The following is a 72,089-nucleotide window of genomic DNA, read 5'->3' on the forward strand; positions in this document are numbered from 1 at the left end:
TTTCCACTCATTATAAAAGCATTTTAAGGAACTTCACTGAGAATCATTGGCAGTATGAAATGTAATGACGTCTCTTCCCTCCCATGATGCAATACTGGAATCTGATGACATCATTTCTGCTTGTCTGGGGGCAGGCATGACCACCACTGCCATACATAACAGCACTTCTCTACTGAGAGGTCACCGGGCATGTCCTGACTACACCGACCTCTCCACCAATCACCATCCAGACTTCGGAGTGAGCCCGCCGGGCATGTGTGCTGCACCAATGAGAGAGTCAAATCTAATCTGATGTAGAATGATGATCCGCACACCGGTAGTTGCTCTTTAAAAATCTTCATCTTTATTCAGGAACCACAGAACACAACTGACACATTTCAGCCTATAAGGCCTTAATCATAACATAACTAAGGCCTTATAGGCTGAAACCCGTCAACTGATCTTATCAGCAGTTGTGTTCGGTTGTTCCTGAACAAAGATGAAGATTTTTTAAGAGCAACTACCGGTGTGCGGATCATCTTTCTACATATGAACTCAGTTATACGGCTGTGGATCGGGCCCCCGGGAGCTCGTTTGTTGGTGAGCTGTATGGGTAGTAGCACTGCTCCTGTTTGCAAATCTAATCTGATGCAGCTTCCAGCAGACCTATAGCACCTGGGTGGTATCTGCAGATAGGGGGCACTGTCTATGGGGTCCAGGAGGAGAGGGGACCCCGCAGCATGCTGCACTCCATTTCCCAAATTGGTGTTAAAAATAAAGGGGATTTCTCTGTACGAGCCCTCGATGTGATCCAAGGTTACATTTCACCCAGTGCAGCGGAGCGGAGTGCCCATTCACTTCCCATGGGGACGCGCAGGTACAGGCCCCTTAAATTCCCGGGTTCCTAGACACAATCAGTGAAGATGCCATTTTTTTCTTTGCCATCCTGAGTCACAGTACAGGGTGGAGTTTTCTGTGCTCCGTCTCCATATAAAACATCAGTCACAGTACAGGGTGGAGTTTTCTGTGCTCCGCCTCCATATAAAACATCAGTCACAGTACAGGGTGGAGTTTTCTGTGCTCCGTCTCCATATAAAACATCAGTCACAGTACTGGGTGGAGTTTTCTGTGCTCCGCCTCCATATAAAACATCAGTCACAGTACAGGGTGGAGCTTTCTGTGCTCCGCCTCCATATAAAACATCAGTCACAGTACAGGGTGGAGTTTTCTGTGCTCCGCCTCCATATAAAACATCAGCCTCAGTACTGGGTGGAGTTTTCTGTGCTCCGCCTACATATAAAACATCAGTCACAGTTCAGGGTGGAGTTTTCTGTGCTCCGCCTTCATATAAAACATCAGTCACAGTACAGGGCGGAGTTTTCTGTGCTCCGCCTCCATATAAAACATCAGTCACACTACTGGGTGGATTTTTATGTGCTCCGCCCCCATATAAAACATCAGTCACACTACTGGGTGAAGTTTTCTGTGCTCCGCCTCCATATAAAACATCAGTCACAGTACTGGGTGGAGTTTTCTGTGCTCCGCCTCCATATAAAACATCAGTCACAGTACTGGGTGGAGTTTTCTGTGCTCCGCCTCCATATAAAACATCAGTCACAGTACTGGGTGGAGTTTTCTGTGCTCCGCCTTCATATAAAACATCAGTCACACTACTGGGTGGAGTTTTCTGTGCTCCGCCTCCATATAAAACATAAGTCACAGTACTGGGTGGAGTTTTCTGTGCTCCGCCTCCATATAAAACATCAGTCACAGTACAGGGCGGAGTTTTCTGTGCTCCGCCTCCATATAAAACATCAGTCACACTACTGGGTGGATTTTTATGTGCTCCGCCCCCATATAAAACATCAGTCACACTACTGGGTGAAGTTTTCTGTGCTCCGCCTCCATATAAAACATCAGTCACAGTACTGGGTGGAGTTTTCTGTGCTCCGCCTTCATATAAAACATCAGTCACAGTACTGGGTGGAGTTTTCTGTGCTCTGCCTCCATAAAAACATCAGTCACAGTACAGGGTGGTGTTTTCTGTGCTACGCCTCCATAAAAACATCAGTCACAGTACAGGGTGGTGTTTTCTGTGCTCCGCCTCCATATAAAACATCAGTCACACTACTGGGTGGAGTTTTCTGTGCTCCGCCTCCATAAAAAAAACATCAGTCACAGTACAGGGTGGAGTTTTCTGTGCTCAGCCTTCATATAAAACATCAGTCACACTACTGGGTGGATTTTTATGTGCTCCGCCCCCATATAAAACATCAGTCACACTACTGGGTGGAGTTTTCTGTGCTCCGCCTCCATAAAAAAAACATCAGTCACAGTACTGGGTGGAGTTTTCTGTGCTCCGCCTCCATATAAAACATCAGTCACACTACTGGGTGGAGTTTTCTGTGCTCCGCCCCCATATAAAACATCAGTCACAGTACTGGGTGGAGTTTTCTGTGCTCCGCCTCCATATAAAACATCAGTCACAGTACAGGGCGGAGTTTTCTGTGCTCCGCCTCCATATAAAACATCAGTCACACTACTGGGTGGAGTTTTCTGTGCTCCGCCTCCATAAAAAAACATCAGTCACAGTACAGGGTGGAGTTTTCTGTGCTCAGCCTTCATATAAAACATCAGCCTCAGTACTGGGTGGAGTTGTCCATGCTCCGCCTACATATAAAACATCAGTCACAGTATTGGGTGGAGTTTTCTGTGCTCCACCTACATATAAAACATCAGTCATAGTACTGGGTGGAGTTTTCTGTGCTCCGCCTCCATAAAAACATCAGCCTCAGTACTGAGTGGAGTTTTCTGTGCTCTGTCTACATATAAAACATCAGTCACAGTACTGGGTGGAGTTTTCTGTGCTCCGCCTACATATAAAACATCAGTCACACTACTGGGTGGAGTTTTCTGTGCTCCGCCTCCATAAAAAAACATCAGTCACAGTACAGGGTAGAGTTTTCTGTGCTCCGCCTCCATATAAAACATCAGTCACACTACTTAGTGGAGTTTTCTGTGCTCCGCCCCCATATAAAACATCAGTCACAGTACAGGGTGGAGTTTTCTGTGCTCCACCTCCATATAAAACATCAGTCACACTACTGGGTGGAGTTTTCTGTGCTCCGCCCCCATATAAAACATCAGTCACACTACTGGGTGGAGTTTTCTGTGCTCCGCCTCCATAAAAAAAACATCAGTCACAGTACAGGGTGGAGTTTTCTGTGCTCCGCCTCCATATAAAACATCAGTCACAGTACTGGGTGGAGTTTTCTGTGCTCCGCCTTCATATAAAACATCAGTCACAGTACAGGGCGGAGTTTTCTGTGCTCCGCCTCCATATAAAACATCAGTCACACTACTGGGTGGAGTTTTCTGTGCTCCGCCTCCATAAAAAAACATCAGTCACAGTACAGGGCGGAGTTTTCTGTGCTCAGCCTTCATATAAAACATCAGCCTCAGTACTGGGTGGAGTTGTCCATGCTCCGCCTACATATAAAACATCAGTCACAGTATTGGGTGGAGTTTTCTGTGCTCCACCTACATATAAAACATCAGTCATAGTACTGGGTGGAGTTTTCTGTGCTCCGCCTCCATAAAAACATCAGCCTCAGTACTGGGTGGAGTTTTCTGTGCTCCGCCTACATATAAAACATCAGTCACACTACTGGGTGGAGTTTTCTGTGCTCCGCCTCCATAAAAAAACATCAGTCACAGTACAGGGTGGAGTTTTCTGTGCTCTGCCTCCATAAAAACATCAGTCACAGTACAGGGTGGTGTTTTCTGTGCTCCGCCTCTATATAAAACATCAGCCTCAGTACTGGGTGGAGTTTTCTGTGCTTCGCCTCTATATAAAACATCAGTCACAGTACTGGGTGGAGTTTTCTGTGCTTCGCCTCTATATAAAACATCAGCCTCAGTACTGGGTGGAGTTTTCTGTGCTCCGCCTCCATATAAAACATCAGTCACACTACAGGGTGGAGTTTTCTGTGCTCTGCCTCCATAAAAACATCAGTCACAGTACAGGGTGGTGTTTTCTGTGCTCCGCCTCTATATAAAACATCAGCCTCAGTACTGGGTGGAGTTTTCTGTGCTCCGCCTCTATATAAAACATCAGCCTCAGTACTGGGTGGAGTTTTCTGTGCTCCGCCTCCATATAAAACATCAGTCATACTACTGGGTGGAGTTTTCTGTGCTCCGCCTCCATAAAAAAAACGTCAGTCACAGTACAGGGTGGAGTTTTCTGTGCCCCGCCTCCATACAAAACATTAGTCACAGTACTGAGTGGAGTTTTCTGTGCTCCGCCTCCATATAAAACATCAGTCACAGCACTGGGTGGAGTTTTCTGTGCTCCACCTCCATACAAAACATTAGTCACAGTACTGAGTGGAGTTTTCTGTGCTCCGCCTCCATATAAAACATCAGCCACAGTACTGGGTGGAGTTTTCTGTGCTCCGCCTCCATATAAAACATCAGTCACAGTACAGGGTGGAGTTTTCTGTGCTCCGCCTCCATATAAATCATCAGCCACAGTACTGGGTGGAGTTTTCTGTGCTCCGCCTACATATAAATCATCAGTCACAGTACTGGGTGGAGTTTTCTGTGCTCCGCCTCCATATAAAACATCAATCACAGTACAGGGTGGAGTTTTCTGTGCTCCACCTCCATACAAAACATCAGTCACAGTACTGGGTGGAGTTTTCTGTGCCCTGCCTACATATAAAACATCAGTCACAGTTCAGGGTGGAGTTTTCTGTGCTCCGCCTCCATACAAAACATCAGTCACAGTACTGGGTGGAGTTTTCTGTGCTCCGCCTCCATATAAAACATCAGCCACAGTACTGGGTGGAGTTTTCTGTGCTCCGCCTACATATAAAACATCAGTCACAGTACAGGCTGGAGTTTTCTGTGCTCTGCCTCCATATAAAACATCAGTCACACTACTGGGTGGAGTTTTCTGTGCTCCGCCCCCATATAAAACATCAGTCACAGTACTGGGTGGAGTTTTCTGTGCTCCGCCTCCATATAAAACATCAGTCACAGTACAGGGCGGAGTTTTCTGTGCTCCGCCCCCATATAAAACATCAGTCACAGTACTGGGTGGAGTTTTCTGTGCTCCGCCTCCATATAAAACATCAGTCACAGTACAGGCTGGAGTTTTCTGTGCTCCGCCTCCATATAAAACATCAGTCACACTACTGGGTGGAGTTTTCTGTGCTCCGCCTCCATAAAAAAAACATCAGTCACAGCACAGGGTGGAGTTTTCTGTGCTCAGCCTTCATATAAAACATCAGCCTCAGTACTGGGTGGAGTTGTCCATGCTCCGCCTACATATAAAACATCAGTCATAGTACTGGGTGGAGTTTTCTGTGCTCCGCCTCCATATAAAACATCAGTCACAGTACTGGGTGGAGTTTTCTGTGCTCCGCCTACATATAAAACATCAGTCACACTACTGGGTGGAGTTTTCTGTGCTCCGCCTCCATAAAAAACATCAGTCACAGTACAGGGTGGAGTTTTCTGTGCTCTGCCTCCATAAAAACATCAGTCACAGTACAGGGTGGTGTTTTCTGTGCTCCGCCTCCATAAAAACATCAGTCACAGTACAGGGTGGTGTTTTCTGTGCTCCGGCTCTATATAAAACATCAGCCTCAGTACTGGGTGGAGTTTTCTGTGCTCCGCCTCCATATAAAACATCAGTCACACTGCTGGGTGGAGTTTTCTGTGCTCCGCCTCCATAAAAAAACGTCAGTCACAGTACAGGGTGGAGTTTTCTGTGCCCCGCCTCCATACAAAACATTAGTCACAGTACTGAATGGAGTTTTCTGTGCTCCGCCTCCATATAAAACATCAGCCACAGTGCTGGGTGGAGTTTTCTGTGCTCCGCCTCCATATAAAACATCAGTCACAGTACAGGCTGGAGTTTTCTGTGCTCCGCCTCCATGTAAAACATCGGTCACAGTACTGGGTGGAGTTTTCTGTGCTCCGCCTCCATATAAAACATCAGCCACAGTACTGGGTGGAGTTTTCTGTGCTCCGCCTCCATATAAAACATCAGTCACAGTACAGGGTGGAGTTTTCTGTGCTCCACCTCCACACAAAACATCAGTCACAGTACTGGGTGGAGTTTTCTGTGCCCTGCCTACATATAAAACATCAGTCACAGTGCTGGGAGTTTTCTGTGCTCCGCCTCCATATAAAGCATCAGTCACAGTACAGGCTGGAGTTTTCTGTGCTCCGCCTCTATATAAAACATCAGTCACAGCACTGGGTGGAGTTTTCTGTGCTCCGCCTCCATATAAAACATCAGTCACAGTACTGGGTGGAGTTTTCTGTGCTCCGCCTCCATATAAAACATCAGTCACAGTACTGGGTGGAGTTTTCTGTGCTCCGCCTACATATAAAACATCAGTCACAGTACTGGGTGGAGTTTTCTGTGCTCTGCCTACATATAAAACATCAGTCACAGTACTGGGTGGAGTTCTCTGTGCTCCGCCTCCATATAAAACATCAGTCACAGTACAGGGTGGAGTTTTCCGTGCTCCACCTCCATACAAAACATCAGTTACAGTACTGGGTGGAGTTTTCTGTGCTCTGCCTACATATAAAACATCAGTCACAGTACAGGGTGGAGTTTTCTGTGCTCCGCCTACATATAAAACATCAGTCACAGTACTGGGTGGAGTTTTCTGTGCTCCGCCTCCATATAAAACATGAGTCACAGTACTGGGTGGAGTTTTCTGTGCTCCGCCTCTATATAAAACATCAGTCACAGTACTGGGTGGAGTTTTCTGTGCTCCGCCTCCATATAAAACATCAGTCACAGTACTGGGTGGAGTTTTCTGTGCTCCGCCTCCATATAAAACATCAGTCACAGTACTGGGTGGAGTTTTCTGTGCTCCGCCTACATATAAAACATCAGTCACAGTACTGGGTGGAGTTTTCTGTGCTCCGCCTCTATATAAAACATCAGTCACAGTACTGGGTGGAGTTTTCTGTGCTCCGCCTACATATAAAACATCAGTCACAGTACTGGGTGGAGTTTTCTGTGCTCCGCCTCCATATAAAACATCAGTCACAGTACTGGGTGGAGTTTTCTGTGCTCCGCCTACATATAAAACATCAGTCACAGTACTGGGTGGAGTTTTCTGTGCTCCGCCTCAATATAAAACATCAGTCACAGTACTGGGTGGAGTTTTCTGTGCTCCGCCTCTATATAAAACATCAATCACAGTGAGCGAATATTTCATTCTGTTGGAGTCTTGCTGAACGGGTGAATTGCGTTTTCGGTTCTGAGACGCGAACGTTTGCCGATTTGTCAGTGAATTTTTCGTGTTGCTGACGATTGGTCGCCTGGTTTCGGTAACGCTCAGTTCTTGCTGTGTTTTTCTTTTTCGGAGACGCAGCGCTCGCCGGCGGCGGTAACCTTTATTTCGAGGGCTCATTTCATTCTCTCATATAAAGTGCAAATATTATAGATTAATTAATCCAATGTGATAATAATTTAATCAGCGCCAGTCACAGGGGAGCGGCCGGCTTTTCTTCCTCTCTCAATTACACCTGCCGGGGAGGGGGAGGGGAGCGCTAATTTGTGTCTTTCCGCTAACGATAGATGATAATAAATAAATCGGATCTCAGGAGAGAAGCGTGCAATGAAATATTAATATTAGAGAATTGACAATTCTTTAACCCTCCAGGCTCTCCGCCCTTGGCGCCAAACTCCCACAAGAATCACTATTCCAAATATGGAACAATATAAATCCGTACTCACCCACCCAGCCAATCCAGCGCTGTCCAGTGTAAGCCGCCATGCCAGGCCCCAACCATGCCACCATCTTCCCTTCTGACATCATCAGTAAACCGTTGGTCTCTTCCAGATTTTCACATCTGGTTTCTAATGAGTGATGGCATCTCCCTGGGATGTGTGATGTCATTTCCTATGGCTTCAGGTTTGGGGGGATGTCAGTATGCCAGAATTTGGGTTATTGATGGTGTCAGTATCCCAGGCATTGGGTGATTGGGGGGGGGGTCAGTATCCCAGGCATTGGGTGATGGGGGGATGTCAGTATCCCAGGCATTGGGTGATGGGGGGATGTCAGTATCCCAGGCATTGGGTGATGGGGGGGATGTCAGTATCCCAGGCTGATGGGAGGATGTCAATATCCTAGGCATTGGGTGATGGGGAGGGGGGGGTGTCAGTATCCCAGGCATTGGGTGATGGGGGGGGGTGTCAGTATCCCAGGCATTGGGTGATGGGGGGATGTCAGTATCCCAGGCATTGGGTGATGGGGGGGGGATGTCAGTATCCCAGGCATTGGGTGATGGGGGATGTCAGTATCCCAGGCATTGGGTGATGGGGGGGATGTCAGTATCCCAGGCATTGGGTGATGGGGGGATGTCAGTATCCCAGGCATTGGGTAATGGGGGGTCACAGTATCCCAGGCATTGGGTGATGGGGGATGTCAGTACCCCAGGCATTGGGTGATGGGGGGGATGTCAGTATCCCAGGCATTGGGTGATGGGGGGGATGTCAGTACCCCAGGCATTGGGTGATGGGGGATGTCAGTATCCCAGGCATTGGGTGATGGGGGGGATGTCAGTATCCCAGGCATTGGGTGATGGGGGGATGTCAGTATCCCAGGCATTGGGTGATGGGGGGATGTCAGTATCCCAGGCTGATGGGGGGGATGTCAGTATCCCAGGCATTGGGTGATGGGGGGGATGTCAGTATACCAGGCATTGGGTGATGGGGGGATGTCAGTATCCCAGGCATTGGGTGATGGGGGGATGTCAGTATCCCAGGCATTGAGTGATGGGGGGATGTCAGTACCCCAGGCTGATGGGGGGATGTCAGTATCCCAGGCATTGGGTGATGGGGGGGGGTGTCAGTATCCCAGGCTGATGGGGGGGATGTCAGTATCCCAGGCATTGGGTGATGGGGGGATGTCAGTATCCCAGGCTGATGGGGGTATGTCAGTATCCCAGGCATTGGGTGATGGGGGGGATGTCAGTATCCCAGGCATTGGGTGATGGGGGGGATGTCAGTATCCCAGGCTGATGGGGGTATGTCAGTATCCCAGGCTGATGGGGGTATGTCAATATCCTAGGCATTGGGTGATGGGGAGGGGGGGGGGGAGTGTCAGTATCTCAGGCATTGGGTGATGGGGGTATGTCAGTATCCCAGGCTGATGGGAGGATGTCAATATCCTAGGCATTGGGTGATGGGGAGGGGGGGGGGGGAGTGTCAGTATCTCAGGCATTGGGTGATGGGGGGATGTCAGTATCCCAGGCATTGGGTGATGGGGGGATGTCAGTATCCCAGGCATTGGGTGAAGGGGGATGTCAGTATCCCAGGCATTGGGTGATGGGGGGGGGGGGGTGTCAGTATTCCAGGTATTGGGTGATGGGGGATGTCAGTATCCCAGGCATTGGGTGATGGGGGGATGTCAGTATCCCAGGCATTGGGTGATGGGGGGGGGATGTCAGTATCCCAGGTTGATGGGGGGGATGTCAGTATCCCAGGCATTGGGTGATGGGGGGGATGTCAGTATCCCAGGCATTGGGTGATGGGGGATGTCAGTATCCCAGGCATTGGGTAATGGGGGGGGGTGTCAGTATCCCAGGCATTGGGTGATGGGGGGGATGTCAGTACCCCAGGCTGATGGGGGGATGTCAGTATCCCAGGCATTGGGTGATGGGGGGGATGTCAGTATCCCAGGCTGATGGGGGGGATGTCAGTATCCCAGGCATTGGGTGATGGGGGATGTCAGTATCCCAGGCATTGGGTAATGGGGGGGTGTCAGTATCCCAGGCATTGGGTGATGGGGGGGATGTCAGTACCCCAGGCTGATGGGGGGATGTCAGTATCCCAGGCATTGGGTGATGGGGGGGATGTCAGTATCCCAGGCTGATGGGGGGATGTCAGTATTCCAGGTTTTGGATGATTGGGGCTGTCAGTATTTCAGGGTTTAGATTGTGGGTGGGGGGGGGGGATGTCAGTATCCCAGGCATTGGGTGATGGGGGGATGTCAGTATCCCAGGCATTGGGTGATGGGGGGATGTCAGTATCCCAGGCATTGGGTGATGGGGGGGATGTCAGTATCCCAGGGTTTAGAATGTGGGGGGGGGGGATGTCAGTATTCCAGTCATTGGATGGAGCGAGGATGTCAATATTTCAGACTTTGGGTGTTGGGGGGTATCAGTATCCCAGGATTTGGGGGGGTAGCAGTATCCCAGGATTTGGGTGTTGGGGGGTATCAGTATCCCAGGATTTGGGGGGGGGGGGTAGCAGTATCCCAGGATTTGGGTGTTGGGGGGGTATCAGTATCCCAGGATTTGGGATTTGGGGGTATCAGTATGCAAGGATTTGGGGGGGGGGTATCAGTATCCCAGGATTTGGGTGTTGGGGGGTATCAGTACTCCAGGATTTAGGCAATGGGGGCTGTCATTATTCCAGGGTTTGGATTGTGGAGGGGGGGGGCAATATTGCAACCTAGGTGTAAAAGCTGGAAGTTGGGGAGGGGGGCCTTGCTGAAAAGGTAGTTTTTTATTTGAGAAAAGTTTCCTGGGTAACAGGAAAGGTGAGGAGGAAAATGATCAGCTTTCCCCTCCCCGGGGTAGTGTTGGCTGAACTGGTTGGATTTGTGTATGTATGAACCTGGAAGCGCTCAGCTACGATCACTTCTGGGTTCAGAGCTGTCCATCTCCGGCAGGAAGAAGCTGATTGGATACGGTGTGTGCTCAGTCAGAATGCAGAGCTGTAATAGACGCCGATGTCTCCTTAAAGAGAACCTGTCACCTGCACTTCACTCAGCCCCACCCCCGAATAAGAAAATTGCATCACATGTATTCTGTATGCTGCTAATGTGAATGAGCCCTAGAAAACTGCCCCTCCCCCAGGTCCATGTGTCTGCACCCCCCTTTGGTAGAGTCCCCCCTTAAATCCAGGTTGTGAGACATTGTTGCAGCACTCTGACACTTCAGGGGTGGATGGATTTGTATTCTCTCCACTGATAATACGGCGGAGTATCTCCGAGTCACTGTCACTGCGATTTATCTATCGCCTCTCGCAGGTCGCTCACCGCGCATTTCATTGGCTGCAACTTCAATCACTACATAATTCTGTCGCTTTTATTACTACTACTATCAGGTATCCGCCCACCGTGCATTCCAGAGTCTCTCCACCAATCATATCGCTTTATCTGTCCTATTCCCACAAACTGCAACAACAATAACGCTGGTCACCTGACCACCAGACACGGCGATACGCAGAGCGCCGCGCTCAACGCTGAGCACTTCTACAGCGCGGTCCATGTACAACGTGACAGCCGATGTATGCGATACAATCAGACATACGGCATCCAATCAGAGTGTAAACTCCTCTGCTACAGAGACTGATCTGACTGTGGGGGAGGGGGCATTAGAGTGTAAGCTCCTCTGGTACAGAGACTGATGTGACTGTGGGGGGAGGGGACATTAGAGTGTAAGCTCCTCTGGTACAGAGACTGATCTGACTGTGGGGGAGGGGACATTAGAGTGTAAGCTCCTCTGCTACAGAGACTGATCTGACTGTGGGGGAGGGGGCATTAGAGTGTAAGCTCCTCTGGTACAGAGACTGATGTGACTGTGGGGGGAGGGGACATTAGAGTGTAAGCTCCTCTGGTACAGAGACTGATGTGACTGTGGGGGGAGGGGACATTAGAGTGTAAGCTCCTCTGGTACAGAGACTGATCTGACTGTGGGGGAGGGGACATTAGAGTGTAAGCTCCTCTGGTACAGAGACTGATGTGATTGGCTCAGTGTTCTCTGTACAGCGCTGCGGTATATGTCAGAGCTATATAAATGTATAATAATAATAATAGTCTATGACTTTGGGGGAGGGGACATTAGAGTGTAAGCTCTTCTGGTACAGAGACTGATGTGACTGTGGGGGAGGGGACATTAGAGTGTAAGCTCCTGTGGTACAGAGACTGATGTGACTGTGGGGGAGGGGACATTAGAGTGTAAGCTCCTGTGGTACACTGCGGTATATGTCAGAGCTACAGTGCATTGTGAAAGTATTCGGCCCCCTTGAACTTTGCGACCTTTTGCCACATTTCAGGCTTCAAACATAAAGATATAAAACTGTAATTTTTTGTGAAGAATCAACAACAAGTGGGACACAATCATGAAGTGGAACGAAATTTATTAGATATTTCAAACTTTGTTAACAAATAAAAAACTGAAAAATTTGGCTTGCAAAATTATTCAGCCCCCTTAGGTTAATACTTTGTAGCGCCACCTTTTGCTGCGATTACAGCTGTAAGTCGCTTAGGGTATGTCTCTATCAGTTTTGCACATCGAGAGACTAAAATTTTTGCCCATTCCTCCTTGCAAAACAACTCGAGCTCAGTGAGGTTGGATGGAGAGCGTTTGTGAACAGCAGTTTTCAGTTCTTTCCACAGATTCTCGATTGGATTCAGGTCTGGACTTTGACTTGGTCATTCTAACACCTGGATATGTTTATTTGTGAACCATTCCATTGTAGATTTTGCTTTATGTTTTGGATCATTGTCTTGTTGGAAGACAAATCTCCGTCCCAGTCTCAGGTCTTTTGCAGACTCCATCAGGTTTTCTTCCAGAATGGTCCTGTATTTGGCTCCATCCATCTTCCCATCAATTTTAACCATCTTCCCTGTCCCTGCTGAAGAAAAGCAGGCCCAAACCATGATGCTGCCACCACCATGTTTCACAGTGGGGATGGTGTGTTCAGGGTGATGAGCTGTGTTGCTTTTACACCAAACATAACGTTTTACATTGTTGCCAAAAGTTTGATTTTGGTTTCATCTGAGCAGAGCTCCTTCTTCCACATGTTTGGTGTCTCCCAGGTGGCTTGTGGCAAACTTTAAACGACACTTTTTATGGATATCTTTAAGAAATGGCTTTCTTCTTGCCACTCTTCCATAAAGGGCAGATTTGTGCAGTATACGACTGATTGTTGTCCTATGGACAGAGTCTCCCACCTCAGCTGTAGATCTCTGCAGTTCATCCAGAGTGATCATGGGCCTCTTGGCTGCATCTCTGATCAGTCTTCTCCTTGTATGAGCTGAAAGTTTAGAGGGACGGCCAGGACTTCCTAGATTTGCAGTGGTCTGATACTCCTTCCATTTCAATATTATCGCTTGCACAGTGCTCCTTGGGATGTTTAAAGCTTGGGAAATCTTTTTGTATCCAAATCCGACTTTAAACTTCTCCACAACAGTATCTCGGACCTGCCTGGTGTGTTCCTTGTTCTTCATGATGCTCTCTGCGCTTTAAACGGACCTCTGAGACTATCACAGTGCAGGTGCATTTATACGGAGACTTGATTACACACAGGTGGATTCTATTTATCATCATTAGTCATTTAGGTCAACATTGGATCATTCAGAGATCCTCACTGAACTTCTGGAGAGAGTTTGCTGCACTGAAAGTAAAGGGGCTGAATAATTTTGCACGCTCAATTTTTCAGTTTTTTATTTGTTAAAAAAGTTTGAAATATCCAATAAATTTCGTTCCACTTCATGATTGTGTCCCACTTGTTGTTGATTCTTCACAAAAAAATTACAGTTTTATATCTTTATGTTTGAAGCCTGAAATGTGGCAAAAGGTCGCAAAGTTCAAGGGGGCCGAATACGTTCGCAAGGAACTGTATATAAATGTATAATATGGATAGTGTGTGACTGTGGGGGAGGGGACATTAGAGTGTAAGCTCCTGTGGTACACTGCGGTATATGTCAGAGCCATATATATATATATATATATATAATGTGACTTTGATCTGGTAAGTTTATACTTTGTATCGTTTTTCGGATCCTCGGATCTCGTTCTCTCTGTGGATTATTGGAGAATTTTTCGGGTTTAGTTTCTATTTAATGAGATTTTCTGAACTGATTTCAGTAGAAATGAACACAAAGCCTCCTCGTGCGTTTTGCGTCCGTGGCACCTGCTGGCTTTGTGTTGTTGTAGGAAGAGTCAGGTGGATACAGTTTGTCTTTGGGTATTATGGGATATTATTACGGTGCGACCTGTAATATCCTCCCCCGTTTTCTCTCTTTGTGTCCCCTGTGTACACACCGACATTCCGAGATTGGATTCTCGGCGCTTGTTGGCGAATGGCTGAGGGGAAAATCCTGGGTAAAGTTTAGAGTCGGTTTTATTATGTTTGCTGGATGAAGAGAGCGGCGGAGGGATTGTTTGCGGCGCGGCGGAGGAAAGTGTCAGGATTAGTGATGTGAGCCGGGTTTAAATGCTTCTTTAATCTGTGAAATCCTCGGGGTGAGGGGTCTCCTCCTCTCTGTGTACGGACATTAATCCCCTCAGGAAATGAAGCGTCTGCTCTCTTGTCTCTCAGTAAACTCTTCACCACCAGGGAGACGCGGAGAGGAGGATGAAGAGTCTGGGGCTGGCGGGGGAGGGGGGCGATGAAATGATAACACATGTAATCTCACCTCATTCAGACTCATGTGGTGTCTGCGCAGAGATAACAAAATCTTCGCCATTCAGGACGCCCCGCGGTGATACGTTGGGGCCGGAGAATCGCCTTCATCCATCTACACCACCGACACGTCTCAAGACGCTCCATCATTTCCCGCTGTGACTACCGCAACACCCAACGGACATCTCCCCTCCGCTCCACCCCGACCAGGACCAACCTACCTCTAGAAATAGTTATTTCACTCCGATTGTGTTCGCCAAGCAATGTGTTCGTATCTACAAAACACGATTCTGATTTTTATCGATGAAGTCCTTAAAATTTCCTAATCCGGCCAGCTGTGCGCCACCTTCCAATGGCCTCCAATCCTCACCCTCCATTATACACCCTCCATTATATACCCTCCATTATATACCCTCCATTATACACCCTCCATTATATACCCTCCATTATACACCCTCCATTATACACCCTCCATTATATACCCTCCATTATACACCCTCCATTATACACCCTTCACCACTCTTCTATGGGATCCACAACGCTCTTCACTGCCCCCATCTTCAGAGATTCAAATCAACCAAATTTACAGAAATTTGCACCTAAAAAAAAAAATATTCGGGGAATGTTGATGGCGCCAAACATTTGTGTGTTCCAGAACAGAAATCCCCAAATACAAAACTACCATTTATACCGTTTTCAGAACTAAATACTAATGTGTGATAATTATAATATTTGCTATATAAATATCATGTCACCCATCCCACAGATCACTACCCCCATCCCACAGATCACTACCCCCATCCCACAGATCACTACCCCCATCCCACTGATCACTACCCCCATCCCACAGATCACTACCCCCAATCCCACTGATCACTACCCCCATCCCACAGATCACTACCCCTATCCACAGATCACTACCCCCATCCCACAGATCACTACCCCAATCCCACTGATCACTACCCCCATCCCACAGATCACTACCCCTATCCACAGATCACTACCCCCATCCCACAGATCACTACCCCAATCCCACTGATCACTACCCCCATCCCACAGATCACTACCCCTATCCACAGATCACTACCCCCATCCCACAGATCACTACCCCAATCCCACTGATCACTACCCCCATCCCACAGATCACTACCCCTATCCACAGATCACTACCCCCATTCCACTGATCACTACCCCTATCCACAGATCACTACCCCCATTCCACTGATCACTACCCCTATCCACAGATCACTACCCCCATTCCACTGATCACTACCCCTATCCCACAGATCACTACCCCCATCTCACAGATCACTACCCCCATCCCACTGATCACTACCCCCATCCCACTGATCACTACTCCCATCTCACAGATCACTACCCCCATCCCACTGATCACTACCCCCATCCCACAGATCACTACCCCCATCCCACAGATCACTACCCCTATCCACAGATCACTACCCCCATTCCACTGATCACTACCCCTATCCACAGATCACTACCCCCATTCCACTGATCACTACCCCTATCCACAGATCACTACCCCCATTCCACTGATCACTACCCCTATCCACAGATCACTACCCCCATCCCACTGATCACTACCCCCATCCCACTGATCACTACCCCCATCCCACTGATCACTACCCCTATCCACAGATCACTACCCCCATTCCACTAATCACTACCCCTATCCACAGATCACTACCCCCATTCCACTGATCACTACCCCTATCCACAAATCACTACCCCCATTCCACTGATCACTACCCCTATCCACAGATCACTACCCCCATTCCACTGATCACTACCCCTATCCCACAGATCACTACCCCCATCCCACTGATCACTACCCCCATCTCACAGATCACTACCCCCATCCCACAGATCACTACCCCCATCCCACAGATCACTACCCCCATCCCACTGACCACTACCCCCATCCCACAGATCACTACCCCCATCCCACAGATCACTACCCCATCCCACAGATCACTACCCCTATCAACAGATCACTACCCCCATCCCACAGATCACTACCCCCATCCCACAGATCACTACCCCATCCCACAGATCACTACCCCTATCAACAGAACACTACCCCCATCCCACAGATCACTACCCCCATCCCACAGATCACTACCCCCATTCCACTGATCAATACCCTCATCCCAATGATCACTACCCCCATCCCACTGATCACTACCCCCATCTCACAGATCACTATCCCTATCCCACAGATCACTACCCCCATCCCACAGATCACTACCCCCATCCCACAGATCACTACCTCCATCCCACAGATCACTACCCCCATCCCACAGATCACTACCCCCATCCCACAGATCACTACCCCTATCCTACTGATCACTACCCCCATCCCACTGATCTCTACCCCCTATCCCACAGATCACTACCCCCATCCCACTGATACCCCCTTCCTACTGACCACTACTTGCATCCCACTAACCACTCCCACCACCGCATTAACCATCACCCACATCCCACTGACAACTATCTACAGCCCACTGGCCACCTGCACTACCTGGAACAGACACTCCTATCTCCAGTAAAGATGTGACCTCTGTACCCCCCAGCCCCCTATCCCCCCAGTCTGAGTTGAACGTTTGGTTGTAAAGCAATGGCGGTGCCGTCCGTCCGGCGTGAGGTCCGGATGTGGAGGGTGAAGCTGCGGTGGAATTGCAGTAAGATTTTCATAGACGACGCAGACATCCATCTCATGCTCTGCCCATCCATCATCCCTCCGGCACGGATGACGCTTTGCTGCGTTCAGCGATCCCCTCCGCTTTTCCTAATCTGAAATGTTTATGACGTGAACATTTGATAATTGTTTCTGAGTCGGCGATGTACGGAGAAGTCATTAATATTGAGAAATGTGAGCGCGGCGTAAACAGATGGCGCAGAGGCGGCCATTACTCACAGGAAGTGCAGAGGAAATCCGTCTTCCTCTTCGGCTGGTCCCTGGAAAGGCTTTTATTTGGTGTATCTGGAATTTATACCGACAGACAGCGCGGTTAGAAATTCACCGTTCGCCTATATATCCACAATTATCGAAGATCATACGTAATAAGGGCCAGGGGAAGTCCGGACAGGAAGTGACCTGTGCTTAACAAAATACTTCCCCCTCTGGATCAATAGTAATAACCCAGACATAATCTCGGAGGTAGGAGTCCAGGACAACCTGGGCTCTAGCGATCACAGGATGATCACATTTAGTATAAATAACAATATAAAAAGGCAAGTGGGGAACATAAGAACCCTAAACTTCAGAAGGGCAGACTTTCCAAAATTGTACTCATTGATGGAAAGGGTAAACTGGGACCAAACCCTGGGATCACTGACCACAGAGGAAAAATGGGAATGCTTTAGGAACATATTAAGCAAAGGCATCTTGCAGTGCATTCCTATGGGGAATAAATTTAGAAGAGACAAAGCCAAACCTGGCTGGCTAAACCGTAGCGTTAAAAAACTTATTAGGGGAAAAAAATTGGCCTTCAAGAAATATAAATCAGAGGGCACCGTATCGGCCTTCCAGCAATACAAGGAGGAAAATAAGAAGTGTAAACACGAAATCAAGATGGCTAAAATCAACTTTGAGAGACAAATAGCGGAGGATAGTAAAAAAAACCCAAAGAAATTCTTTAAATATATCAACAGCAAAAAAACTAGGGCAGAGCATATTGCACACATAAGTAATGATGGGAGGATGGTTACAGAGGACACTGAAAAAGCAACCGTGCTGAATTCTTTTTTCTCGTCAGTCTTTACGCAGGAAAAGGAGGGGTACACTGACCATGACTGTATGGTTAGTAGTAATACACAGGACTTGCCACTATGGCTAACAGAGGGGGAAATCAGGGAAAGACTGGATAAACTTAACACAAACAAATCACCAGGCCCGGATGGCGTACATCCGAGAGTGCTCAAGGAACTCAGTATGGTTATATCTAGACCACTGTTCCTGATCTTTGCTGACAGTATTAGGACAGGAGATGTACCAGGGGATTGGAGGAAGGCTAACGTGATTCCGATATTCAAAAAGGGCCAGAGACATATCCCGGGAAATTATAGGCCTGTCAGTCTGACATCAATAATATGTAAACTTTTGGAGGGGATGATAAGGGACTATATCGTAGAGTATGCTAAAGACAAAAACATCATCAGTAGTAACCAGCACGGGTTTACAAATGGGCGATCTTGTCAAACCAATCTCTTAGCATTCTACGAGGAGGTAAGCTGTGAGCTAGATAGGGGGAGACCAGTGGATGTGGTGTACTTGGATTTCGCTAAGGCGTTTGATACAGTTCCCCACAAGCGCTTAATTTATAAAATAAGGTCTGCAGGTATCGACAGCAGGGTTTGCTCTTGGATACGGAATTGGCTAAAAGGCCGTGTCCAAAGGGTAGTAATAAACAGCGCATACTCAGACTGGTCTGAGGTAGTAAGCGGGGTGCCCCAGGGCTCAGTCCTGGGACCAACCTTGTTCAATTTATTCATAAACAGCATTGAGGACGGGATCAGTAGTTCGTTATCAGTTTTTGCAGATGACACAAAATTGGACAGGGCAATAACTGCACAGCATGAAGCAGATATCCTACAGAATGACCTGGACAAAATTACCGAGTGGGCAACGACATGGCAAATGAGGTTTAATGTGGAGAAGTGTAAGGTTTTGCACTTGGGGACCAAAAACATAAAAACACAATACACGTTAGGAGGGGAACCCTTGGGGGAATCAAAAATGGAGAAGGATCTGGGAGTCTTAGTTGATGATAGATTAGGCAACAGCATGCAATGCCAAGCGGCAGCTTCCAAAGCCAACAGAATATTAGCATGCATAAAGAAAGGGATGTATTCCAGAGATAAGACTATAATCCTTCCACTTTATAAAACTCTGGTCCGACCGCATCTGGAGTATTCTGTCCAGTTCTGGTCGCCAGTCCTCAGGAGGGATGTGTTGGAGCTGGAGAAAGTCCAGAGAAGGGCAACTAAACTGATTAGGGGGTTGGAGGACCTTACCTATGAAGAGCGGCTGCAATCGCTCGATTTATTTTCCCTGGAGAAAAGACGTCTGAGAGGGGACATGATAGCAATTTATAAATATCTTAATGGGGATCTCAGCTTAGAAGAAAAGCTGTTCATTCGAAGGAATTGCATGAGGACTCGAGGACATACAATGCGATTAGAGGAGAAGCGTTTTAACCTCAGGCAACGTGGGGGGTTCTTTACTGTTAGGGCTACAAGATTGTGGAATTGTCTACCACAAGAGGTGGTTTCTGCGGGTAGTATGGTGACTTTCAAAAGACTCTTAGACTTACATCTCAAGGATCAGGAGATTGAGGGCTATGTTAGATGATTACAGTCACACACACCTACACAGGTTGAACTGGATGGACTATTGTCTTTATTCAACCTCACCTACTATGTAACTATGTAACTATGTAATAGACCGGATGGCTTGCACCCGAGGGTTCTTAATGAGCTCAGCCAGGTGATTGCCAGACCATTATTCTTGATCTTTAAGGATAGTTTACAGACGGGTATGGTGCCAGCTGATTGGAAAAAAGCCAACGTGGTACCAATATTTAAGAAGAGGCCGAGATATATCCCGGGTAACTATAGGCCGGTCAGCCTAACATCAGTAGTCTGCAAAATTTTGGAGGGGATGTTAAGGGACCACATACAAGACTTTAGTAATGAAACTGGTATTATAAGTAGTAATCAGCATGGATTCATGAAAAATCGTTCTTGCCAAACCAATCTATTAACCTTCTACGATGAAGTGAGCAGCCACCTAGATAAAGGAAGGTCTGTGGATGTGATGTATCTGGATAAAGGAAGGCCTGTGGATGTGGTGTATCTGGATAAAGGAAGGTCTGTGGATGTGGTGTATCTGAATAAAGGAAGGTCTGTGGATGTGGTGTATCTGGATAAAGGAAGGTCTGTGGATGTGGTGTATCTGGACTTTGCAAAGGCCTTTGACACCGTTCCCCACAAACGCTTACTGTACAAACTAAGGAAGGTAGGTATGGACCATAAGGTGAGTACCTGGATAGAGAACTGGCTCCAGGGGAGAGTCCAGAGGGTGGTGATTAATGGGGAGTACTCGGATTGGGCGGGTGTGGAAAGTGGGGTCCCCCAGGGTTCTGTCCTGGGACCAATCCTGTTTAATTTATTCATAAATGATCTAGAGGAGGGGATATCTAGTACAATCTCAGTATTTGCAGATGATACTAAATTAGGCATGCCAATATCTTCTATGCAGGATGTGGAAACCTTGCAAGCAGACCTGAACAAAATAACGGGGTGGGCAACTACATGGCAGATGAGGTTTAATGTTGAAAAATGTAAAGTAATGCACCTGGGTGCCAGAAACCAGAAAGCAAGCTACTCACTAGGGGGGGAACCTCTGGGTGAGTCTAGGATGGAAAAGGACTTGGGGGTACTGGTAGACAACAAGCTTGGCAGTGGCATGCAATGCCAAGCCGCCGCAAGCAAAGCCAACAGAATACTGGGATGTATAAAAAAGGGGATTCACTCCAGAAATAAAGAGATTATTCTCCCACTCTACAAGACTCTGGTCTGACTCTGGAGTATGCTGTCCAGTTCTGGGCACCGGTCCTCAGGAAGGATGTGCTGGAACTGGAGAAAGTCCAGAGAAGGGCAACAAAAATAATTAGGGGAATGGAGGACATCAGCTATGAGGAAAGACTACAAGCACTGAACCTTTTCTCTCTGGAGAAAAGACGATTGAGGGGGGATATGATATCAATGTACAAATACTGTACTGGTGACCCGAGCATAAGGAACAAACTGTTCAGAGAAAGGAGATACAATAAGACACGTGGCCACTCACTAAAACTAGAGGAAAGGCGGTTTAACCTTAAAGTGCGTAAGGGGTTCTTCACTGTAAGAGCAGTAAGGATGTGGAATTCTCTTCCACAAGCAGTCGTATCAGCAGGGAGCATTGATAGTTTCAAAAAACTATTAGATGGGCACCTTAAAGACCACAACATACAGGGGTATACAATGTACAACATACAGGGGTATACAATGTACGATTAAAAGCAAACACACACACGCATTCATAGGTTGAACTGGATGGACTGTTGTCTTTTTTCAACCTTACTAACTATGTAACTATGTAACTATAATACTCTGCCTGCAGGGCCGGTGCTACCTGTAAGGCGACCTAGGCAGCCGCCTAGGGTGCAACTTAGCAGGGGGCGCTGCCTAGGGCGCAACTTAGCAGGGGGGCGCCAAGAACCTGTACCTGGACTCAGTAATGGACTGGCCGTCAGCTGGTGCAGCACTCTTAATGCTGTGCTGCCTGAGCGCTACAGCAGCAAGCCACGCTATATGAAGACCTCCCGCTTCGCCGAAATCCCTATAGGAAAGCACTGAATAATGGTTTCCTATGGGGAGGTCTAATGAGTGTGCATGACCGCGCATGCGCAATAGGTCTCCCCCGCCGGCTGATGTCAGGGGGAGGAGAGTAGGCGGAGTCTGACCCAGGACCACGGTAAGTCACTGAAAGGGTGGGAGAGCATATGGGGGGGCAGCAATTTTTATTTTGCCTAGGACGGCAAAAATCCTTGCACCAGCCCTGTCTGTCTGGGTACTCCACCTTGAACAGCGATCGATAGGAAGATGGCAGCTCACTTTTAGGGTCCCTGTAAGGCCACCTCGGACGCAGCCGAGGACTGTGATGACCCGCCATGGCAGATTTGTAAAATGTGAAATGAGAATTTTTGGTCTGCATTATTTGCGCGTCCACAATCGAAGCGCCAAGCCCTCAACATGCGTCATGGCGGTCTGACGACTTGCGCTGTCCTATGTCTTCCTGCAGATCTCTACTCTACATAAGTTCCTGGTTAACGCCATAACAGCAGAGGATCGGGCCCCAGGGACCTTTCAGACCGGCGGGGCTCAGAGGTGACGTCCTGACGAAAGATATATTACTGAAAGACTCGGAGTCTGGGGACAAATTTAACAAAAACCCTCCAAACTAAATGAAATGCAGACACTGGGACAGGAGAAGGGAATGATGAGATGAATGTAGAGGAGGGTTCCCCGCTGAGCGCTCTCAGGACAACCTGAACGGACACCGAAAACCTTCACTGGAACCTCAATGTCTGATCTTTAGAGGCCAAACATCTTCCCTCCATCAGCTGCTCAATGAAGGGGGCAGAGAACCCAACCTTCCTGGAAGTTCTAGCCATGGGCACTCTGTTCTCCTCCAATGTTCTGAAGCCAGCGGGCACCTACCAGAGACTCACCATCACCATACGGGTGAATAATCGGCATACTGGAGGCTGGAAGGAATTCTCTGCAATGTGTCGGAATGAATTATTACATGGCGCAGATGTTACCGGTCTGCTTTAAAGAAAAATGAACCATGACAAATATTCCTATACAGGCGGGGGACATGGCGCTCCTCCCCCCCCCCATCCAGCACATAGTATAGTCCAGAACATTCAACGCATGACATGCTCTACCATATGGGTGCAAAGTCTATAACAAGGCACTTATGTATGTCAGACTAACACAGGGTGTGCATGCAGGAGGTTACTCAAGGTGTGCTCCCCTTAATACCTACCTGCGAGGCTTCATGGAGGTGACTTTCCCAAAGGGAGGTTCCTCTAGTAGAGCACTGTGCAGAATAATGTGCCAGACCAATCAGGGAGAAGGCTGGTAAAGCCTCTTTCCCAGACTCCAAGGGTTTCCAGGAGGGTCCATAAACTGCCCCTCCTTGTAAGGAACCTATCCCTAATGGAAACCTACCTGTCTTTCACAAGCAGGTCTCTGTTCACACACTGCAGGCACACCAAAGGCTATATATAAACATTCTGTCTCAAAGATGGCCGCCCAAATCACCAGTGTGCAATTAGACAAAGGCTCTCCCAAGATGGCGCCTGAAGTCCGTTGCAGAGGACACACTAGTGTGATGCCCATCTCACCCTAGATAAAACTTTCCATGCAAATTGATTCCAGAGATCTAAGACAGGTGGGAGCATCTAGTAGAGAAGAGTGAAACTACACTCCTAACACCCTGTTACAAACCTCTCCTGTCTCCTCTTGTTTTTACTCCTAAGCCGGCCTTCTGCACATCATCTACCAATCATCAGCTTCACCCTGAGAGAGAGAGAGAGAGAGAGGAGAGGAGAGGAGAGAGAGAGAGAGAGAGAGAGAGAGAGAGAGGAGAGGAGAGAGAGAGGGGAGAGAGAGAGAGGAGAGAGAGAGGAGAGGAGGGAGAGAGGAGAGAGAGAGTGAGAGAGAGAGGAGAGGAGGGAGAGAGAGAGAGAGGAGAGGAGAGAGAGAGGGGAGAGAGAGAGAGAGGAGAGAGAGAGGGAGAGAGAGAGAGGAGAGGAGAGGAGAGAGGAGAGGAGAGGAGAGAGAGAGGAGAGGAGGGAGAGAGAGAGAGAGGAGAGAGAGAGGGGAGAGAGAGAGGAGAGGAGAGAGAGTGGGGAGAGAGAGAGGAGAGAGAGAGGAAAGGAGGGAGAGAGAGAGAGAGAGAGAGAGAGAGAGAGAGAGAGAGAGAGAGAGAGAGAGAGAGAGAGAGGAGAGGAGAGAGAGAGAGAGGGGAGAGAGAGGAGAGGAGAGAGAGAGAGGGGAGAAAGAGGAGAGGAGAGAGAGAGGGGAGAGAGAGAGAGAGGAGAGAGAGAGGAGAGGAGGGAGAGAGAGAGAGGAGAGAGAGAGAGGGGAGAGAGAGGGGAGAGAGAGAGAGAGGAGAGGAGAGAGAGAGAGAGGAGAGGAGAGGAGAGAGAGGAGAGGAGAGGAGAGAGAGAGAGGAGAGAGAGAGGAGAGAGAGAGGAGAGAGAGAGGAGAGAGAGAAGAGAGAGAGGAGAGGAGAGAGAGAGAGAGAGAGAGAGAGGGAGAGAAGAATGAGAAGACAGGGAGCTGACAGTATACCTCTTTATAAACTGCACTGGACAATCTCCCCAAATTTCCCCAAATGTAAACCTTTTTTTCACCGGTCTCTCTACATGACCCCAATCTGTCCATATTCCACCAATCTGTCCATACTCCACCATTCTGTCCATACTCCATCAGTCTCCTTACATGATACCAATCTATCCATTTTCCACCAATCTGTCAATACGCCACCAGCCTCTCTACATGACCCTGATCTGTCCTTATTCCACCAGTCTGTCTATACTCCAGTAGTCTCTCTACATGACCCCAACTTGTCCATAATCCACAGTCTGTCCATACTCCACCAGCCTCTCTATATGACCCCAATCTGTCCATATCCCACCACTCTGACCATACTCAACCATTCTGTCCATACTCCACCAGCCTCTCCTCATGACCCTGATTTGTCCATATTCCACTAATCTGTCCATATACCACCAGTCTTCCTATATGAACCCAAACTGTCCATATTCCACCAATCTGTTCATACTCCACCAGTCTGTCCATACTCCACCAGTCTCTCTACATGACCCCAATCTGCCCATATTTCACCAATCTGTCCATATTACACCAGTCGGTCCATACTCCACCAGTCTGTCCATACTCCACCAGTCTGTCCATACTCCACCAGTCTGTCCATACTCCAACGTCTCTCTACATGACCCCGATCTGTCCATATTCCACCAGTCACTTTTTATGACCCCAATCTGTCCATATTCCACCAGTCTGTCCATACTCCACCAGTCTGTCCATATTCCACCAGTCTGTCCATATTCCACCAGCCTCTCTACATGACCCCAATCTGTCCATATTCCACCATTCTTTCCATATTCCACCAGTTTCTCTACATGGCACCAATCTGTCCATATTCCACCAGCCTCTCTACATGACCCCAATCTGTCCATATTCCACCAGTTTCTCTACATGACCCCAATCTGTCCATATTCCACCAGTTTCTCTACATGGCACCAATCTGTCCATATTCCACCAGTTTCTCTACATGGCACCAATCTGTCCATATTCCACCAGTTTCTCTACATGCCACCAATCTGTCCATATTCCACAAATCTGTCTATACTCCAATAGTCTCTCTACATGACCCCGATTTGTCCATATTCCCCCAGTCTGTCCATACTCCACCAGTCTGTCCATCCATACTCCACCAGTCTGTCCATACTCCACCAGCCTCTCTACATGACCCCAATATGTCCATATTCCATCATCAGAGCTTTTTTGAATGAGATGGGGGCAGGGATGTACAGTTAGAATAGAAGTTTACATTTCGGTGAAAGGTCTCCACATCAGATAATAGAGTTGTTGGCGGCATTGACTTGGAAGTTGGATGGTTTGCATCGTAGACTCTGAGTGGTCATCAGGGTTTAAAGACGTCCTCACTTGACAGATGTGTGGTTCCATGTCATAGAGGTCGCTCCAATCCTCTGGGGACTCTCAATAGGTAAGAAGATTCTTTTAATGTGGGCGGTGATCTTAGCTTACTGCTGTGTCTATGGACTTGGGGTATCTGTTCCATTGTTCCTGGGAATTTCTTTGCCCACTATACCTTGTCAATGGTCATCTGTAACACTGGTGATGAAGACCTCCAGTGAGATGTGGTCTCTATTTACCACAATCATGACACAGACATTTGGTGAAGTGTGTGTGGTGCATTCCTATCCTCAAAACCGGTCTTATAAATGGACAGCTAGAACCAAAGCTTCATGTCTAGTAGGCCTCTTCTTTAACCACCTCAATACTGGGCACTTAAACCCCCTTCCTTCCCAGACCAATTTTCATCTTTTAGCGCTGTTGCATTTTGAATGACAATTGCGCGGTCATGCAACATTGTACCTAAACCAAATTTGTGTCATTTTTTCCCCACAAATAGAGCTTTCTTTTGGTGGTATTTGATCACTGTCAGGTTTTTTCTTTTTTGGTGCACAAATAAAAAAAGACAGAAAAGTTTGAAAAAAAAAAAAGTTTTTTTGTTTAGGTTATAAAATTTTGTGAATAGATACGTTTTTTCCTGCACTGATGATGCCGCACTGACAGGCACTGATGAGGAGACACTGATTGGGTGGCACTGATGAGGTGGCACTGATGGGGTGGCACTGATATGCAGCACTGATGGGCACTGATAGGTAGCAATGATATGCAGCACTTATGGACACTGATATGTGGCACTGATAGATAGCACTGATATGTAGCATTGGTGGGCACTGATAGGCAGCGCTGATGGGCACTGATAGGCAGCACTGATGGGCACTGATCGGCGGCACTGATAGGCACTGGTGGGCACTGATAGGTGGCACTGATCGGCACTGATGGGCGGCACTGATTGGCACTGATGGGGGGCACTGATTGGCACTGATTGGCACTGATGGGGGGCACTGATGGGCACTGATGGGGGGCACTGGTGGGCAATAATGGGCACTGGTGGGCAGTACTGGTGGATGGCAATAACGGGCACTGGTGGGCAGCACTGATATATGGCATTGGTGGGCAGCACTGATAGGAGGGCACTACTGGCAGGCTGTTTGCCATCCCTGGTGGCCATGGTGGGCATCCCTGGTGGTCATGGGTGGGCATCCCTGGTGGCTCTAGTGGCATCCCCTCCCCCCAGGGCTGCACTGGTAATCAATCATCTGATTACCAGCACAGACCCCCCCTGTGATCAGTGAGTACTTAGAAATACTCACTGATCACCCCCAGCTCCAGTATCGATCCTCTTCTTCTCCTCACTGACAGGATCTGTCAGGGAGGAGAAGAGATCGAAGCCGTTACAACGGCTGTATTTACATTGCATGACGGCTGTGATTGGACACAGCCGTCATGTGATCAGGAGGGCCAATCACAGGGCCCTCCTGACGCATCTTGTTGCGCTGTGTCCGAGGGACACAGGCACATCGGGATCGCGCCGCTGCGCGTGCCCGCGGCGGCACGATCTCGCTCCTTCTGAAGGACGTTCCGGAACGTCCATTCAGGACGAGACTCCCACCCGGCCGTATATGTACAATGGCCCGGGTGGGAGGTGGTTAATAACTCAACCTCTAAGCATAACCTACAATAACCCAACCCCTGAAGATAACCTACAATAACCCAACCCCTGAGGATAATCTATAATAACCCAACCTCCAAGGATAACCTACAATAACCCAACCCCTGAGGATAACCTACAATAACCCAACCTCCAAGGATAACCTACAATAACCCAACCCCTGAGGATAACCTACAATAACCCAACCTCCAAGGATAACCTACAATAACCAACCCAACCTCTGAGGATAACCTACAATAACCAACCCAACCTCTGAGGATAACCTACAAAAACCAACCCAACCTCTGAAGATAACCTACACTACTCAAACACCTGACGGTAACCTACAATAACCAACTCAACCTCCAAGGATAACCTACAATAACCCAACCTCCAAGGATAACCTACAATAACCCAATCCCAAAGGATAGCCTACAATAACCCAACCTCCGAGGATAACCTACAATAACCCAATCCCAAAGGATAGCCTACAATAACTCAACCTCCGAGGATAACCTACAATAACCAACCCAACCTTCGAGATTAACCTACAATACCCCAACATCTGAGTATAACCTACAATAACCAACCCAACATCCGAGGAAAACCTAAATTACCCCAACCTCCGAGGATAACCTAAAATTACCAACCCGACTTCTGAGGATAACCTACAATAACCCAACCTCTGAGAATAAACTACAAATAACACAACCTCTGAGAATAACCTTCAATAACCCGACTTCTGAGAATAACCTTCAATAACCCAACCTCTGAGAATAACCTTCAATAACCCAACCTCTGAGGATAATCTACAATAACCAACCCATTTCCGAGGATTACCTACACTACCCCAAACTCAGAGCATAACCTACAATAACCCAACCTCTGAGAATAACCTACAATTACCCAGTCTCTGAAAAAAGCCTACAATAACTCAACCTCTTAGAATAACTTACAATAACCCAACCTCCAAGGATAACCTACAATAACACATCCCCCCACGATAACCTACAATAACCCAATCCCCAAGTATAGTCTACAATAGCCCAACCCCAGAAGATAACCTACAATAACCAACCCAACCTCTGAGAATAACCTACACTACCCCAACCTCCGAACCTACACTACCCCAACCTCCAAGGATAACCTACAATAACCAACTCAACTTCCGAGGATAACCTACAATAACCCAACCTCTGAGGATAACCTACAATAACCGAACCTCTGAGGATAACCTACAATAACCCAACCTCTGAGGATAACCTACATTAATCTACAATAACCAACCCAAGTCTCCAAAGATAAGGAGCTTCCACCGTGCCATTACTGTAATGCTGTATACAGTAACTGGGTCTTCATGCGGTGGACTTGGCCTTTGGGTAAGGCCATTGACAGTGCCCTCTGCAGTCGGGAATGGGGTTGCAGTTGGTCAATTTAAGAAGAGAAAAACCTCCTTTGTATCTTGGCTTCTATAGAACCATCAGCTCTTCTTCCTCCGGTGATTACTGGGCCAAGGCGTGTGTCTAGTGTGCAGGGTGAGGAATCCCCCCTCATGGTGAAGATAGAAAAACCTGGACTGGTAGGTTAACCATTGTTGCACCACACATAAATACACACTGCATTCTTAGCTTGCTGCCCTGAGGGAATACTAGACATACTTCAGAACAAGATATTTCACAAAGTCCTTTCCCACGTATCTCAGTACATTTCCATAGTTGCAGGAGATTGCTCGGATTCTTCACCGCTGTGACTGGACAACATAGGTTTGGATGGGTAGTGCTGGACCTTGCAGTGAAGTGGGGCTGCTGTACTTGGGGGGGGGGGGGGGGGTCCAGGGAAGGGTGGACCCTCCAATAGTTACATATTTAGTCTGGCTGAAAAAAGACACAAATCCATCTAGTTCAACCAATAAACAAAGTCTGAGGGCTGTTTCACAAGATGAGAAGCATTGTGGAGGGGAGTCTGAAAGAGTTTCTGTTCAATAAAAATCTTATAAACAAGAAATATACAACACGTTTCGGGGTCAGACCCCCCTTCTTCAGGGCTGGAAACGTGGACTGATTGGGAAAGGTGGGACTGTAGGACAGTTCTTCTTCTGTGTACCTGTCTGCATTTCTCCTGAAGGTGTCCAGATTGTGGACTGCAGCCTTGAACAGAGCCCTCCACCCCAGCAGAGCTCTGGATGGCCCCAGTGCTAGGAAACTCTCTGCAAATCATCTGAAAGGGGGACATACAAAGGCACAGACAGGGTGGTGGGGGGGGGGGGGTAGAATACATGGTGCACAGACAGGGTGGAGGGGAGAGAATACATGGTGCACAGACAGGGTGGGGGGGGGGGGGTAGAATACATGGTGCACAGACAGGGTGGTGGGGGACAATACATGGTGCACAGACAGGGTGGGGGGGGGGTTTAATACATGGTGCACAGACAGGGTGGTGGGGGACAATACATGGTGCACAGACAGGGTGGGGGGGGGGGGAGAATACATGGTGCACAGACAGGGTGGGGGGGGGGTTGAATACATAGTGCACAGACAGGGTGGGGGGGCTTGAATACATGGTGCACAGACAGGGTGGGGGGGGGGCTTGAATACATGGTGCACAGACAGGGTGGGGGGGAGAATACATGGTGCACAGGCAGGGTGGTGGGGGGACAATACATGGTGCACAGACAGGGTGGGGGAGGGACAATACATGGTGCACAGACAGGGTGGGGGGGAGAATACATGGTGCACAGACAGGGTGGGGGGGGGGAGAATACATGGTGCACAGACAGGGTGGGGGGGGGGGAGAATACATGGTGCACAGACAGGGTGGGGGGGGGAGAATACATGGTGCACAGACTGGGTGGGGGGGGGGGAGAATACATGGTGCACAGACAGGGTGGGGGGGGAGAGAATACATGGTGCACAGACAGGGTGGGGGGGGGGGAGAATACATGGTGCACAGGCAGGGTGGTGGGGGGACAATACATGGTGCACAGACAGGGTGGGGGAGGGGGGAATACATGGTGCACAGACAGGGTGGGGGGGGGGGAGATTACATGGTGCACAGACAGGGTGGTGGGGGGGGGGGGACAATGCATGTTGCACAGACAGGGTGGGGGGGAACATATAACATGTTGCACAGACAGGGTGGGGGGGAGGGACATATAACATGTTGCACAGACAGGGTGGGGGGGACATATAACATTTTGCACAGACAGGGTGGGGGGGGGAACATATAACATGTTGCACAGACAGGTTGGGGGGGAACATATAACATGTTGCACAGACAGGGTGGGGGGGGGACATATAACATGTTGCACAGACGGGTTGGGAGGGGGGGGGGAACATATAACATGTTGCACAGACAGGGTGGTGGGGGGGGGGGACAATGCATGGTGCACAGACAGGTTGGGGGGGGGACATATAACATGTTGCACAGACAGGGTGGTGGGGGGGGGACAATGCATGGTGCACAGACAGGTTGGGGGGGGACATATAACATGTTGCACAGACAGGTTGGGGGGGGGGACATATAACATGTTACACAGCCGGGGGGGGGGGGACATATAACATGTTGCACAGACAGGGTGGGGGGGAACATATAACATGTTGCACAGACAGGTTGGGGGGGGAACATATAACATGTTGCACAGACAGGGTGGGGGGGGAACATATAACATGTTGCACAGACAGGTTGGGGGGGAACATATAACATGTTGCACAGACAGGGTGGTGGGGGGGGGACAATGCATGGTGCACAGACAGGTTGGGGGGGGGGGACATATAACACGTTGCACAGACAGGTTGGGGGGGGGGACATATAACACGTTGCACAGACAGGTTGGGGGGGGGACATATAACATGTTGCACAGACAGGGTGGGGGGGGACATATAACATGTTGCACAGACAGGGTGGGGGGGGGGAACATATAACATGTTGCACAGATGGGTTGGGAGGGGGGGAACATATAACATGTTGCACAGACAGGGTGGTGGGGGGGGACAATGCATGGTGCACAGACAGGTTGGGGGGGGGACATATAACATGTTGCACAGAAAGGGTGGTGGGGGGGGGGGACAATGCATGGTGCACAGACAGGTTGGGGGGGGGGGGGAACATATAACATGTTGCACAGACAGGTTGGGGGGGGGGGGAATATAACACGTTGCACAGACAAGTCGCTGTCAGGAGCTGGCCGAGTATTTTGTCTCGGAGGACTCGCTGTCCGGTGAGCACAGAAGGGGACGGAGCCGATTTATGATGCACATCTGGACGCACAGCAGGGGGCGCCCCTCCGCCCGGAGTTTAGATATTAAAGGCGTGGAATCTCCAATCATCTCCTGTGAGGTCCCACAGACTTTCCTATCCCACAAATATGAAGGCGCCGCTCCCTATAGATAGGGAACCATTGTGCGCTGTTGCCGGGGCGGATCAGGAGAAGATCGCAGCATTGGCCGGTTTTATCCCCCTTTTTTTTTGTTTTATTATTTTTTGTAGGAGGGGGGTGGGGGGATTTCAGGCGCTCAGACGCAGAAGGTCAGGCTCTGTTACTGATCACAGCGAGGATTTTCCCGCACGCAGGTCAGGCTCCGTTACCGTCCACAGCGAGGATTTTCCCGCACGCAGGTCAGGCTCCGTAACCGTCCACAGCAAGGATTTTCCCGCACGCAGGTCAGGCTCCGTTACCGTCCACAGCGAGGATTTTCCCGCACGCAGGTCAGGCTCCGTTACCGTCCACAGCGAGGATTTTCCCGCACGCAGGTCAGGCTCCGTTACCGTCCACAGCGAGGATTTTCCCGTACGCAGGTCAGGCTCCGTTACTGATCACAGCGAGGATTTTCCCGCACGCAGGTCAGGCTCCGTTACCGTCCACAGCGAGGATTTTCCCGCACGCAGGTCAGGCTCCGTTACTGATCACAGCGAGGATTTTCCCGCACGCAGGTCAGGCTCCGTTACTGATCACAGCGAGGATTTTCCCGCACGCAGGTCAGGCTCCGTTACCGTCCACATCGAGGATTTTCCTGCACGCAGGTCAGGCTCCGTTACCGTCCACATCAAGGATTTTCCCGCACGCAGGTCAGGCTCCGTTACCATCCACAGTGAGGATTTTCCCGCACGCAGGTCAGGCTCCGTTACCGTCCACAGCGAGGATTTTCCCGTACGCAGGTCAGGCTCCGTTACCGTCCACAGCGAGGATTTTCCCGCACGCAGGTCAGGCTCCGTTACCGTCCACAGCGAGGATTTTCCCGCACGCAGGTCAGGCTCCGTTACCATCCACAGTGAGGATTTTCCCGCACGCAGGTCAGGCGCCGTTACCGTCCACAGCGAGGATTTTCCCGCACGCAGGTCAGGCTCCGAATTTCGCCATCAATGGTTTCCCTGGCGGACGGTGGGAAATGGCGGCAGATCTTCCATGTTTGGAACCTCATTACAGATCCCCGGGATGGAGAACGATGGTGGGCGGGACCCGCGCAGAGTTTGCATGTCATGCACACGCCGCCACACATGGTTCCCATTCCCAGACGCGGGCTGACAGCAGACGGCTTTGATGTTCCCAGAAATTGAAAGTGATCGGATTGGACGATTCAATTAATATGTCAGCGCATTTCCAAGCTGTTCCGGGGGAGGGGGGTTTCCGTACATCAGACCCCCCCCCCCCCCCTGAATCCCCGCAATGCTTCCATCAGGTGACACGCGGCATTCACAAACACCAGACGGGAAGAGCGGTGACACCGCCCTCTGCGGAGGACCCCTTTACTACCTGATAATTGGCTGCAGGTGATTTGTGCAAAATACAGCTGACCCCCCCAATGTACAGATCAATTCACTGTGCAGAGCATCTCTCCATGGAATACTGACCCCCCCACCTGCAGAGCACTGCACCACAGAATACTGACCCCCCACCTGCAGAGCATTGCACCACAGAATACTGACCCCCCACCTGCAGAGCATTGCACCACAGAATACTGCCCCCCACCTGCAGAGCATTGCACCACAGAATACTGCCCCCCACCTGCAGAGCATTGCACCACAGAATACTGACCCCCCCCACCTGCAGAGCACTGCACCACAGAATACTGACCCCCACCTGCAGAGCATTGCACCACAGAATACTGACCCCCACCTGCAGAGCATTGCACCACAGAATACTGACCCCCCACCTGCAGAGCACTGCACCACAGAATACTGACCCCCACCTGCAGAGCACTGCACCACAGAATACTGACCCCCACCTGCAGAGCACTGCACCACAGAATACTGACTCCCACCTGCAGAGCATTGCACCACAGAATACTGCCCCCCACCTGCAGAGCATTGCACCACAGAATACTGATCCCCACCTGGTATGCTGACGCCTTAAGAGTTCCCTTCACTGGAACTAAGGGGCCAAGCCCAACCCCTGAAAAACAACCCCACACCATAATCCCCCCTCCCCCACACCATAATCCCCCCTCCCCCACACCATAATCCCCCCTCCACCAAATGTTTTTGACCAGTGCACAAAGCAAGGTCCATAAAGACATGGATGAGTGAGTTTGGGGTGGAGGAACTGAGAGCCAGGCCTTCTTGTCCAACATCAGTGCCTGACCTCACAAATGCTCTGGAAGAATGATGAAACATTCCCATAGACACTCCTAAACCTTGTGGACAGCTTTCCCAGAAGAGTTGAAGCTGTTATAGCTGCAAAGGGCGGAGCCAACTCAATATTGAACCCTATGGACTAAGACTGGGGGGTCATTAAAGTTCATGTGTGTGTAAAGGCCGGCGTCCCAATACTTTTGACAATATATTACTGGGCCAGACTCTTAGCAGAATATACTACTGGGGCACACCCCGAGGAGAAAATACTAAAGGTCACAGCCTGATCAGAATTTACTCAGGTGCAATGAGCCAACATAATGCAGGGTCCCACCCACAGGGAATATATTGCAGGACCACACCCTCCAGAGAACATTCTCCACCCCCAGGGAGCGCATCATTTCACAAAGCACTGTCTGTGGACAGGATACATGCCGTTCATGTCACAAAATCTTGTCTGTTGCCTGCCTCAACCTCTGCCTGGACATTGACCATTCTTGCCAGTTGCCCATCTCAACCTCTGCCTGAACACTGACTATGGCCTGCCTCAGCCTCTGCCTGAACAATGACATTCTGGCCTGCCACCTGCCTCGACCTCTGTCTAAACACTGACCATTCTTGTTTGCAGCCTTCCTTGATCTCTGCCTAATCACTGACCATTTTTACCGGCAACCTGCCTCAACTTCTGTCTGAAACCTGATCATTCTTGCTTGCCACCTGCCTTGACCTTTTCCTGAATACTGACCATTCTTGCCTACCTTGACCTCAGCCTGACTATTCTTGTCTGCCTCAACCTCAACCTGACCATTCTTGTCTGCCTCAACCTCAGCCTGACCATTCTTGCCTGCCACCTACCTCAGCCTGAATATTCTTGCCTGCCTCAACCTCAGCCTGACCATTCTTGCCTGCCTCGACCTCAGCCTGACCATTGTTGCCTGCCCCAACCTCAGCCTGACCATTCTTGTCTGCCTCAACCTCAGCCTGACCATTCTTGCCTGCCTCAACCTCAGCCTGACCATTCTTGCCTGCCTCAACCTCAGCCTGACCATTCTTGCCTGCCTCAACCTCAGCCTGACCATTCTTGCCTGCCTCAACCTCAGCCTGACCATTCTTGCCTGCCTCACCCTCAGCCTGACCATTCTTGTCTGCCTCAACCTCAGCCTGACCATTCTTGTCTGCCTCAACCTCAGCCTGACCATTCTTGCCTGCCTCGACCTCAGCCTGACCATTCTTGCCTGCCTCAACCTCAGCCTGACCATTCTTGTCTGCCTCAACCTCAGCCTGACCATTCTTGCCTGCCACCTACCTCAGCCTGAATATTCTTGCCTGCCTCAACCTCAGCCTGACCATTCTTGCCTGCCTCGACCTCAGCCTGACCATTGTTGCCTGCCCCAACCTCAGCCTGACCATTCTTGTCTGCCTCAACCTCAGCCTGACCATTCTTGCCTGCCTCAACCTCAGCCTGACCATTCTTGCCTGCCTCAACCTCAGCCTGACCATTCTTGCCTGCCTCAACCTCAGCCTGACCATTCTTGCCTGCCTCAACCTCAGCCTGACCATTCTTGCCTGCCTCACCCTCAGCCTGACCATTCTTGTCTGCCTCAACCTCAGCCTGACCATTCTTGTCTGCCTCAACCTCAGCCTGACCATTCTTGCCTGCCTCGACCTCAGCCTGACCATTCTTGCCTGCCTCAACCTCAGCCTGACCATTCTTGTCTGCCTCAACCTCAGCCTGACCATTCTTGCCTGCCTCAACCTCAGCCTGACCATTCTTGCCTGCCTCAACCTCAGCCTGATTATTCTTGCCTACCTCAACCTCAGCCTGACCATTCTTGCCTGCCTGGACCTCAGCCTGACCATTCTTGCCTGCCTCAACCTCAGCCGGACCATTCTTGTCTGCCTCGACCTCAGCCTGACTATTCTTGCCTACCTCAACCTCAGCCTGACCATTCTTGCCTGCCTGGACCTCAGCCTGACCATTCTTGCCTGCCTCAACCTCAGCCTGACCATTCTTGCCTACCTTGACCTCAGCCTGACCATTCTTGCCTGCCTCAACCTCAGCCTGACCATTCTTGCCTACCTTGACCTCAGCCTGACCATTCTTACCTGCCTCGACCTCAGGCTGACCATTCTTGTCTGCCATCTACCTTGACCTCTGACTGGACACTGACCATTCTTGCCTGCCACCCGCCTCAGCCGTTGCCTGAAGCCTGACCATTCTTGCTTCCCCCCCTTGCTGGACCTTTGCCAGAATATACTACAGGGCCACATCCCAAGGCGAAAATACTAAAGGTCCCAATCAGAATCACAATCAGCGCTGATCAGAATTTACTCAGGAGCAATGATCCAACATAATGCAGGGTACCACCCACAGAGAATATATTGCAGAGCCACGCCCTCAGGAGAAGATTCTCCACCCCCAGGGAGCGCATCATGTCACAAGGCACTGTCTGTGGACAGGATATGTGCCGTTCATGTTCTAATGTGGGAATCCGGTGTTCTCGGGATCTGGAAATTGATTACAGCGAGTTGATATTCCACGCACTATAGATGAGGCGGACCGGCGATAGGGCACATTAGTGATTCATTTGCGCTTTTCTGCCGGTTAATTAAATGACTCATCTAGAGTCGGACAGTCATGTACGCTTCTCCGGCACTTGTTAGTACTCCTGACAAAGTGCGGATTGGCCCCGGTGCGGAGATAAGCAGACATGGCTGACAGGAGTGCGGTGATTGTAGCATCTCCGGGTGATCTGCGCTGCTCCAGCCGCCGTACAGTAAACAGCCTCATTAGAGGGAGCCGCTCCCCCGAGCCAAAGTGTGTTTGACATTATTAATTGGCTTTTCTGTAAAACGAGTCAAATAGATGAAAAGGTTTATCAAGCTGAAATAATTAATTTTGCCGGAATTTGCTGACAGTCCAGTTCCCGCTTGCGGCCCATTTTCACGCCTTATTCTTCCTCCGCTTCACATTTCCAAAGACATAATAACCGCAAATCTGCAGCATTTTAGTAAAATTATAATTAGAGGGAATTTAATTAAATTGGAATGGAGGAAATGGGAGAGGAGCCGCTATCTCGCCTTATCCAGAGTCCTAGGCGGGCGGAAATCGCAGGGGTTAATACGCCTTTAATTTGAATGCAATCAGCCTGCAATAAAAAAAGGTAATTACACGCTGTGTGGCGGGGGGGATCCCGGGGGGCTGCGCTGCGAGCCGGGTACAATCCGCCGCGGCAGGAAGAGAGAAGCTGCTTCCAGTGCAGAGTGACAGCCAGGCCGGATAATTCACTATATGGAGCTTCGTCTGAGCGAGTCCATCGACATCCCAAGAACTCTCCAAAACATCGACACCCCCAAATGTTCTATAAACCATCGACACCCCCAAATGTTCTCCAAACCATCGACACCCCCAAATGTTCTCCAAAACATCGACACCCCCAAATGTTCTATAAACCATCGACACCCCCAAATGTTCTCCAAACCATCGACACCCCCAAATGTTCTCCAAAACATCGACACCCCCAAACGTTCTCCAAACCATCTACACCCCATAGTGTTCTCCAAACCATCCACACACCCCATATATTCTCCAAACCATCGACACCCCCAAATGTTCTCCAAACTATCGACACCCCCAAACTTTCTCCAAACCATCGACACATCAAATGTTCTCCAAACCATCGACATCCCAAGAACTCTCCAAAACATCGACACCCCCAAATGTTCTTCAAACCATCGACATCCCAAGAACTCTCCAAAACATCGACACCCCTAAATGTTCTTCAAACCATCGACACCCCCAAACTTTCTCCAAACCATCGACACACCAAATGTTCTCTAAACCATTTATACCCCATAGTGTTCTCCAAATTGTCTACAACCCATATATTCTCCAAACCATCAACACCCTTAAGTTTTCTCCAAACCATCGACACCCCTAAATGTTCTCCAAACCATCCACACACCCAAATGTTCTTCAAACCATCCACACCCCATATATTGTCCAAATCTTCAACACCCCTATGTGTTCTCCAAATCATCGACATCCCATATATTCTCCAAACCATCGACACCACATATACACTTCAAACCATTGACACCTCTAAGTGTTCTCTAAACCATCAACACCCCATATATTCTCTAAGCCATCGACAACCCCCAGTACTCTCCAAACCATCGACACCCCCCAGTACTCTCCAAACCATCGACACCCCCCAGTACTCTCCAAACCATCGACACCCCCAAATTCTTTTCAAACCAACAACACCCCCAAGTGTTCTCCTAACCATCGACACCCGAAAGTACTCTCCAAACCATCAACACCCCCAAATGTTCTCCAAACCATCAACACTCCTAAGTGTTCTCCAAACCATCAACACCCCCAAATGTTCTCCAAACCATCAACACTCCTAAGTGTTCTCGAAACCATCGACACCCCATATATTCTCCAAACCATCAACACCTCCAAATATTCTTCAAACCATCAACACCCCCAAATGTTCTCCTAACCATCGACACCCGTAAGTGTTCTCTAAACCATCAACACCCCATATATTCTCTAAGCCATCGACACCCCTAAGTGTTCTCCAAACTATTGACACCCCCCAGTACTCTCCAAACCATCGACACCCCCAGTACTTTCCAAACCATCGACACCCCCAAATTCTTTTCAAACCATCAACACCCCCAAATGTTCTCCTAACCATCGACACTCCTAAGTGTTCTCCAAACCATCGACACCCCATATATTCTCCAAACCATCAACACCCCCAAATATTCTTCAAACCATCAACCCCCCCAAATGTTCTCCTAACCATCGACACCCCTAAGTGTTCTCCAAACCATCGACACCCCATATATTCTCCAAACCATCAACACCCCCAAATATTCTTCAAACCATCAACACCCCCAAATGTTCTCCTAACCATCGACACCCGTAAGTGTTCTCTAAACCATCAACACCCCATATATTCTCTAAGCCATCGACACCCCTAAGTGTTCTCCAAACTATTGACACCCCCAGTACTCTCCAAACCATCGACACCCCCCAGTACTCTCCAAACCATCGACACCCCCAAATTCTTTTCAAACCATCAACACCCCCAAATGTTCTCCTAACCATCGACACCCCTAAGTGTTCTCCAAACCATCGACACCCCATATATTCTCCAAACCATCAACACCCCCAAATATTCTTCAAACCATCAAAACCTCTAAGTGTTTTCCAAACCATCGACACCCGTAAGTGTTCTCCTAACCATCGACACCCCCAAATATTCTTCAAACCATCAAAACCTCTAAGTGTTCTCCAAACCATCGACACACTCAAATGTTCTTAAAACCATCAACACCCCCAAATATTGTTCAAACAATCCACACTTCCAAATGTTCTCCTAACCATTGACATCTCTACAGTAAGTGTTTTCCAAACCATCAGCACCCCCAAACATTCTCCAAACCATTGACACCCCCCAAATGTTCTCCAATCACACAGAATCCTGCCTGACCTGATCCAGAGGTCAGAACATCCCCATGAGATAGGGATCCTGTGTGTCCTGAACCATCACTATCTACAGATACAGTTTATATTGAGTCTAGGTAGATTTTCCAGCATGCTGGATGATTTTGGTAAGCACTATTTCTGATCAGTGTCACGTCTGTAATCAGATGTACATATTTCTAATTATAACAAATATATGTATGTCCTCTGCTGGATGGTCAGCGAAAGCTTTTGGGACGATTTAAACAATTTCAGACCCTCTAGGGTTCATGTCTGTACAGCCAGGGCCCCGGTCCCGTCTATGCGCAGCAAATTGCACCCGCTACATCATTGCCTTTTGGCTATGCCAGTGCCCTTGTAAGGTTTCTACATGTTATCCTGCGTCTACTGCGTTGGACCTGTACACCGGCCTAGGAGGGTATTTAAACTCCTTCCCTTTGGAGCCCAGGACTTTGACTCCTCCCACTACATTCCTTGCCTGCTACCACCCTGGATTGCCTGTCCATGTCTCCTGTCCCCATTGCCTACTCTGCATGTTCCTGGTTACTCTTGACTGGACACTTCTGGAAACCATTATTGCCTGATGCCTGCCTCAACCTCTGCCTGGAAACAGACCATTCTTGCTTGCTGCCTGTCTCAGCCTTTGCCTGCATACTGAACTTCTTGCCTGCCTTAACTTCTGCCTGAACCCTGAACATTCTTTTTTGCCGCCTGCCTTGCCCTTTGCCTGAATACTGACCATTCTTGTCTGCCTCGACCTCAGCCTGACCATTCTTGCCTGCCACCTACCTTGACCTCTGACTGGACACTGACCATTTTTGCCTGTTGCCTGCCTCAACTTCTGCCTGGAAACAGATCATTCTTGCTTGCCACCTGTCTCAGCCTTTGCCTGAATACTGACCTTCTTGCCTACCCCAAACTTCTGCCTGAACCCTTAACATTCTTGCCTGCCACCTGCCTTGACCTTTGCCTAAATACTTAACATTCTTGCCTACCTTGACTTCAACCTGACCATTCTTTCCTGCAACCTACCTTGACCCCTGCCTGGAAACAGACCGTTCTTGCTTGCCACCTGCCTCAGCCTTTGCCTGAATACTGACCTTCTTGCCTGCCCGAACTTCTGCCTGAACCCTGAACATTCTTGCTTACCACCGGCCTTGACCTTTGCCTGAATACTGACCATTTTTGCCTGCCTCGACCTCAGCCTGACCATTCTTGCCTGCTACCTACCTTGACTTCTGACTGGACACTGACCATTCTTGCCTGTTGCCTGCCTCAACCTTATCTGGAACTCTCATGGACTGTTTTGCTGCTATCCCATCTCCTCATCATAGCAGTTTGGTTCCTCCTATCCCCTGGCGGGTGATCCTGATTGGTTCAGGGTCCTTTAGGGGTGCTGGCTCATTATCTCTTGAGGGGTTCTCTAGTAAGGACCAAGGTGACACTCCGCACCTGATAACAGAGCAGAAGGCCGGAGCCATGTTATTCCTGAGGAATGTTATTATACAGGACGGTATTCTGGTGAAGCGCAGTGACAGAATTGGGCCACGCGGACCGCTCCTTTACCATCCCGTATCGGAAAGGATTGTATGTTACGTCACTGTCGCCAGAGTGTATTGCACCACCTGGAAGGGACACCACCTGACCCATCACCTGACACCGGGCCAGGATCAGATACAATAACTGTTCCATCTATGGGTGGCTGATTGCAGGCCCCGCCCACCCCGCTGAACGCGTCAATGTCCGATCTTCCCGTGATTGCGCGGCGCGCTCCTCGTTTTGCTGCTCGGGATATTATGTGGCTGAATATTAATGACGGTCCTGCAGAATGAGATACTGAGCCGAGAACACGCCGACATTTACCAGGAGTGTAACGTTTCCAAGACGAAATGTCACCCAAGAGAGGATGGGAACATGGGGGGGAGGGGAGGGGGGGCAGGACAGCGAGGGGGCAGAATGAAAGGGGTTAATGATAGTCATTACCATTGTGCTCAGTACAACTTCCCTCTCTCTCTGCCATTCTCGGAGAAGGCTCAGCTGGCAGAACATTCCAGATGCAGTAAAAGTGTTTTATGGTCCTGTAAGTGGCGGTGTCATGGCGGCGGAGTTCCACCATAAATCTTGCTCGGTGATCCGGAGTTGTCCCTGGAAAATGGCGAGGACACTAATGAATGTCCTAATATGTATTAATTCCTGGTGACCCCACGGGTGTCACCCTCCTCCGCCCCTATCGCCCCCCCCCCCCCCCACTAACTCCATCTGCCGCCTTGTAATTGATTTCAGCCACAATACCGGCTGATCCGGGGCCCTCATCTGCTCAGTGCAGCGGAACGTGGGGGGGGGGGGGGGGGTGAGCTGACAGTGCTGGGGGGGGGGGGGAGCTCCCCTCATTCAGCTTCTCATCATTATCAGTTATCAATGAAGATAATTAGATTGTCAGCTCTGTGGGGCAAATGCCAAACACCTTTATACTTTCAATGTAACAATAATATGAGAGGTCACATAATACATTGTATCCACATCAATCACCCCCAACAGCCAATCAGATCCTCCGCTCATCAACCCACTCATTCTCACCTGACACTGGTTGCTATTGGTTACAACACTGCGAATAATAAATACACTCCATGCGACATAAATCATATTATCACCCCGGGGGGGGGGGGGGGACTACTAGATCAGACAAACCTGAACGTGACCTCCTCACTTATGGGTGGAGCAACGGCAACGCCGAATCTCCGCCACAACCTATAGAGGGGAAAAGAAGACAAGAATTAGAATTCTCCAATAATCTATAATTATTAGGACATTTCTGATTATATTATTATTACCATCAATAATTGTACTCTATATTTCTGGCTTTATTACTAATATTATTCTTGTTTTATTATTATTATTATTATTATCACTAGCAGCAGTAGTAATAATAGTATTATTGTATTTCTGGTTTTATTGTTATTTTTATATCTCTGATTATATTATTCCTATATTTCTGAATATATTATTGTTATTATTATTATATTTCAGATTTTTATTAGTGTTATTAATATCATTTTTAAAATTATCATTATTAATATATTTCTGGTTTTATTACTATATTTTTTGACATTTGTGTATTATTATTACCATTGTTGTTATTATTATTGTATTTCTAGTTGATTACTATTGTTATTATGACATTTCTGATTATATTATTATTATTAATGTTATTATTATATTTTTGGTTTTATTACCATTATAATGACATTTCTCTTTTTATTATTATTAGATTTTGGTTTACAGTGTTATTATTATTATTATTATCAGCAGTAGTAAAAGTATTAGTATTATTATATTTCTGGTTTTATTATCATTATTACTACATTTCTGATTAATATTATCATCATCACGTTTCTACTGTTTTTATTGTTATTATTACTATAGTTCTGTGTACATTGTCATTGCTGTATAAATACTGTTATTAAATAAAATAATATTATTATATTTCTGGTTTTAGTATTATTACTACATTTCTGATTATAACATTATTATTATTACATTTCTGCTGTCATAATATTATTCTTATTGTTATTATTAATAATAATAAATCACTGTGTACATTGTCATTGCGGTATAAATACTGTTAATAAATAAATATTATTATTATAATTCTGGTTTTAGTATTATTACTACATTTGTGATTATAAAATAAATTGTTGTTGTTATTATTAATACAATTCTGCTGTTTATATTTTTATTATTATTAATAAAGCACTGTGTAAATTGTCAGCACTATATAAATACTGTTAATAAATAAATACATAATATATTTAGTATTATTACTACATTTCTGATTATAATATTGTTATTTTTATTATTACATTTCTGCTGTTTATATTGTTATTATTAATATTATTATAGTGCTGTGCAAATTGCCAGCACTATATAAATACTGTTAATAAATAAGTATTATTAACTCTCTGATTTTAGTATTATTACTACATTTCTGATTATAATATTATTTTTACAATATTATTATAACTCTGCCGTTTATATTTGTATTATTAATATTAATAATAAAGCGCTGTGTAAATTGTCAGCACTATATAAATACTGTTAATATAATAAACACATGTTACTTTATTTCTGGTTTTAGTATTATTACTACATTTCTAATTATGATAGTAGTATTATTATTATTATTATTCCGCTGTTTACATTTTTATTATTATTATTATTAAAGCGCTGTGTAGATTGTCAGTATTATATAAATGCTGTTAATAAATACATTTTTATCAAACTTCTGATCAAATATCACATCTCTGTCTATATTATAATTATTATTTTTACCATCATTTTCCCTTTTCTATTTTTTCCCTTGCACAGAAATATTCGGTAGAATCAGATCCGGGTGTGAGCATCGCTCATATTCACTAATCTCCATATTTTTATTATTGCATTTTTGGCATGAAGAGATCACATTATGACATCACGGTGTTTATGTCACAGCATCCGATGACCCCCGGGGGAGGGGGGGGGGGATGATGATGTGGATAATGAGTCTAATAATAGTCTGGCTCTGCACCATCTGCTGGATGTCCAGTAAGGACTATCAGTGGGTTTTCATGGAGTGCCCCCTTGTGGTGGCCAGCATGCAGTGCGGTCCAGGATCACATTGGAAATGTACAGCTGTGCCAGTATAATAATGATCCTAGAAATTAGAGCCCACCCAGAGTAACCCACCCAGAGTAACCGACCCAGAGTAACTCACCCAGAGTAACCCACCCAGAGTAACCCAACCAGAGAAACCCCCCAGGAGTAACCCACCCAGAGTAAACCCCCCCCGGAGTAACCCACCCAGGGTAACCCACCCAGAGTAACCCACCCAGAGTAACCCACCCAGAGTAACCCCCCCCCCCCCCCCCGGAGTAACCCACCCAGAGTAACTCACCCAGAGTAACCCACCGGAGTAACCCATCCAGAGTAACCCCCCCCCCCCCCGGAGTAACCCACCCAGGGTAACTCACCCAGAGTAACCCACCCAGAGTAACCCACCCCGAGTAACCAACCCATAGTAACTCACCCAGAGTAACCCACCCAGAGTAACCCACCCAGAGTAACCCAACCAGAGTAACCCAACCAGAGTAACCAACCCAGAGTAACTCACCCAGAGTAACCCAACCAGAGTAACCCACCAAGAGTAACCCACCAAGAGTAACCCACCAAGAGTAACCCACCAAGAGTAACCCACCCAGAGTAGCCGACCCAGAGTAACCGACCCAAAGTAACCCAACCAGAGTAACCCAACCAGAGTAACTGACCCAGAGTAACCCAACCAGAGTAACCAACCCAGAGTAACCCAACCAGAGTAAGCCACCCAGAGTAACCCACCCAGAGTAACCCAACCAGAGTAACCCAACCAGAGTAACCCACCCAGAGTAACCCACCCAGAGTAACCCACCCCGAGTAACCAACCCATAGTAACTCACCCAGAGTAACCCACCCAGAGTAACCCACCCAGAGTAACCCAACCAGAGTAACCCAACCAGAGTAACCCACCCAGAGTAACTCACCCAGAGTAACCCAACCAGAGTAACCCAACCAGAGTAACCCACCCAGAGTAACCCAACCAGAGTAACCGACCCAGAGTAACTCACCCAGAGTAACCCAACCAGAGTAACCCACCCCGAGTAACTCACCCCGAGTAGCTCACCCCGAGTAACCCACCCCGAGTAACTCACCCCGAGTAACCCACCCCGAGTAACCCACCCCAAGTAACTCACCCAGAGAAACCCACCCAGAGTAACCCACCCAGAGTAACTCAACCAGAGTAACCCACCCAGAATAAACCAACCAGAGTAACCCACCCCGAGTAACTCACGCAGAGTAGCCCACCCACAGTAACCCACCCGAGTAACTCACCCAGAGTAACCCAACCAGAGTCACCCACCCAGAGTAACCCACCCAGAGAAAACCCAACCAGAGTAACCCACCCAGAGTAACCCACCCCGAGTAACCCACTCAGAGTAACTCACCCAGAGTAACCCACCAAGAGTAACCCACCCAGAGTAACCGACCCAGAGTAACCGACCCAAAGTAACCCAACCAGAGTAACTGACCCAGAGTAACCCAACCAGAGTAACCAACCCAGAGTAACCCAACCAGAGTAAGCCACCCAGGGTAACCCACCCAGAGTAACCCACCCAGAGTAACCCACCCAGAGTAACTCACCCAGAGTAACCCACCCAGAGTAACCCACCCAGAGTAACCCAACCAGAGTAACCCAACCAGAGTAACCCACCCAGAGTAACCCAACCAGAGTAACCGACCCAGAGTAACTCACCCAGAGTAACCCAACCAGAGTAACCCACCCTGAGTAACTCACCCCGAGTAGCTCACCCCGAGTAACCCACCCCGAGTAACTCACCCTGAGTAGCTCACCCCGAGTAACCCACCCCGAGTAACCCACCCAGAGTAACTCAACCAGAGTAACCCACCCAGAATAAACCAACCAGAGTAACCCACCCCGAGTAACTCACGCAGAGTAGCCCACCCACAGTAACCCACCCCGAGTAACTCACCCAGAGAAACCCACCCAGAGTAACCCACCCAGAGTAACCCAACCAGAGTCACCCACCCAGAGTAACCCACCCAGAGTAACCCAACCAGAGTAACCCACCCAGAGTAACCCAACCAGAGTAACCCACCCAGAGTAACCCACCCTGAGTAACCCACTCAGAGTAACTCACCCAGAGTAACCCACCAAGAGTAACCCACCCAGAGTAACCGACCCAGAGTAACCGACCCAAAGTAACCCAACCAGAGTAACCCAACCAGAGTAACCAACCCAGAGTAACCCAACCAGAGTAAGCCACCCTGAGTAACCCACTCAGAGTAACTCACCCAGAGTAACCCACCAAGAGTAACCCACCCAGAGTAACCGACCCAGAGTAACCGACCCAAAGTAACCCAACCAGAGTAACCCAACTAGAGTAACCAACCCAGAGTAACCCAACCAGAGTAAGCCACCCAGGGTAACCCACCCAGAGTAACCCACCCAGAGTAACTCACCCAGAGTAACCCACCCAGAGTAACCCACCCAGAGTAACCCACCCAGAGTAACCCAACCAGAGCAACCCACCCAGAGTAACCGACCCAGAGTAACTCACCCAGAGTAACCCAACCAGAGTAACCCACCCCGAGTAACTCACCCCGAGTAGCTCACCCCGAGTAACCCACCCCGAGTAACTCACCCAGAGAAACCCACCCAGAGTAACCCACCCAGAGTAACTCAACCAGAGTAACCCACCCAGAATAAACCAACCAGAGTAACCCACCCCGAGTAACTCACGCAGAGTAGCCCACCCATAGTAACCCACCCCGAGTAACTCACCCAGAGAAACCCACCCAGAGAAACCCACCCAGAGTAACCCACCGGAGTAACCCACCCAGAGTAACCCACCCAGAGTAACCCACTCAGGGTAACTCACCCAGAGTAACCCAACCAGAGTAACCCACCCCGAGTAACCCACCCCGAGTAACCCACCCAGAGTGACTCACCCAGAGTAACCCACCCAGAGTAACCCAACCAGAGTAACCAACCCATAGTAACTCACCCAGAGTAACCCACCCAGAGTAACCCACCAAGAGTAACCAACCCAGAGTAACCGACCCAAAGTAACCCAACCAGAGTAACCCAACCAGAGTAACCGACCCAGAGTAACCCAACCAGAGTAACCAACCCAGAGTAACCCAACCAGAGTAAGCCACCCAGGGTAACCCACCCAGAGTAACCCACCCAGAGTAACCCAACCAGAGTAACCCACCCAGAGTAACCGACCCAGAGTAACCGACCCAGAGTAACCGACCCAGAGTAACTCACCCAGAGTAACCCAACCAGAGTAACCCACCCCGAGTAACTCACCCCGAGTAGCTGACCCCGAGTAACCCACCCGAGTAACTCACCCAGAGAAAACCACCCAGAGTAACTCAACCAGAGTAACCCACCCAGAATAAACCAAACAGAGTAACCCACCCCGAGTAACTCACGCAGAGTAGCCCACCCATAGTAACCCACCCGAGAAACTCACCCAGAGAAACCCACCCAGAGTAACCCACCCAGAGTAACCCAACCAGAGTCACCGACCCAGAGAAACCCACCCAGAGTAACCCACCCAGAGTAACTTACCAAGAGAAACCCAACCAGAGTAACCCACCCAGAGTAACTCACACAAAGAAACCCACCCAGAGTAACTCATCCAGAGAAACCCACACAGAGTAACCCACCCAGAGTAACCCACCCCGAGTAACTCACCAAGAGAAACCCACCCAGAGTAACTCACCCAGAGAAACCCACACAGAGAAACCCAACCAGAGTAACCCACCCCGAGTAACCCATCCAGAGTAACCCAACCAGAGTAACCCAACCAGAGTAACCCAACCAGAGTAACACAACCAGAGTAACCCACCAGGAGAAACCCACCCAGAGTAACCCAACCAGAGTAACCCAACCAGAGTAACCCACCCAGAGTAACCCAATCAGAGTAACCCAATCAGAGTAACTCACCCAGAGTAGCCCAACCAGAGTAACCCACCCTGAGTAACTCACCGAGTAACTCACCCCGAGTAACTCACCCAGAGTAACCCAACCAGAGTAACCCAACCAAAGTAACCCACCCAGAGTAACCCACCAGAGTAACTCACCCCGAGTAACCTACCCAGAGTAACTTACCCCGAGTAACCGACCCAGAGTAACCCAACCAGAGTAACCAACCCAGAGTAACCCAACCAGAGTAAGCCACCCAGGGTAACCCACCCAGAGTAACCCACCCAGAGTAACCCAACCAGAGTAACCCACCCAGAGTAACCGACCCAGAGTAACCGACCCAGAGTAACCGACCCAGAGTAACTCACCCAGAGTAACCCAACCAGAGTAACCCACCCCGAGTAACTCACCCCGAGTAGCTGACCCCGAGTAACCCACCCGAGTAACTCACCCAGAGAAAACCACCCAGAGTAACTCAACCAGAGTAACCCACCCAGAATAAACCAAACAGAGTAACCCACCCCGAGTAACTCACGCAGAGTAGCCCACCCATAGTAACCCACCCGAGTAACTCACCCAGAGAAACCCACCCAGAGTAACCCACCCAGAGTAACCCAACCAGAGTCACCGACCCAGAGAAACCCACCCAGAGTAACCCACCCAGAGTAACTTACCAAGAGAAACCCAACCAGAGTAACCCACCCAGAGTAACTCACACAAAGAAACCCACCCAGAGTAACTCACCCAGAGAAACCCACACAGAGTAACCCACCCAGAGTAACCCACCCAGAGTAACCCACCCCGAGTAACCCACCCAGAGTAACTCACCCAGAGAAACCCACACAGAGAAACCCAACCAGAGTAACCCACCCCGAGTAACCCATCCAGAGTAACCCAACCAGAGTAACCCAACCAGAGTAACCCAACCAGAGTAACACAACCAGAGTAACCCACCAGGAGAAACCCACCCAGAGTAACCCAACCAGAGTAACCCAACCAGAGTAACCCACCCAGAGTAACCCAATCAGAGTAACCCAATCAGAGTAACTCACCCAGAGTAGCCCAACCAGAGTAACCCACCCTGAGTAACTCACCGAGTAACTCACCCCGAGTAACTCACCCAGAGTAACCCAACCAGAGTAACCCAACCAAAGTAACCCACCCAGAGTAACCCACCAGAGTAACTCACCCCGAGTAACCCACCAAGAGTAACCCACCCAGAGTAACCGACCCAGAGTAACCGACCCAAAGTAACCCAACCAGAGTAACCCAACCAGAGTAACCAACCCAGAGTAACCCAACCAGAGTAAGCCACCCAGGGTAACCCACCCAGAGTAACCCACCCAGAGTAACTCACCCAGAGTAACCCACCCAGAGTAACCCACCCAGAGTAACCCAACCAGAGCAACCCACCCAGAGTAACCGACCCAGAGTAACTCACCCAGAGTAACCCAACCAGAGTAACCCACCCCGAGTAACTCACCCCGAGTAGCTCACCCCGAGTAACCCACCCCGAGTAACTCACCCAGAGAAACCCACCCAGAGTAACCCACCCAGAGTAACTCAACCAGAGTAACCCACCCAGAATAAACCAACCAGAGTAACCCACCCCGAGTAACTCACGCAGAGTAGCCCACCCATAGTAACCCACCCCGAGTAACTCACCCAGAGAAACCCACCCAGAGAAACCCACCCAGAGTAACCCACCGGAGTAACCCACCCAGAGTAACCCACCCAGAGTAACCCACTCAGGGTAACTCACCCAGAGTAACCCAACCAGAGTAACCCACCCCGAGTAACCCACCCCGAGTAACCCACCCAGAGTGACTCACCCAGAGTAACCCACCCAGAGTAACCCAACCAGAGTAACCAACCCATAGTAACTCACCCAGAGTAACCCACCCAGAGTAACCCACCCAGAGTAACCCACCAAGAGTAACCAACCCAGAGTAACCGACCCAAAGTAACCCAACCAGAGTAACCCAACCAGAGTAACCGACCCAGAGTAACCCAACCAGAGTAACCAACCCAGAGTAACCCAACCAGAGTAAGCCACCCAGGGTAACCCACCCAGAGTAACCCACCCAGAGTAACCCAACCAGAGTAACCCACCCAGAGTAACCGACCCAGAGTAACCGACCCAGAGTAACCGACCCAGAGTAACTCACCCAGAGTAACCCAACCAGAGTAACCCACCCCGAGTAACTCACCCCGAGTAGCTGACCCCGAGTAGCTGACCCCGAGTAACCCACCCGAGTAACTCACCCAGAGAAAACCACCCAGAGTAACTCAACCAGAGTAACCCACCCAGAATAAACCAAACAGAGTAACCCACCCCGAGTAACTCACGCAGAGTAGCCCACCCATAGTAACCCACCCGAGTAACTCACCCAGAGAAACCCACCCAGAGTAACCCACCCAGAGTAACCCAACCAGAGTCACCGACCCAGAGAAACCCACCCAGAGTAACCCACCCAGAGTAACTTACCAAGAGAAACCCAACCAGAGTAACCCACCCAGAGTAACTCACACAAAGAAACCCACCCAGAGTAACTCACCCAGAGAAACCCACACAGAGTAACCCACCCAGAGTAACCCACCCAGAGTAACCCACCCCGAGTAACCCACCCAGAGTAACTCACCCAGAGAAACCCACACAGAGAAACCCAACCAGAGTAACCCACCCCGAGTAACCCATCCAGAGTAACCCAACCAGAGTAACCCAACCAGAGTAACCCAACCAGAGTAACACAACCAGAGTAACCCACCAGGAGAAACCCACCCAGAGTAACCCAACCAGAGTAACCCAACCAGAGTAACCCACCCAGAGTAACCCAATCAGAGTAACCCAATCAGAGTAACTCACCCAGAGTAGCCCAACCAGAGTAACCCACCCTGAGTAACTCACCGAGTAACTCACCCCGAGTAACTCACCCAGAGTAACCCAACCAGAGTAACCCAACCAAAGTAACCCACCCAGAGTAACCCACCAGAGTAACTCACCCCGAGTAACCTACCCAGAGTAACTTACCCCGAGTAACCGACCCAGAGTAACCCAACCAGAGTAACCAACCCAGAGTAACCCAACCAGAGTAAGCCACCCAGGGTAACCCACCCAGAGTAACCCACCCAGAGTAACCCAACCAGAGTAACCCACCCAGAGTAACCGACCCAGAGTAACCGACCCAGAGTAACCGACCCAGAGTAACTCACCCAGAGTAACCCAACCAGAGTAACCCACCCCGAGTAACTCACCCCGAGTAGCTGACCCCGAGTAACCCACCCGAGTAACTCACCCAGAGAAAACCACCCAGAGTAACTCAACCAGAGTAACCCACCCAGAATAAACCAAACAGAGTAACCCACCCCGAGTAACTCACGCAGAGTAGCCCACCCATAGTAACCCACCCGAGTAACTCACCCAGAGAAACCCACCCAGAGTAACCCACCCAGAGTAACCCAACCAGAGTCACCGACCCAGAGAAACCCACCCAGAGTAACCCACCCAGAGTAACTTACCAAGAGAAACCCAACCAGAGTAACCCACCCAGAGTAACTCACACAAAGAAACCCACCCAGAGTAACTCACCCAGAGAAACCCACACAGAGTAACCCACCCAGAGTAACCCACCCCGAGTAACTCACCAAGAGAAACCCACCCAGAGTAACTCACCCAGAGAAACCCACACAGAGAAACCCAACCAGAGTAACCCACCCCGAGTAACCCATCCAGAGTAACCCAACCAGAGTAACCCAACCAGAGTAACACAACCAGAGTAACCCACCAGGAGAAACCCACCCAGAGTAACCCAACCAGAGTAACCCAACCAGAGTAACCCAACCAGAGTAACCCACCCAGAGTAACCCAATCAGAGTAACTCACCCAGAGTAGCCCAACCAGAGTAACCCACCGTGAGTAACTCACCGAGTAACTCACCCCGAGTAACTCACCCAGAGTAACCCAACCAGAGTAACCCAACCAAAGTAACCCACCCAGAGTAACCCACCAGAGTAACTCACCCCGAGTAACCTACCCAGAGTAACTTACCCCGAGTAACCCACCCAGAGTAACTCAACCAGAGAAAACCAACCAGAGTAACCCACCCGGAGTAACAGAGTGAATCAGCATGAGAAGTTAGGGGGTTCAGGTCCAAATGGCACATTGCCAAAATGCGATACAAAATGTAACATGACAGTACAATTGGGGCAGGGGGCAAAATAACCAACATTGGAGCATACAGTTTACCCCAATACCCACTGAGATACCAGCTAAGGATCTACAGAGACCTCTCCTCTCCATCAAAGTCCTACCTGGTCTGCTTCCAGCTGGATAACCCCAATAACACCACCAGGGTGGGGTGTAGGTCTTCTCTATGGGTGTGTTTCTGCACCCTCTCCCTCCTCCCCTGAGGACCTGTCTCTGCAGCACCTCCCTCCTCTCATGTATGGTTGTGTCTCTGCAACCTCTCCCTCCAACCCTGAAAATGTGTCTCTGCAGCCTCACCCTCACCTCTGTATGGGTGAATCTCTGCAACCTCTCCCTCCTTTCCTGAGCATTTGTCTCTGCAGCCTCTCCCTCCTCCCCTGAGCATCTGTCTCTGCAACCTTTCACCCTCCCTTCTGTATGGGTGTATCTCTGCAACCCATCCCTCCTCCTCTGAGGATCTGTCTTTGCACCCTCTCACCCTCTTTTCAGTGTGGGTGTGTCTCTGCAGCCTCTTCTTCCTCCCCTGAGGAGCAGTCTCTCCACCCTTTCTTCTCTCTGGGTGTGCCTCTGCCGTCTCTCCCTTCTCCTCTGAGGAGCTGTCTCTGCACCCTCTCTTCTCTGTAAATGTGTCTCTGCAGCCTCTCACAAACTCTTCTATGTGGGTGTGTCTCTGCAGCCTCCCCCTCCTCCCTTGAGGATCTGTCTCTGCAGCCTCTCCCTCCTCTCCTGAGGATCTGTCTCTGCAGCCTCTCACCCTCTCTCCTGTGTGGGTGTGTCTCTGCATCCTCTCCCTCCTCCCCTGAGGAGTAGCCTCTCACCCTCTTGTCTCTGTGGGTGTGTCTCTGCAGCCTCTCCCTTCTCCCCTGAGGATCTGACTCTGCAGCCTCTCCCTCCTCACCTGAGGATGAGTCTCTGCAGCCTCTCCCCCCTCTCGTCTCTGTGGGTGGGTATCTGCAGCCTCCCCCCTCCTCCCCTGAGGATGTGTCTCTGCAGCCTCTCACCCTCTCGTCTCTGTGGGTGTGTCTCTGCAGCCTCTCCCACCTCCCCTGAGGATCTCTCTTTGCAGCCTCTCACCCTTTCTTCTCTGTGGGTGTGTCTCTGCAACCTATCCCTCCTCCCTTAAGGATCTGTCTCTGCAGCCTCTCCCTCCTCCCCTGAGGATGTGTCTCTGTAGCACCTCACATGGCTATATCTACTGACTGCAGGATCTCTCTCTGCAGCCTCTCACGCTCTCTTTTCTGTGGGTGTGTCTCTGCAGCCTCTCCCTCCTCCCCTGAGGATCTGTCTCAGCAGCCTCTCCCTTCTCCCACGTGGATGTGTCTCTGCATCCTTGCACCCTCTCTTCTCTGTGGGTGTGTCTCTGCAGCCTCTCCCTCCTCCCCCGTGGATGTCTCTCTGCAGCACCCCACATGGCTAAATCTACTGACTGCAGGGCTCCTCTGCACTGGAGGAAACCACTTTCAAGGATGAATCAAGTATCAAGTTGAATAGAGTATCTGAGGAGTGTGCAGAGTATCGGGGGGGGAGGTACAGAGTATCTGGGCAGTGTACAGAGTATCTGGGGGTGTACAGAGTATCTGAGGGGTGTGCAGAGTATCTAAAGGGGTATACAGAGTATCTAGGGGGTTTGCAGAGTATCTGGGGGGTGTACCGAGTATCTGAGGGATGCACAGAGTATCTGAGGGGTGTGCAGAGTATCTGGGGAGTGCACAGAGTATCTGAGGGGTGTGCAGAGTATCTGGGGGGTGCACAGAATATCTAATGGGGTATACAGAGTATCTGGGGGTTGCGCAGAGTATCTGGGGGGGTGCGCAGAGTATCTGGGGGGTTGCAGTGTATCTGGGGGGGCACAGTATCTGAGGGGTGTGCAGAGTATCTGAGGGGTATATAGAGTATCTGGGGGGTGCGCAGCGTATCTGAGGGTTGTACAGAGTATCTGAGGGATGTACAGAGTATCTGAGGGGTGTGCAGGGAATCTGAGGGGTGTGCACAGTATCTGGTGGGTGTACAGTGTATCTCAGAGGTGTACAGAGTATCTGAGGGGTGTACGGAGTATCCTGGGGGTGCGCACAGTATCTGAGGGGTGTACTGAGCATCCGGGAATGTACAGAGTATCTGGGGGTGCGCACAGTATCTGTGGGGTGTACTGAGTATCCGGGGGTGCGCACAGTATCTGAGGGGTGTACAGAGTATCTTGGGGGGTGAGCACAGTAACTGAGGGGTGTACGGAGTATCCAGGGGGTGCACACAGTATCTGAGGGGTGTACAGAGTATCTGGGGTGTGCAGAGTATCTGGGGGGTGCACACAGTATCTGGGGGGTGTACAGGGTATCTGAGGAGTTTACAGAGTAACTGAGGGGTGCGCACAGTATCTAGGGGTGTACGGAGTATCTGGGGGTTGCATACAGTATCTGAGGGCTGTACGGAGAATCCGGGGGGTTCGAAGAGTATCTGAGGGGTGCGCAGAGTATCTGAGGGGTGTACAGAGTATCTGAGAGGTGCGCAGAGTATCTGAGGGGTGTACGGAGTATCTGGGGGTGGTGTATGGAGTTTCTGAGGGGTGGGCAGAGTATCTGGGGGGTGTATGGAGTATCTAAGGGGTGCACAGATTATCTGAGGGGTGTATGGAGAATCTGAGGGGTGTATGAAGTATCTGAGGGATGCACAGAGTATCTAGGTGTGTGCAGAGTATCTGAGGGGTGTACAGAGTATCTGGGGGGTGTGCAGAATATCTGGGGGGTGTGCAGAGTATCTGGGGGGTGTGCAGAGTATCTTGTGGGTGTGCAGAGTATCTGAGGGGTGTATGGAGTATCTGGGGTGTGTGCAGAGTATCTGGGGGTGTGCAGAGTATCTGGGGGGTGTATGGAGCATCTGGGGAGTTATAGAGTATCTGGGGGGTGTGCAGAGTATCTGGGGGGTGTACAAAGTATCTGGGGGGTGTGCAGAGTATCTGGGGGGTGTGCAGAGTATCTGGGGGGGGGGGGTGCACAGATTATATTGGAGTGTAAAGAGTATCTGGGGTGTGTGCAGAGTATCTGGGAGGGGGGGGTGTACAGAGTATCTGGGGGTGTGCAGAGTATCTGAGGGGTGTACAGAATATCTGGGGGGGTGCACAGAGTATCTGGGGGGGGGGGTGCACAGATTATCTGGGAGTGTAAAGAGTATCTGGGGTGTGTGCAGAGTATCTGGGGGGTGTACAGAGTATCTGGGGGTGTACAGAGTATATGAGGGGTGTACGGAGTATCTGGGGGGGATGCGCAGAGTATCTGAGGGGTGCGTAGAGTATCTGGGGAGTTATAGAGTATCTGGGGGGTGTGCAGAGTATCTGAGGGGTGCACAGAGTATCTGGGGGGTGTACAGAGTATCTGGGGGGTCTGCAGAGTATCTGAGGGGTGCACAGAGTATCTGGGGGGTGTACAGAGTATCTGGGGGGTGTGCAGAGTATCTGGGGGTGTACAGAGTATCTGAGGGGTGTACGGAGTATCTGGGGGGGATGCGCAGAGTATCTGAGGGGTGCGTAGAGTATCTGGGGGGTGTACGGAGTATCTGGGGGGTGTGCAGAGTATCTGGGGGTGTACAGAGTATCTGGGGGTGTATGGAGTATCTGGGGGATGCGTGGAGTATCTGGTGGGTGCGCAGAGTATCTGGGGGGTGCAAATAGTATCTGGGGGTGCACAGAGTATCTGAGGGGTGTATGGAGTATCTGGGGTGTGTGCAGAGTATCTGGGGGTGTGCAGAGTATCTGGGGGGTGTATGGAGTATCTGGGGGGTGCGCAGAGTATCTGGGGGTGCACAGAGTATCTGGGGGGTGTACAGAGTATCTGGGAGGTGCGCAGAGTATCTGGGGGGTGCACAGAGTATCTGGTGGGTGTACGGAGTATCTCGGGGGGTGTACAGATTATCTGGGGGGTGCACAGAGTATCTGGGGGGGGGGTGCGCAGAGTATCTGGGGGGTGTGCAGAGTATCTGGGGGGTGCAAAGAGTATCTGGTGGGTGTACGGAGTATCTCGGGGGGTGTACAGATTATCTGGGGGGGTGCGCAGAGTATCTGGGGGGGGGGTGCGCAGAGTATCTGGGGGGTGTACAGAGTATCTGGGGGGTGCGCAGACTATCTGGGGGTGTGCAGAGTATCTGGGGGGTGTGCAGAGTATCTGGGGGGGGGTGCACAGATTATCTTGGAGTGTAAAGAGTATCTGGGGTGTGCAGAGTATCTGGGAGGGGGGGTGTACAGAGTATCTGGGGGGTTTATGGAGTATCTGGGGGTGTGCAGAGTATCTGGGGGTGTGCAGAGTATCTGAGGGGTGTACAGAATATCTGGGGGGGTGCACAGAGTATCGGGGGGGGGGGGTGCACAGATTATCTGGGAGTGTAAAGAGTATCTGGGGTGTGTGCAAAGTATCTGGGGGGTGTGCAGAGTATCTGGGGGGGGGGGGGGTGTACAGAGTATCTGGGGGGTTTATGGAGTATCTGGGGGTGTGCAGAGTATCTGGGGGTGTGCAGAGTATCTGAGGGGTGTACAGAATATCTGGGGGGGTGCACAGAGTATCGGGGGGGTGCACAGATTATCTGGGAGTGTAAAGAGTATCTGGGGGGTGTGCAGAGTATCTGGGGGGTGTGCAGAGTATCTGGGGGTGTGCAGAGTATCTGGGGGGTAAATGGAGCATCTGGGGGGTAAATGGAGCATCTGGGGAGTTATAGAGTATCTGGGGGGTGTGCAGAGTATCTGAGGGGTGCACAGAGTATCTGGGGGGTGTACAGAGTATCTGGGGGGTGTGCAGAGTATCTGGGGGGTGTGCAGAGTATCTGGGGGTGTGCAGAGTATCTGGGGGGTAAATGGAGCATCTGGGGAGTTATAGAGTATCTGAGGGGTGTACAGAGTATCTGAGGGGTGTACGGAGTATCTGGGGGGGATGCGCAGAGTATCTGAGGGGTGAGTAGAGTATCTGGGGGGTGTACGGAGTATCTGGGGGGTGTGCAGAGTATCTGGGGGTGTACGGAGTATCTGGGGGATGCGTGGAGTATCTGGTGGGTGCGCAGAGTATCTGAGGGGGTGCGTAGAGTATCTGGGGGGTGTACGGAGTATCTGGGGGGTGTATGGAGTATCTGGGGGATGCGTGGAGTATCTGGTGGGTGCGCAGAGTATCTGGGGGGTGCAAATAGTATCTGGGGGTGCACAGAGTATCTGAGGGGTGTATGGAGAATCCGGGGGGTGTATGGAGTATCTGGGGGTGTACAGAGTATCTGGGGGTGTATGGAGTATCTGGGGGATGCGTGGAGTATCTGGTGGGTGCGCAGAGTATCTGGGGGGTGCAAATAGTATCTGGGGGTGCACAGAGTATCTGAGGGGTGTATGGAGAATCCGGGGGGTGTATGGAGTATCTGGGGGTGTGCAGAGTATCTGGGGGGTGCGCAGAGTATCTGGGGGTGCACAGAGTATCTGGGGGGTGTACGGAGTATCTGGGAGGTGCGCAGAGTATCTGGGGGGTGCACAGAGTATCTGGTGGGTGTACGGAGTATCTCGGGGGGTGTACAGATTATCTGGGGGGTGCGCAGAGTATCTGGGGGGGGGGTGCGCAGAGTATCTGGGGGGTGTGCAGAGTATCTGGGGGGTGCACAGAGTATCTGGTGGGTGTACGGATTATCTCGGGGGGTGTACAGATAATCTGGGGGGTGCGCAGAGTATCTGGGGGGGGGGTGCGCAGAGTATCTGGTGGGTGCGCAGAGTATCTGAGGGGGTGCGTAGAGTATCTGGGGGGTGTACGGAGTATCTGGGGGGTGTATGGAGTATCTGGGGGATGCGTGGAGTATCTGGTGGGTGCGCAGAGTATCTGGGGGGTGCAAATAGTATCTGGGGGTGCACAGAGTATCTGAGGGGTGTATGGAGAATCCGGGGGGTGTATGGAGTATCTGGGGGTGTACAGAGTATCTGGGGGTGTATGGAGTATCTGGGGGATGCGTGGAGTATCTGGTGGGTGCGCAGAGTATCTGGGGGGTGCAAATAGTATCTGGGGGTGCACAGAGTATCTGAGGGGTGTATGGAGAATCCGGGGGGTGTATGGAGTATCTGGGGGTGTGCAGAGTATCTGGGGGGTGCGCAGAGTATCTGGGGGTGCACAGAGTATCTGGGGGGTGTACGGAGTATCTGGGAGGTGCGCAGAGTATCTGGGGGGTGCACAGAGTATCTGGTGGGTGTACGGAGTATCTCGGGGGGTGTACAGATTATCTGGGGGGTGCGCAGAGTATCTGGGGGGGGGGTGCGCAGAGTATCTGGGGGGTGTGCAGAGTATCTGGGGGGTGCACAGAGTATCTGGTGGGTGTACGGATTATCTCGGGGGGTGTACAGATAATCTGGGGGGTGCGCAGAGTATCTGGGGGGGGGGGTGCGCAGAGTATCTGGGGGGGTGCGCAGAGTATCTGGGGGGGGTGCGCAGAGTATCTGGGGGGTGTACAGAGTATCTGGGGGGTGCGCAGACTATCTGGGGGTGTGCAGAGTATCTGGGGGGTACGCAGACTATCTGGGGGTGTGCGGAGTATCTGGGGGGTGTGCAGAGCTCCTTGTATGTAGATTATGGTTCTTCAGACAGTACCTTCCCCCCGATTATCGGGCGTTGGGGGACATTGAGGGGGTCTTTCTATCCCCCGCAGCGCGTTGAGTGGATCATTGAGCGCCCCTTCGGAGCGGGAACGGCTCTAATTCCTGATTTAGTCGATCTTAGAGGCGTTTCAGTTCCTCATCATCTTTTCACGCAATAAAAGCGATGGCGGGGAAATTTTCCTCGATTTTTTATGCACAAACACAATGTCATAAATCGTCTGGATTGGCTGAGTCCTTTATCTTCCCGCCATCCATCACTCCGCGCCGCGAGGGGAAAGCGATTGTTTGGGACATATTTTACTAAATGACAAAGAAGATGAAAGTAAAGTGAGAACGGCGTCCGCCCGCCTCTCCGCCTCTCTGGGGAAGCGGCTGATGCCAATAAAATGCGGCTCCTCTGCCGTGTAATTCGCCGTAATGTCAACTGATTAGCAGAGGGGGCGCCATCTTTTCATGTTAACCCTCCAATCACACGGCAGCCAGCTGCTCCTCTGCGGGTCGCATAGAACTTTAAAGCGCATCTAACGTTTTCCCAGATATGGGAATTCGGGGGGGGGGGGGGGGGCAGATCATACTCACACCGTGACAACGCCGCACATCCAGATGTGAGGAAATGGAGAAATGCCTCTCAGGGGACACAACAATCACCGCAGCGTCCAGCTGATGGGACGATTCAATTCCTCATCACACAGTCTGACCCGAAGAGCTGACAATCCATGAGGGAATGTGGGAGGAGCTTTATCACATATGGAAAATTGTAACATTGTAATTGTGGGATAATCCGATATTTCCTCAAATGATATACATATGTAGCACCCTCCTAGGTAGGTGCTAGGTAAAAGCATCAGATGGCTCCTTCTGCTTATCAGAGGAGTCTGATCTTTAGTTAGGTCTGCTCTCCGTGCTCAGTGTGTATTCCTCTGGTCCCTGCTGCGTCCAATAGGGAGGTCTGTTGGACAGTGGAGGAAACCTGGCCAATGATGCACAAGCTGTTGTAACTGTCCCAGTGGGTTGGCACCTGGAGAGCTGCATCATGGTATTGGTGATAAAAGCAGGGAGCGCATGAGGCAGGGTGTCTTTTGGCGGGAGCAAAGTCCCAGGAGGAGGTGACGGCTGTCTCTCCTCCTGCAGGTGTGAGGAAGGTGGTTCAGGCGGCCGGGTGTGGAGCTGAGCTGCAGAGGATCCGGAGTGCTGACCAGTGGAGCTGCTGGCAGAATCATCTTGGGAAAAACAGTATCGCGAGTACCAGGAGATCTGCCTAAGGCTCTGCCTAAGAGAGGGGACCACTCCAGAGAAGTCAGGGGATCGAGGAGCCAGCTCACACAGGAAGTATATCAGTAAAAGGGGTGCCGTGTAGTTAACTCTGAAGAATAGGAACAAAGGGGGTGCCAGGAAGGGCCCTGAAGTTGTTCAGCAGTACAATACAGTTTACCTCAGGAAGCTTTATTATTCCTACTTTACAGCCAAGGGCAAAGAGAAACAGCGGCCTAGCCGTGACTAGCGTTACTCAGCGTTACTCAGCGTTACTCAGCGTCACTCAGCATTTTCAAGTCGTCCCAGCCAATTGTATAATGTTGGAGTATCGCACTCATTCCCATCTCCCATCCAAGATCTAAATAAAAACACAAAAACCAAAAGATACCGGACTGTTTTCTGAAAAAAATGCCAGAATGTCCTACTGTTGCTAATGGTAACCCAGGGGAACCCGTAACCAGCAGCTCTCAAGGGAGTAGTGCTACATTTGGGGGCTCGTCAGGGATGTCGCCCTCGGCTAATGGCAAAGACTGAAGCAAATTTTCAAAAACGCTATTTTTGCTTCCGGGACTTTGTTCTAATGTTCAATTCAAGTGTGAGGCCCGCTCTACAGGAGATAGGGAGTGTGGGATGAAGAGAAAAATGCACAGTGATGGCTGCCCATGGCAACGCAAAAATTCCGGTCAGAATCGCAACCTGTATCTACAAATGGCGGAAAGCTTCCGTCTGAGCTACAAAATGTACGCTCCTGTGAAGTACTGGGAGGCGGGAAAATGCATCTTTTTGTGAAAATGGACTGTGTCTGCTTAACAGAAAAAGGTTCAGGTGTGGACGGAGAAAATGGCGGCCTGGGGCACGTGGATCGGTGTGCCGGGGGCTGCGTGTGTGCCAAGACTACATGGAATGATGTTGACCGTGCATACGACAGCGGGACGTTTATTCTATACAGTGGCAGTGTCAATACTGTGAAGATAGCAGTCGGCCATGCCGGGGAGGGCAGTGGGGCTTTCTTCGGAGACAGTGTGGTGACGGGCCTTGCTTGTACATGTGCTGGGAAGAGGACTGTTGACTGTGCATACGACAGCAGGAAAATTCTCTGGACTGGCAAAGAGGGACAGCTGGCTGAAGGTGATGGAGACACAGCTGGGGCCCTGCTACAAGCAAGAAGAGTGGATGCGTGTCCGGTGAGAAGCACGGTCCGCTTTACAGTAACTTCCATGTCGGCTGAGATGAGAGAGAACAGCATTGGAGGGGTTACTGCATCGCGCAGGAAAGCGCACGCTGGAAAGTTCTGCCTAGCAGGAGGAGCCACCGCCAGAAAGGAAATGTGGGTGGAGACGTCGTTTGCATCCAGCCAATCAGTAATGAAAAGGGAAGTCCATAAATTACTTCCTCCTTCGGGTGTGGCTTAGAGGGAGACACGTGTGCGGAGAACCAACATGGAGATTGGAGATTCCCATCCCTGCGCTCACTACTCTGCTCCCATCCCTGCTCCCATCCCTGCTCCCATCCCTGCGCTCACCACTATGATCAAATCCCTGCTCCCATCCCTGTGCTCAGCACTCTGCTACCATCCCTGCGCTCACCATTCTGCTCCCATCCCTGCGCTCACCACTCTGCTCCCATCCCTGCGCTCACCACTCTGCTCCCATCCCTGCGCTCACCACTCTGCTCCCATCCCTGCGGTCACCACTCTGCTCCCATCCCTGCGCTCATCATTCTGCTCCCATCCCTGCGCTCAAAACTCTGCTCCCATCACTGTGCTCGCTACTCTGCTCCCATCACTGATCCATTCCCTGCGCTCACCACTCTGCTCCCATCCCTGTGCTCACCACTCTGCTCCCATCCCTGCGCTCACCACGCTGCTCCCATCCCTGCGCTCACCACGCTGCTCCCATCCCTGCGCTCACCATGCTGCTCCCTTCCCTGCGCTCACCATTCTGCTCCCATCCCTGCGCTCACCACTCTGCTCCCATCCCTGCGGTCACCATTCTGATCCCATCCCTGCGCTCAACACTCTGCTCCCATCCCTGCGCTCACCACTCTGCTCTCATCCCTGCGCTCAACACTCTGTTTCCATCCCTGCTCCCATCCCTGCAATCACCGCTCTGCTCCCATCCCTTCATTCACCACTCTGCTCCCATCCCTGCGCTCACCACTCTGCTTCCATCCCTGCACTCGCCACTCTGCTCCCATCCCTGCACTCACCACTCTGCTCCCATCCCTGCGCTCACCGCTCTGCTCCCATCCATGCGCTTGACACTCTGCTCCCATCCCTGCTCCCATCCCTGCGCTCAACACTCTGCTCCCATCCCTGCGCTCACCACTCTGCTCCCATCCCTGTGCTCTCCACTCTGCTCCCATCCCTGCGCTCACCACTCTGCTCCCATCCCTGCTCCCATCCCTGCGCTCACCATTCTGATCCGATCCCTGCGCTCACCACTCTGCTCCCATCCCTGCGCTCACCACTCTGCTCCCATCCCTGCGCTCACCACTCTGCTCCCGTCCCTGCGCTCACCATTCTGCTCCCATCCCTGCGCTCACCATTCTGCTCCCATCCCTGCGCTCAACACTCTGCTCCCATCCCTGCACTCACCGCACTGCTCCCATCCCTTCACTCACCACTCTGCTCCCATCCCTGCGCTCACCACTCTGCTCCCATCCCTGCGCTCACCACTCTGCTCCCATCCCTTCACTCACCACTCTGCTCCCATCCCTGCGCTCAACACTCTGCTCCCATCCCTGCTCCCATCCCTGCGCTCACCACTCTGCTCCCATCCCTGCGCTCACCATTCTGCTCCCATCCCTGCGCTCAACACTCTGCTCCCATCCCTGCACTCACCACTCTGCTCCCATCCCTGCGCTCACCACTCTGCTCCCATCCCTGCGCTCACCACTCTGCTCCCATCCCTTCACTCACCACTCTGCTCCCATCCCTGCGCTCAACACTCTGCTCCCATCCCTGCTCCCATCCCTGCGCTCTCCACTCTGCTCCCATCCCTGCGCTCACCACTCTGCTCCCATCCCTGCGCTCACCACTCTGCTCCCGTCCCTGCGCTCACCATTCTGCTCCCATCCCTGCGCTCATCATTCTGCTCCCATCCCTGCGCTCAACACTCTGCTCCCATCCCTGCGCTCCCCACTCTGCTCTCATCCCTGCGCTCAACACTCTGCTCCCATCCCTGCACTCACCGCACTGCTCCCATCCCTTCACTCACCACTCTGCTCCCATCCCTGCGCTCACCACTCTGCTCCCATCCCTGCGCTCACCACTCTGCTCCCATCCCTTCACTCACCACTCTGCTCCCATCCCTGCGCTCAACACTCTGCTCCCATCCCTGCTCCCATCCCTGCGCTCACCACTCTGCTCCCATCCCTTCACTCACCACTCTGCTCCCATCCCTGCGCTCACCACTCTGCTCCCATCCCTTCACTCACCACTCTGCTCCCATCCCTGCGTTTACCACTCCCATCCACTCAGTTTGGAGGTCAGGGTCAGGAAAGGGAGGTCACACTGTGCACCTGCTGGTTGTAGTTGGAGGGTCAGGAATGGGAGGTCACACTGTGCACCTGCTGGTTGTAGTTGGGGGGTCAGGAATGGGAGGTCACACTGTGCACCTGCTGGTTGTAGTTGGAGGGTCAGGAATGGGAGGTCACACTGTGCACCTGCTGGTTGTAGTTGGAGGGTCAGGAATGGGAGGTCACACTGTGCACCTGCTGGTTGTAGTTTGGGAGGTCAGGGTCAGGAATGGGAGGTCAGGTCACACTGTGCACCTGCTGGCTGTAGTTGGGGGGTCAGGGTCAGGAATGGGAGGTCACACTGGGCACCTGCTGGTTGTAGTTGGAGGGTCAGGAATGGGAGGTCACACTGTGCACCTGCTGGTTGTAGTTGGGGGGGCAGGAATGGGAGGTCACACTGGGCACCTGCTGGTTGTAGTTGGGGGGTCAGGGTCAGGAATGGGAGGTCACACTGGGCACCTGCTGGTTGTAGTTGGGGGGTCAGGGTCAGGAATGGGAGGTCATACTGTACACCTGCTGGTTGTAGTTGGGGGTCAGGGTCAGGAATGGGAGGTCACACTGGGCACCTGCTGGTTGCAGTTGGGAGGTCAGGGTCAGGAATGGGAGGTCACACTGGGCACCTGCTGGTTGTAGTTGGGGGGTCAGGGTCAGGAATGGGAGGTCACACTGGGCACCTGCTGGTTGTAGTTGGGGGGTCAGGGTCAGGAATGGGAGGTCACACTGGGCACCTGCTGGTTGTAGTTGGGGGGTCAGGGTCAGGAATAGGAGGTCACACTGTACACCTGCTGGTTGTAGTTGGGGGGTCAGGAATGGGAGGTCACACTGTGCACCTGCTGGTTGTAGTTGGAGGGTCAGGGTCAGGAATTGGTTATTACACAGGTGTTCTCCCCCAGATGGGGAAAGTACTCGGTAATTTCAGGTGGGGGGTATTTGGAAATGATTTGGGGGTGGATACTAGTTCCATTTATACATACAGTGTGCAGGGTACAGCCAGCGGCCTCTCACCAGCACATAGGATGATGACTTGTCTCCTCCCACTTTCCGGTTCGGGCTCAGAGATTGCAGCTGCAGCGATGTCCTCCCCTCCCCCAGGGAGCGTCTCTAGATCTGACAGTGGTGTTCCCACAGACAAGAAGATACCAGCGACTGCCTCTCTGCCTCGCCCACACTGCAGCCAATCATCCAGCAGCCTGCTACACAGTGTGTGCTCTACAACATCCTCCCTCCAACTCCCTCCAACCCATTTCCTCCTCTGCAGAACTCTGGTAATGCTGGGATCTGTAGTTCAAGAACAGAACACAGCACAGGCTCAGTCTCTCTGAGGACTACATTTCCCACAAGACACCGCTCCTCCCAGCAAACTATGTTCTTCCCAGGATGCACAGCAGCCCAGTCATAGAATTGTCCTGTGTTCTCTCTTCTCCCAGAAGGCTCTGTCCTTCCCAGGATGCACAGCAAACCATCCTTAGCAGTGTCACCTCGCTCCTCCCAGAAGACTCTGTTCTTCCCAGGATGCACAGCAGTTCAGCCATAGAAGTGTCCTGTGTCTTCTCTCTCCTCCCAGCAGGCTCTGTTCTTCCCAGCATGCACAGCAGCCCACCCTTATAAGTGTCCTGTGTCCTCTCTCTCTCCTCCTAGAAGACTCTGTCCTTCCCAGGATGCACAGCAGCCAATCCATAGAAGTGTCCTGTGTCTTCTCTCTCCTCCCAGAAGACTCTGTTCTTCCCAGGATGCACAGCAGTCCAGCCATAGAAGTGTTCTGTGTCTTCTCTCTCCTCCCAGCAGGCTCTGTCCTTCCCAGGATGCACAGCAGTCCAGCCATAGAAGTGTTGTGCGTCTTCTCTCTCCTCCCAGAAGGCTCTGTCCTTCCCAGGATGCACAGCAGCCCAAACATAGAAGTGTCCTGTGTCCTCTCTCTCCTCCCAGAAGGCTCTGTTCTTCCCAGGATGCACAGCAGTCCAGCCATAGAAGTGTTCTGCGTCTTCTCTCTCCTCCCAGAAGGCTCTGTCCTTCCCAGGATGCACAGCAGCCCATCCATAGAAGTGTCCTGTGTCTTCTCTCTCCTCCCAGAAGACTCTGTTCTTCCCAGGATGCACAGCAGTCCAGCCATAGAAGTGTTCTGTGTCTTCTCTCTCCTCCTCTACTCCCAGCAGGCTCTGCCTTTCCCAGGATGCACAGCAGTCCAGCCATAGAAGTGTTCTGTGTCTTCTCTCTCCTCCCAGAAGGCTCTGTTCTTCCCAGGATGCACAGCAGCCCAACCATAGAAGTGTTCTGTGTCTTCTCTCTTCTCCCAGCAGGCTCTGCCTTTCCCAGGATGTACAGCAGTCCAGTTGCCTTTTCCTCTGATTTCCACAAGTGGTGGCTTTCCTCTGGCTGTACACAGCCCAGCCTTAGGATTGTCCTGTGTCCTCGCTCTCTCCTCACTGGCAGGCAAGGAGAATGAGAACAGTTGCAGCACTGTCAGTGACAGCCTGAAATGTGCAGCTGTAATCCAGAGTGCGCCTCACAGAGGGTGTAAATAGGTAAATGTCAGATTTACGCATTTCAAATTTTCCAGCACTCAGTAACCATCTATGGAAAGCAGAGGTCTCTCTGCTGCAGATGTAGGTGGAGGCCGCACACCACATCTAGGTCCCTCTGTACGGTGATTTCTTACGTCAGGACAAATCTAGCAGTGACTAAACTGAGACAAACTCTGAAGATCACCTCTGTATAAAAGTTCTGCAGAACAATCCAGGCCCAAACCGGCCTTAGCAATCCACCACAAAGGCCCCTTATGGGCTCATCCTTATTGGAGTCTGATTATAAATGATTGAGCTGCTGTTGCTGTCTCTGCCCGGCCAGCAGAGGGGACCATTCAGAGAATATTTGGCCTGCTCAATGCTGTATTGGCCCTTTCCTAGGTGGTGGTGGTGGATGAAGGACTTGGATCCATTGGGTCTCTTGCGAAGATCCTCATCCTCTGGCTGCTCTGCATATCTCACTACTGATGACGGCTCTTCCCTCAGGTACTAAAGACCAAGATGGCAGCTGATTGGGGAATAGAGTGGTTGGTCCTCCCACATGCCACCAAGGACCGATAGCACCGTGGGGGAATCAGAACTCTGGGCATTGGGGGGGGAGTAAGGGCTTTCTTGTTGCCATGGGCACATTAACCCCCAATGCTCACCTCTGGTGGAGAACAGGCTGACGGAGCGCTATCATGTGACTGCTGAGCCTATCTATCTGATGGATGGTGCAACGATGGAGTGACATAGGCCAGTTCAGGAACCATAGTGGAAGGTGAGCTGGCTTTGCGGTTCTGTTGCTGAGAAGTCGCCTGTAACGCAGCACTGCGCACTCTTTGGTCATGTGACAATTAGCTCCTCCCCCATAGTTCCTCTATCAATATTTTAATCAAAGGCAGAACTCTCCAAGGTCATTTGACCCCATCATAGATCTCCTTTGTCAGTTAGCAGATCATGTGACCAGCCCCATCAGCACCCCCAGCAATGAACAGGTTAATGCGGCGCAGTGCCTGGCGCACATGTTTCTGTTTAGCGGTAAATTCGGCGTTTCTGGAAGATGGAAGGATTTCAATCAGTCCTTCTCCAGTACAGAGCTGGACGAGGAGCCTCGCTCAGCATCATCCCTCACCGCAGGACCAGACGGAACGAGGCGGCCAAATTCCACACAAGAGAACGCATTCCAGCCAGACCAAATCAGAACCATCTTTCCCGGGTCTGAACCCCCGGCAGGGGGCGGGAGGGGAAGAATGGCGTGCACGAAATCTACGGCCTTTCCGTTATCAGGACTGGGGGGGGGGGACATAGCAGAAGGGGACAATGCAAAGAAGCGGACCTGTCCCTCTGCTCTTAGTGATGGAGTGGCGGGGGCAGAGCAGCCACTTCCATGGTTCTGCCCCCTGTGAGATGATGAGAGGTGAATTCCTATTGGTCACTGTGGTCCTTGCTCCGCCTCTATGTGTAACCCAAATTTATTCCAGAGAAGATAGAGCTGCTGCCCATATCCATCCGGTAGAACTGACCCATAGGGCCGCCTCCCACTGCGATTCCCAATCAGCAGCGGACGATGACCGTTTTCCAGTTTGTGGTGGAGGTTTTTATTCGGCCACTTGTCGTTATCTGCGTCGCTGTGACATCCTTGCTGTCACATGACCCGCTTCCTCGCTGGAGACATAAAACGCTGAGATTCATTAGCTGGGGACGTGGCGCGTATAATCGGGCCTCTCCGCTAATTTGCCGCTTTCACGCGGGTGTGAGAACGATGGGTTTTATGTTTCCACAATGTCCGTCACATTGTGCGTGTCAGCGTTTGATGTGGCCCATAAATCTCACCTGGAAGAGCGCCTGTTATTAATGGCGGCCTGGGTGGTTCCGCAGAGACGACATTTGGAGCTCAGCTTACGCTCGGAGGCTCAGTTTCGCCTGCGCGGCGTTACACGCCTCATATTTCTACTAATTCTCGCTGACCGCAGGCTCTGCCCGTAAAATAAACCGTATCTGTTCACGGCTCCCCTTTAAACCCAACCAGACGTAAATCCCTGCGCGGAGTCGGCCGTGAATGCGGTCAACACAAGAGATGAATTATCGCTGCGCAAAGGTCGGCCATGTAAAATTAATCCGCCATTAACCCTTCCCCCGCCACACACAGCGGCACAGCCAATGAATTATCTGCTGATGGCGATTGTGCAAAGACGATGCAGTTAGAAGATAAGGAAAGTCGTTGGATGTTTCGGCTCCTTCTGTGATACGTAACCAGAACTAGAAGTGCTGCGAGGGGCCCGCCTACCACAGAGTACAGCCTGCCCGGGGTAGGTGGCCTCCAGAGAATACCAATATTCCCAGGAACCCCCGCTTCTCCCAACATCACAACCTCAGAGCTCCTCCCATTCCGCAGAAAGCCGTTAATGGACCCTCAGTACCCGCGCTGATCCTTCTACCCTGCAGACCGGCACCTGAAGGATTTGGGTTATTTTGCTACACCAGTTCCAGCTGATTGGTTGGATAATGTCCAATGTGATCACAGAACGCACAATCACAAAAGCTGCCACTGGGGGTGCAGACCGGGGTGTGTAGAGATATCAGGGATTTGTTGTAACTGTCACTCCAGCTCTGATCTGAATGTTCAGAAATGGGCTGGATTTGTGGACTGTGGATGCTGCCAGATGATTGGACAGCCCCCCGCTCCTCCTACAGAAAACTATTAGAAAACACCTACAATTAAGTTATTTTTATGGTCACTTAAAGATCAATTATCCTAAAGGATGGTCCCCATGAACCAAGTCCCCCCCCCCCCCCCCCCGCAAGACACAGCCCCTGAGGACAAAGCCCCCAAGGACTAAACACCTAGAGATCACACCTATTAGGACAGAAGCCTTTAGAACCAAGCCTCAGAGGAGTGATCCTGTAAAGACCAAGCCCTGATGACCAAGGCCCCAAGGACAGAGCCCCTGAGGACTGGTTCCCTGAAGACCAAGTTATTGAGAACAAAGCCCAGAGGACAGATCCCTGATGACCAAGCACCTGAGGACCAATCCCCTACAAGACAAAGCACTGAGGACCAAGCCCCAGAGGACTAATCTCCTAAAGACCAAGCCCCAGAGGACCAGTCCCCTAAGAACCAAGCCCCTGAGGGCTGATCTCCTAAAGACAAAGCCCTAGAGGACCAATTCCCAAAGAACCAAGCCCCTGAGGACCAATCACTTAAGGACCAAGTCCCTAAGCAGAGAGCGCCTGAGGACCAAGTCTCAGAGTACTGATCCTCTAAAGACCAACCTCCCAAGGACCAAGCCCTGATGACCAAGGCTCCAAGGACAAAGCCCCCCTGAAGACTAATCCTCTAAGGAACAAGTTATCAAGAATGAAGCCCTGAGGACTGATCCCCTAACGACCAAGCTCTGAGGACTGAGCCCCTGAGGACTTTCCAGGAACCAGGTTTTGAAGACTAATTGCCTACAGACCAATGCCTTGGGACAGAGCTCCTGAGAAGCAAGCCAAGAGAACTGATCTTCCAAGGACTGAGCTCTAAGGGACCAAGCCTTGAAGACCAGGGCCCAAGGACTGAGCCCCTGAGAACTGATCTCCTGGGGACCAAGTTCTTGGGAACCAAGCCCAGGGAACCCATCCCCCAATGACCAAACAGACAGTGCTTGATGCTTAACCAGGAAATGGAGCGCATTGGTTCCTCAATTTCTGTCTTCACTCTCCAGAAACTCTGATGAAGACGTCCCTCACCTCATCATTTCAGTGTCGGGGTACATGACCCTCTCAGGGGTACCAATCATAGGGGCTGAATATATACCAGGCCCAATCCACCCGACCCCATCGCCTGATAAATTCTGAGGTCCCTCAGGGACTCCAGCGGGGAGGAGCCTACACTCTGCACACCTGCCTTGGATGTTATGGTGGGGCTCCCTGGACTCCCTGGCAGGCAGACACGGCTGCAGAAATATCCACTCAGCGCTGCAATCACATGGAGACATAAAACACGAGAAGGTGACTCCACCTTTACCTGAAATATCACATTCTTCATATCTTTATAATGTCACCAACAGGAAACTGCGCAGACCCCCCTCCCCCGTACATGCGCTCGCCCAAACACTCTGCGGAATGGACTCTTCCAGTAATTAGTTGTTTTTCAGCAGCGGAGGACAAAGCGTTCCCGGCGGTGTGCGTCTTTTATCACAGCGATATTACAAGGAACGCCGAGATCCCCAGAACATCATTACAGCCTCACCCTACAAAGCCTCTAATCCGGGAGCCGCCACACCAAGGGGAGACTTAATCCTGGACTGCTCTGTGTGTCATAAAATAATATCATTTCATAAAAAAACTAAAAGATTTGGCTTTGCTCTCTCCCTTCTTTGTTACATCTCAGTGTTGCTGATCTCCTGTCGCCTCTTTGCAGCCACTTCCTGTCTCCATACACCCCAGTGATGGCGTTTCTCAGGACGGGTTTCCTAATGGTGACACCAGAGGACCGTGTCTGTGTCATGTGTGTCCAGGGCTGCTGTAATAAATCACGGGGCCCCGTACAGCCTACCTGGCAGGGCCCCCCCCCAAAATCATTATTAGCAGACACAAACATAACAGAGTTTTTAAAGAAAAAAATGTATCTTTTTTCTTTGTAAATGTTAACAATTTTTACAATTATTTTATTTTACAATTTTTTTCAATTATTTATTACAATTTTTAATTATTATTTTTTTACAATTTTTTTCTTTTTTCTTTTACAGGACAAGGAAGCCTGCAGCGCTGCGGGGGGCAGGGGGGGGCATCCTAACCCTAAGGGCATCAGAGTGAAAAGGAAAAGGGGGGATCAGAAGCAGCAGAACGGGGAGGAGGGGTCAGAAGCAGGCAGAACAGGGAGGAGGGGTCAGAAGCAGGCAGAACAAGGAGGGGGAGTCAGAAGCAGGCAGTACAGGGAGGGGGGGGTCAGAAGCAGGCAGAACAGGAAGGAGGGGTCAGAAGCAGGCAGAACAGGGAGAAGGGGTCAGAAGCAGGCAGTACAGGGAGGGGGGGGTCAGAAGCATGCAGAACAGGAAGGAGGGCTCAGAAGCAGCCAGAACAGGAAGTAGGGGTCAGAAGCAGACAGAACAGGGAGGAGGGGTCAGAAGCAGGCAGAACAGGGAAGGGGGGGTCAGAAGCAGGCAGAACAGGGAGGAGGGGTCAGAAGCAGGCAGAACAGGGAGGGAGAGTCATAAGCAGGCAGAACAGGGAAGGGGGGTCAGAAGCAGGCAGAACAGGAAGGAGGGGTCAGAAGCAGGCAGAACAGGGAGAAGGGGTCAGAAGCAGGCAGAACAGGGAAGGGGGGATCTGAAGCAGGCAGAACAGGAAGGAGGGCTCAGAAGCAGCCAGAACAGGAAGTAGGGGTCAGAAGCAGACAGAACAGGGAGGAGGGGTCAGAAGCAGGCAGAACAGGGAAGGGGGGGTCAGAAGCAGGCAGAACAGGGAGGAGGGGTCAGAAGCAGGCAGAACAGGGAAGGGGGGGTCAGAAGCAGACAGAACAGGGAGGAGGGGTCAGAAGCAGGCAGAACAGGGAAGGGGGGGTCAGAAGCAGGCAGAACAGGGCGGAGGGTACAGAAGCAGGCAGAACAGGAAGGAGGGGTCAGAAGCATGCAGAAAAGGAAGGAGGGGGGGGTCAGAAGCAGGCAGAACAGGGAGGAGGGGTCAGAAACAGGCAGAACAGGAAGTAGGGGTCAGAAGCAGGCAGAACAGGGAGGAGGGGTCAGAAGCAGGCAGAACAGGAAGGGGGGGGTCAGAAGCAGGCAGAACAGAGAGGAGGGGTCAGAAGCAGGCAGAACAGGAAGGAGGGGTCAGAAGCAGGCAGAACAGGAAGGAGCGGTCAGAAGCAGGCAGAACAGGGAGGGGGTCAGAAGTCGGCAGAACAGGAAGGAGGGGGGTCAGAAGCAGGCAGAACAGGGAGGAGGGGTCAGAAGCATGCAGAACGGGGAGGAGGGGTCAGAAGCAGGCAGAACAGGAAGGAGGGTACAGAAGCAGGCAGAACAGGAAGTAGGG

This window comes from Pelophylax lessonae (genome assembly GCF_965119305.1).
Source record: "Pelophylax lessonae genome assembly, chromosome: 6".
NCBI classification, from domain to species: Eukaryota; Metazoa; Chordata; class Amphibia; order Anura; family Ranidae; genus Pelophylax; species Pelophylax lessonae.